This window comes from Neoarius graeffei, chromosome 11, assembly GCF_027579695.1.
Source record: "Neoarius graeffei isolate fNeoGra1 chromosome 11, fNeoGra1.pri, whole genome shotgun sequence".
In the NCBI taxonomy this organism is placed as follows: Eukaryota; Metazoa; Chordata; class Actinopteri; order Siluriformes; family Ariidae; genus Neoarius; species Neoarius graeffei.
In genome coordinates, this window is record NC_083579.1 from 71905717 (window position 1) to 71977805 (window position 72089).

At 41.7% G+C, this 72089-nt stretch overlaps 8 gene segments (V, D, J or C); all 8 read right to left on the bottom strand.

Annotated features, from left to right (window-relative positions):
- Positions 1–3668: 3668 nt before the first annotated feature.
- Positions 3669–4199, bottom strand: LOC132893691 (probable non-functional immunoglobulin kappa variable 3-7). The segment is given in 2 exon segments: positions 3669–4051; positions 4132–4199. Coding segments are annotated over 2 exon segments (429 nt in total).
- A 1337-nt stretch (positions 4200–5536) lies between these two features.
- On the bottom strand, positions 5537–6230 carry LOC132893693 (T cell receptor alpha variable 36/delta variable 7-like). The segment is given in 2 exon segments: positions 5537–5925; positions 6081–6230. Coding segments are annotated over 2 exon segments (438 nt in total).
- A 2665-nt stretch (positions 6231–8895) lies between these two features.
- Positions 8896–9428, bottom strand: LOC132893694 (T cell receptor beta variable 4-2-like). The segment is given in 2 exon segments: positions 8896–9275; positions 9360–9428. Coding segments are annotated over 2 exon segments (426 nt in total).
- Positions 9429–10757: 1329 nt separating this feature from the next.
- LOC132893695 (T cell receptor alpha variable 36/delta variable 7-like) lies at positions 10758–11350 on the bottom strand. The segment is given in 2 exon segments: positions 10758–11146; positions 11302–11350. Coding segments are annotated over 2 exon segments (438 nt in total).
- A 4407-nt stretch (positions 11351–15757) lies between these two features.
- Positions 15758–16302, bottom strand: LOC132893696 (T cell receptor alpha variable 13-1-like). The segment is given in 2 exon segments: positions 15758–16137; positions 16222–16302. Coding segments are annotated over 2 exon segments (426 nt in total).
- A 9667-nt stretch (positions 16303–25969) lies between these two features.
- On the bottom strand, positions 25970–26557 carry LOC132893697 (T cell receptor alpha variable 13-1-like). The segment is given in 2 exon segments: positions 25970–26349; positions 26438–26557. Coding segments are annotated over 2 exon segments (471 nt in total).
- Positions 26558–27350: 793 nt separating this feature from the next.
- On the bottom strand, positions 27351–27953 carry LOC132893698 (T cell receptor alpha variable 13-1-like). The segment is given in 2 exon segments: positions 27351–27733; positions 27818–27953. Coding segments are annotated over 2 exon segments (429 nt in total).
- An 18025-nt stretch (positions 27954–45978) lies between these two features.
- Positions 45979–46590, bottom strand: LOC132893699 (Ig kappa chain V-V region MOPC 21-like). The segment is given in 2 exon segments: positions 45979–46331; positions 46508–46590. Coding segments are annotated over 2 exon segments (402 nt in total).
- Positions 46591–72089: the final 25499 nt, after the last annotated feature.

Below are 72089 nucleotides of genomic sequence, written 5' to 3' on the forward strand. Positions count from 1 at the left end.
AAGACAAAAAAATCTGAAACAATGCTATAAATTTGACAGAGGTGGCGTGGTCAAGCATCAGTTATGATAGGAAGAGGAGTGGCAAAGGACAAACAGGTAACGAGTGAGTGTTTACACCTGTGTGTGCTTAATGAGAAGATTATTTATATGCTATTGTTTTGCAGCAAAATTATAAGTTAAGATCGGTTCGGCAAATACACAATATATGATAAATTAGTTTTTGAAGTATATTTTGTGTAAGACAGCTAGCTGTACTTGCAAAGTGACCTCTATTTCGATGTCGCAATAACTGAGCAACATTTTTCTTAATTTGTAATATTACATACAGTGCAATACTTCCAGGGAACACTACATACTAGTCGAGAGTAAGATCAGTTGTTTCTGTTGCTTTCTGTATCAGTAGCAGCTGGAGATGTGCAGATAGCAGACAGAGTTATAATACAGTGAGTTTTTGAAGTAGGCAGCAGAAAACTGTGGCACTGTGCTTTCTCTCACAGCACAGAAATACACTGCACTATCATGTGAATTAAGGTTGGAGATCTGCAGGATCCCTTCACTTTTTGCATCTCCGTAAATATGAAAGCGCTCTTCAAACTCTGTTTCCTTATTGAAGGTTGTAGTGTGGAGATGTCCAGTAAGCTTCAGTGATGTGTCTTGTCTTGTTTGTTGATACCAGTAACGGTATAAATAGTTACTGTAAGTGTGACTGCAACTGAGGTTCACATTATTTCCTGGATTCTTGATCACATCAGCAGGCTGAATGATTTTGTTGCTTAAAGAAGGATCTGAAAAGAAGAACAAAATGAATTGCATATTATGTGAAAAGGAATATACGTCATATTTATTTGGATGTTTATCTGAACCTTTTTGTACGATTTAGTAAAGCCTTTACTGTATGCGTATGACTCCATCTTGGTGTACTATGGAACATTTTTAAAAGAATTACCTGTGAACCAGAGCAACACAATATGAAAAATCAGCACATGAAGCACCATCTTTTGTCATAAACTAATATTTGTTTGCAAAAATAAGGTCTAGAGTTATAAAATCAGGTTAGGGGAAAAACAATAGCGTATATAGTAGAAAAGAAAACCTAATTAAATTTCTGTTGCAGTCAGTAACAGGAGTCTGTGCAATGAGCCACCCAAATTCTTTTCCCCACTTCATGTTCATATCTTCTCTTTTGAGGTGGAGTGAGAGGAGGGGTTTTCTCACTGTTGTCACAGCAGAGGAGAAGCACTGTGTACTATGCTGCACAGAAATACACTGCACTGACTTCTTGAGAGAGGCTGGAAACACTCAGCGATCCTTTAGACCTTCCATCTCCACTCAGATTAAACCTCGGCTCCTCAGGGTTTGGAGTTTCCAGGAAAAGGTTCCCCAAGATATTTCATCTCACTCCCAGAGCTGCTCAGCTTGTACCAAAATATATGGTTATAGCCTGATACTTTATGAGAGCAGTAAAGCACAGCAGTCTCGTCTCATCTCATCATCTCTAGCCGCTTTATCCTGTTCTACAGGGTCGCAGGCAAGCTGGAGCCTATCCCAGCTGACTACGGGCAAAAGGCGGGGTACACCCTGGACAAGTCGCCAGGTCATCACAGGGCTGACACATAGACACAGACAACCATTCCCACTCACATTCACACCTACGCTCAATTTAGAGTCACCAGTTAACCTAACCTGCATGTCTTTGGACTGTGGGGGAAACCGGAGCACCCGGAGGAAACCCACGCGGACACGGGGAGAACATGCAAACTCCACACAGAAAGGCCCTCGCCGGCCGCTGGGTTCGAACCCGGACCTTCTTGAAGCACAGCAGTGTCCTCTAGATTTCTCAGTAGGTCTGGTGGAGTCTGGAGAATATCTTAACTCTTAACTGATGCTATTGCAAGATAGTTAAAAGAGCAGTGTACAGTAGTATAAAGGTGTATGGACTTTGAAATGAACATATTTGTTTCCTTGTTATATTCCAGCAGAATATCTCACCTATTAATAACAGTAAGATTGTTTGAAGTATGACCAATCTAATTGTCAGCATAATTCCGTCCTTCATTTTGAAAAGGAATTTCAGTGTTCAATGGGATCTTCCCCTTCTGTAACTATTGTGCATGATACTGACAATCAAAATGGTTTATATGTTCAGTTTCAATTTCCTTTAGTGCCCTCTATTGGAATATCGTGAATGTTACTTAAGCGTTAGCTAATGGAGCTATCCATTCATCTATCCATCCTTTATCTGTACCACTTAGCCGTCAGAGTCACGGAGCAAGCTGGAGCCAATTGCAGGTGACTTTGGGTGAGAGGTGAGGTACATCCTGGGGCGCCTGCCGATCTATTACAGGGCTAACACAGAGGCAAACAACCATTCACACTCGCATCCACACCTCTGGGCAATTTAGAGTAGCTGGTTGACCTGCTGTATTACCTTCTGGCTCTCTGCTTTTAGTTATGCTGTCATAGTTAGTCTTGCCGGATGCCCCCTGCCCACTCTGTCTGTCCTTCTGAGTTACATGTCGATCCTGAAACCGAGATGTTGACCTCTTCTGCTACTTGGACCTGCCTGATCCATCCTGATGCCCTACGGCTGGCTGGAGTCTCCTCACATCACTCCTGTAGAGGACGGCCCCATATGGACAGTTGAAAGTCACACTTGGAAGATGCTCTGGACACTTACAGTAATGCTGTTATGGCTGAGGACGACAATTACCTTGCTAACTTTAAGACTGCAGTTGTCATGAACAGTTTTCCACTCAAATTTCCGTCAAAGAACAGTTTATAACTTCAACAAAACAGACTTCATGTTAAAACTACAAGGAATTTCCTGGTTACACAGTTATACTTCGTGACTCTATAGGACACTGTAATAGTAGCAAGTTATTTATAAGCACATTGTTATTGCCCAAATGAGGATGGGTTCTCTTCTGAGTCTGGTTCATCTAAAGGTTTCTTGCTCATGTCGTCATGAATTTTTCATTGCCACATGCTTGCTCATTGGGGATAGATTAGGGATAAAATTACCTCATGTTTAAAGTTTTTAATTTTCTGTTAAGCTGTTTTGCAACAATGCCGATTTTGAAAAGTGCTATACAAATAAACTTCACTTGACTTGACCTCATCCACGTCTTTGTACTGTGAGAGGAAACTGGCACACCCAGATGGAACCCAGACAGATGGGGGAGTACATACAAACTATACACAAAAAGTTGGCTGCAAGGTTTGAAACCAAAACCGTTTCACGTTGATGTGACAGTGTTAAACACTGTACCACTGTGCCATCCGAGCTTATGGAACTAGTCAAGACAAATCAAATTCAGTTGGTGCTATTGTTAGGAACAAGACATAGTTCCTACAGAATCATGCTGCTCTACTTAATATGAAAGAGTGACTAGCAACAGGCCTAGTAACACAGTGACAGTAAATACAGGTCATAGACCATACAATAACCTTTCAACTCTAATACTGTAGCACAATAATGTAAGCAATAAATACAATGTAAAATGACTTGTGAGTGAAAATGATGGAATTGAACCTCATGAATTCTCATGCGTGTAGATCATGTGGATGCTGCAGCTGAAATGAACTTTACATCTTCAACATGCTACCAGTTTTATCAGTGACCTCTACTGGACACTTCCTATATTGCGTCCTATTACAGATTGCACTAATCAGAGAACAGATCTTATTTGCAGGTGTTTGGTGTGAAGCTTTTTGTTAAACAGAAAGGGAAGGTGTGTGGCTGTGTTACTAGCAGCACAGAAATATACTGCACTGTCCTCAGGAGTTAAACTGGATATGAGCAGAAACGCATCTCCTGTGGATTGTCCTGTAATGTTGAATCGTGCTTTAAACTTTTCCTCAGGAGTGGATCTTCCATACTGGAGCATCCCAATGAGCTCCAAGAAGTCACTGACTGTCTTTTGTTGATACCAGTACATGTATGAGTAGCTGGCATCACCATGTCGGCAGTTGAGCTTTGCTTCACTCTGTTTCGGTGTCATTAGTAGATGTTTTGGTGTTTGCTGGATGTTGAGGGAAGAGATAACTGCAGCTAAACATAAAAGTGATGTGTATATTTGTTAGAAGTTAGAACAAAGCTATTAATGGAGTAAGTTTGATAATCATGCTTACCTTTAAGACTGATCAGAATTATACTTGAGACAATAATTTTAGCCATCTTGTCAAGTGTTCTCCAGGCTTCCACTCTGTCAATAGTGTGCATTAGAATGACAATCAACACTGTTTATACAGTTTCATTTCTCTTTACTGCCCTCTACTGGAATAACTAGAACATTGCTTAAGTGTTAGCGAATGTCATTAGCCGAGTAGTGAAGTTAATACGTGTGCAGTAGGATTTATTGTTAGGAATAAAACAGACGAGTATGAGTGAAGAAAAAAAAACCTTAAAATGCAACATGAATAAGAATTGAATCAGATTTTTTTTTTCTCCATGAATACTTGACACTCATTAAGTGCTAGAACATGTGTCTCATCTCATTATCTCTAGCCGCTTTATCCTTCTACAGGGTCGCAGGCAAGCTGGAGCCTATCCCAGCTGACTATGGGCGAAAGGCAGGGTACACCCTGGACAAGTCGCCAGGTCATCACAGGGCTGACACATAGACACAGACAACCATTCACACTCACGGTCAATTTAGAGTCACCAGTTAACCTAACCTGCATGTCTTTGGACTGTGGGGGAAACCGGAGCACCTGGAGGAAACCCACGCGGACACGGGGAGAACATGCAAACTCCACACAGAAAGGCCCTCGCCAGCCCCGGGGCTCGAACCCAGGACCTTCTTGCTGTGAGGCAACAGCGCTAACCACTACACCACCGTGCCGCCCCTAGAACATGTGTGTTGAATGAAATGGGGATGATGTAGAAAAATTCTACACTGTCCTCAGGAGTTATACTGGATATGAGCAGAAAATTTTCGTAAACAGAACATTAGTGTTTTTGGCATTTCTAAATAATTAAGCCTTCAGCTTTTGTTCGTCAGTAATTTATTTTATCGGAGGTTAGTTATTTTAAAGCACATTTAATTGAATCCTTGGAATATTTCATGATTAATATGAATTGCCAAACTAAGCTAAACAATTACTGTATATAACAATGAGATGAATTAATTTATAAATCCAAGGCAAAATAACCTGCAACATTCGCATAAATTTGACAGAGGGGGTGTGGTGAAGCGTTGGTTATGATAGGAAGAGGTGTGGCAAAGGACAAACAGGTAACGAGTGAGTGTTTACACCTGTGTGTGCTTTATGAGAAGATTATTTATATGCTATTGTTTTGCAGCAAAAGTATAAGTTAAGATCAGTTAAGCAAATTCACAATATATGGTAAATTAGTTTTTGATGTATATTTTGTGTCAGACAGCTAGCTGTACTTGCAAAGTGACCTCTATGTCGATGTCACAATAACTGAGCAACATTTTTCTTCGTTTCTAATATTACATACAGTGTAATACTGCAGGGAACACTACATACTAGTCAAGAGTAAGATCAGTTGTTTCTGTTGATTTCTGCATCAGTAGCAGCTGGAGATGTGCAGATAGCATACAGAGTTATAATACAGTGAGTTTTTGAAGTAGGCAGCAGAAAACCGTGGCACTGTGCTTTCTCTCACAGCACAGAAATACACCGCACTATCATGTGAATTAAGGTTGGAGATCTGCAGGATCCCTTCACTTTTTGCATCTCCGTAAATATAAAAGCGCTCTTCAAACTCTGTTTCCTTATTGAAGGTTGTAATGTAGAGATGTCCAGTAAGCTTCAGTGATGTATCTTGTCTTGTTTGTTGATACCAGTAAAGGTAATAAAAGTCCTTGTAAGTGTGACTGCAACTGAGGTTCACATTATTTCCTGGATTTTTGATCACATCAGCAGGCTGAAGGATTTTGCTGCTTAATGAAGGATCTGAAAAGAAGAACAAAATTAATAGCATGTTCTGTTAAAAGGAATATACATCATATATATTTGTACGTTGATCTGAAGCTTTTTGTACGATTTAGAAAAGCCTTTATGTGCATCACTGCATCTTGGTGTACTATGGAAAATTTGTAAAGAATTACCTGTAAACCAGAGCAACACAATATGAAAAATCAGCACACGAAGCACCATCCTGTGTCATAAACTAATATTTGTTTGCTAAAATAAGGTCTAGAGTTATAAAATCAGGTTAGGACAAAAACAATAGAGTATATAGTAGAAAAGAAAACCTAATTAAATTTCTATTGCAGTCAGTAATAGGAGTCTGTGCAATGAGCCACCCCAATCCTTTTCCTGCTTCATGTCTTCTCTTTTGAGGTGGAGTGAGAGGAGGGGTTTTCACACTGTTGTCACAGAAGAGGAGAAGCACTGTGTACATATGCTGCACAGAAATACACTGCACTATCTTCTCGAGAGAGGCTGGGAATACTCAGCAATCCTTTACACCTTCCATCTCCACTCAGATTAAACCTCAGCTCCTCAGGGTTTGGTTTCCAGGAAAAGGTTCCCAAGATATTTCATCTCACTCTCAGAGCTGCTCACCTTGTACCAAAATACACAGTTATAGCCTGATATGTTATGAGAGCAGTAAAACACAGCAGTATCCTCTAGATTTCTCAGTAGGTCTGGTGGAGTCTGGAGAACATCTTTACTCCGAACTGATGCTATTACAAGATGGTAAAAAGAGCAGTGTACAGTAGTATCAAGGTGTATGGACTTTGAAGTGAACATTTTTGTTTCCTTGTTATATTACAGCAGAATATCTCACCAATTAAGAACAACAGCACAATTGGTCATACTGAAAACAATCTGATTGTCAGCATAATTCCGTCCATCATTTTGAAAAGGAAATTCAGTGCTCAATGGGATCTTCTATAAATATTGTGCAATCAACTTCATTTATCCGTTCAGTTTCATTTTTCTTTAGTGCCCTCTACTGGAATATCTAGAATGTTGCTTAAGTCTTAGCTAATGGAAGTATCCATCCATCCTTTATCTGTACCATTTGTCCATCAGAGTCACAGGGGAAGCTGGAGCCAATTGCAGCTGACTTTGGTGAGAGGTGGGGTACATCCTGGGATGGCTGCCAATCAATTGCAGGACTAAGACAGAAACAAACAACCATTCACACTTGCATCCACACCTCTGGGCAAGTTAGAGTAGCTGGTTGACCTGCTGTGTTACTCTCTGACTCTCGGCTTTTAGTTATGTTGTCATAGTTAGTCTTGCTGGAGTTCCTGCTTGCACTCAGTGCAAAATATATACTGTTCTTTCTCATTAGGTGACACTGGGTATTCCTCACAACCTGTGTTTTCTCTCTCTGTCTCTCTTCCCCCCTTCATGTTGTCTGTCCCTCTGAGTTACTTGACTGAGATGTTGACCTCTTCTGCTCCTCAGACCTGCCTGATCCATCCTGATGTCCTACATCTGGCTGGAGTCTCATCACATTGCTCCTGTAGAGGACAGCCCCATATGAACAGTTGAAAGTCACACTTAGAAAATGGCTCTGGACACTTAGTCATGCTTTTATGGCTGAGGACTACAGTTGAATATATTAAGTTCCACTTATATAGCGCCTTTCTCACACTGAAAGTTGCTTTATAATTACAAAAAAAAAAGTCCTCCCAAAAGGGTCAGGATGTAATTCCAATGGCAAAGCTACCCACAGTCCCACCAAAAGCCGCAAAAAAGTTGGTCCCAAACCACCTGCATAGCCGCCGTGATGCCACTATGCAACATTGCTTGCAACATCATGCCATGAATCCAGGAGGCAAGCACAGAAGCACTGCTGCACAGACTGCTGATATTTCCCAAACCACCTGCACATCCACCACGACGCCACCAGGCAACACTGCTCAGAACACCACACCAAGCATGGACGCACCGCCACACAGAGCACTGGACAACCCCAATGTTAAAAAGAGCAATTAACTCACTGCAGTCCATAGTGAGGAGCACAGGCATCACCCATGGTGGACCAAGGCCTGAAGGAAACCGATGCCCAAAACTTTGTCCGGAGCTACGTCACAACAAGTGGACAAAACACTCAAACAAAGAACATTCAAACAAACATCAAACTATACAAACACAAAAAGAAAAACAAATGGGGACAAAATTAAAAAAGAAAAAAAAAACATCTCTGGTGAGAAGCGGTAGCCAAAATGCGCATCATGTACTCTCAAACGGAAACATAAAATATATATCACACATCACATCACATTATCTCTAGCCGCTTTATCCTTCTACAGGGTCGCAGGCAAGCTGGAGCCTATCCCAGCTGACTACGGGCGAAAGGCGGGGTACACCCTGGACAAGTCGCCAGGTCATCACAGGGCTGACACATAGACACAGACAACCATTCACACCTACGGTCAATTTAGAGTCACCAGTTAACCTAACCTGCATGTCTTTGGACTGTGGGGGAAACCGGAGCACCCGGAGGAAACCCACGCGGACACGGGGAGAACATGCAAACTCCACACAGAAAGGCCCTCGCCGGCCCCGGGGCTCGAACCCAGGACCTTCTTGCTGTGAGGCGACAGCGCTAACCACTACACCACCGTGCCGCCCCATAAAATATATATCTTTTTTTATAAAATATATGAAAGGATGAAGAATAACGGGCATAGTAACACAGTGACAGACAGAGCAAATCAACAAATACAATAAATACAGGCCATAAACTATACAATAACCTATGACCTGTATAATACTGTATATATCACAATATTGTAAGCAAACTATACAGTAAAGAGTACAATGTAAACTGACTTGAGTGAGAATGATCATGTGGATGCTGCAGCTGAAATGATCTTCACATCTTCAACATGCTACCAGTTTTATCAGTGACCTCTACTGGACACACCCTATATTGCGTCCTCTTACAGATTGTACTAATCAGAGAACAGATCTTATTTGCAGGTGTTTGGTGTGAAGCTTTTTGTTCAACAGAAAGGGAAGGTGTGTGGCTGTGATACTAGCAGCACAGAAATATACTGCACTGTCCTCAGGAGTTAAACTGGATATGAGCAGAAACGCATCTCCTGCTGCGTGTCCTGTAATGTTGAATCGTGCTTTAAACTTTTCCTCAGGAGTGGATTTTTCATACTGGAGCATCCCAATGAGCTCCATGGAGTCAGCAACTGTCTTTTGTTGATACCAGTACATGTAGAAATAGTTGGCATCACCATGTCGGCAGTTGAGCTTTGCTTCACTCTGTTTAGGTGTCATTAAATGTTGTGGTGTTTGCTGGATGTTGAGGGAAGAGATAACTGCAGCTACATATAAAAGTGAGGTGTATATTTGTTAGAAGTTGTTAGAACAAAACTATTAAATTAAGTGAGTTTGATAATCATGCTTACCTTTAAAACTGATCAGAATTATACTTAAGACAATAATTTTAGCCATCTTGTCAAGTGTTCTCCAGGCTTCCACTCTGTCAATAGTGTGCATCAGAATGACAATCAACATTGTTTATACAGTTTCATTTCTCTTTACTGCCCTCTACTGGAATAACTAGAACATTGCTTAAGTGTTAGCTAATGTAATTAGTCGAGTAGTGAAGTTAATTTGTGTGCAGGAGGATTTCTTGTAAGGAATAAAATAGACGAGTGTGAGCCAAAAGAAAAACCTTAAAATGCAACATAAATTAGAATTTAATCTTTTTTTTTCTCCATGAATACTTGACACTCATTAGGTGCTGGAACATGTGTGTTGAATGAAATGGAGATGATGTAGTAAAATTCTACACTGTCCTCAGGAGTTATACTGGATATGAGCAGAACATTTTCGTAAACAGAACATTAGTGTGGGCGGCACGGTGGTGTAGTGGTTAGCGCTGTCACCTCACAGCAAGAAGGTCCTGGGTTCGAGCCCCGGGGCCGGCGAGGGCCTTTCTGTGTGGAGTTTGCATGTTCTCTCCGTGTCCGCGTGGGTTTCCTCCGGGTGCTCCGGTTTCCCCCACAGTCCAAAGACATGCAGGTTAGGTTAACTGGTGACTCTAAATTGACCGTGAGTGCGAATGGTTGTCTGTGTCTATGTGTCAGCTCTGTGATGACTTGGCGACTTGTCCAGGGTGTACCCTGCCTTTCGCCCGTAGTCAGCTGGGATAGGCTCCAGCTTGCCTGCGACCCTGTAGAAGGATAAAGCGGCTACAGATAATGAGATGAGAACATTAGTGTTTTTGGCATTTCTAAATAATTAAGCCTTCAACTTTTATTCGTCAGTAATTTATTTTATCGGAGGTTAGTTATTTTAAAGCACATTTAATTGAATCCTTGGAATATTTCATGATTAGTATGAATTGCCAAACTAAGCTAAACAAGTATTGTATATAACAACGAGATGAATTAATTTATAAATCCAAGGCAAAATAACCTGCAACATTCGCATAAATTTGACAGAGGGGGTGTGGTGAAGTGTGGGTTATGATAGGAAGAGGAGTGGCAAAGGACAAACAGGTATCGAGTGAGTGTTTACACCTGTGTGTGCTTTATGAGAAGATTATTTATATGCTATTGTTTTGCAGCAAAAGTATAAGTTAAGATCGGTTCAGCAAATTCACAATATATGGTAAATTAGTTTTTGATGTATATTTTGTGTCAGACAGCTAGCTGTACTTGCAAAGTGACCTCTATGTTGAGGTCACAATAACTGAGCAACATTTTTCTTCGTTTCTAATATTACATACAGTGTAATACTTCCAGTGAACACTACATACTAGTCGAGAGTAAGATCAGTTGTTTCTCTTGCTTTCTGCATCAGTAGCAGCTGGAGATGTGCAGATAGCATACAGAGTTATAATACAGTGAGTTTTTGAAGTAGGCAGCAGAAAACCGTGGCACTGTGCTTTCTCTCACAGCACAGAAATACACCGCACTATCATGTGAATTAAGGTTGGAGATCTGCAGGATCCCTTCACGTTTTGCATCTCCGTAAATTTGAAAGCGCTCTTCAAACTCTGTTTCCTTATTGAAGGTTGTAATGTAGAGATGTCCAGTAAGCTTCAGTGATGTGTCTTGTCTTGTTTGTTGATACCAGTAAAGGTTATAAAAGTCCTTGTAAGTGTGACTGCAACTGAGGTTCACATTATTTCCTGGATTCTTGATCACATCAGCAGGCTGAATGATTTTGCTGCTTAATGAAGGATCTGAAAAGAAGAACAAAATTCATAGCATGTTCTGTTAAAAGGAATATATATCATACATATTTGTACGTTGATCTGAACCTTTTTGTATGATTTAGAAAAGCCTTTATGTGCATGACTGCATCTTGGTGTACTATGGAAAATTTGTAAAGAATTACCTGTGAACCAGAGCAACACAATATGAAAAATCAGCACATGAAGCACCATCCTCTGTCATAAACTAATATTTTTTTTGCAAAAATAAGCTCTAGAGTTATAAAAATCAGGTTAGGGTAAAAACAATAGAGTATATAGTAGAAAAGAAAACCTAATTAAATTTCTATTGCAGTCAGTAATAGGAGTCTGTGCAATGAGCCACCCCAATCCTTTTCCCGCTTCATGTCTTCTGTTTTGAGGTGGAGTGAGAGGAGGGGTTTTCACACTGTTGTCACAGAAGAGTAGAAGCACTGTGTACATATGCTGCACAGAAATACACTGCACTATCTTCTCGAGAGAGGCTGGGAATACTCAGCAATCCTTTACACCTTCCATCTCCACTCAGATTAAACCTCGGCTCCTCAGGGTTTGGAGTTTCCAGGAAAAGGTTCCCAAGATATTTCATCTCACTCTCAGAGCTGCTCACCTTGTACCAAAATACAGTGGGGCAAAAAAGTATTTAGTCAGCCACCAATTGTGCAAGTTCTCCCACTTAAAAAGATGAGAGAGGCCTGTAATATTCATCATAGTTACACTTCAACTATGAGAGACAGAATGGGGGGAAAGAATCCAGGAAATAACATAGTAGGATTTTTAATGAATTAATTGGTAAATTCATCGGTAAAATAAGTATTTGGTCACCTACAAACAAGCAAGATTTCTGGCTCTTACAGACCTGTAACAACTTCTTTAAGAGGCTCCTCTGTCCTCCACTCGTTACCTGTATTAATGGCACCTGTTTGAACTCGTTATCAGTATAAAAGACACCTGTCCACAACCTCAAACAGTCACACTCCAAACTCCACTATGGCCAAGACCAAAGAGCTGTCAAAGGACACCAGAAACAAAATTGTAGACCTGCACCAGGCTGGGAAGACTGAATCTGCAATAGGTAAGCAGCTTGGTGTGAAGAAATCAACTGTGGGAGCAATTATTAGAAAATGGAAGACATACTGATAATCTCCCTCGATCTGGGGCTCCACGCAAGATCTCACCCCGTGGGGTCAAAATGATCATAAGAACGGTGAGCAAAAATCCCAGAACCACACGGGGGGACCTAGTGAATGACCTGCAGAGAGCTGGGACCAAAGTAACAAAGGCTACCATCAGTAACACACTACGCCGCCAGGGACTCGAATCCTGCAGTGCCAAACGTGTCCCCCTGCTTAAGCCAGTACATGTCCAGACCCATCTGAAGTTTGCTAGAGAGCGTTTGGATGATCCAGAAGAGGATTGGGAGAATGTCATATAGTCAGATGAAACCAAAATAGAACTTTTTGGTAAAAACTCAACTTGTCATGTTTGGAAGAGAAAGAATGCTGAGTTGCATCCAAAGAACACGATACCTACTGTGAAGCATGGGGGTGGAAACGTCATGCTTTGGGGCTGTTTTTCTGCAAAGGGACCAGGACGACTGATCTGTGTAAAGGAAAGAATGAATGGGGCCACATATCGTGAGATTTTGAGTGAAAACCTCCTTCCATCAGCAAGGGCATTGAAGATGAAACATGTCTGGGTCTTTCAGCATGACAGTGATCCCAAACACACCGCCCGGGCAACAAAGGAGTAGCTTCGTAAGAAGCATTTCAAGGTCCTGGAGTGGCCTAGCCAGTCTCCAGATCTCAACCCCATAGAAAATCTTTGGAGGGAGTTGAAAGTCTGTGTTGCCCAGCAACAGCCCCAAAACATCACTGCTCTAGAGGAGATCTGCATGGAGGAATGGGCCAAAATACCAGCAACAGTGTGTAAAAACCTTGTGAAGACTTACAGAAAACGTTTGACCTCTGTCATTGCCAACAAAGGGTATATAACAAAGTACTGAGATGAACTTTTGTTATTGACCAAATACTTATTTTCCACCATAATTTGCAAATAAATTATTTAAAAATCAGACAATGTGATTTTCTGGATTTTTTCTCATTTTGTCTCTCTCATAGTTGAGGTATACCTATGATGAATATTACAGGCCTCTCTCATCTTTTTAAGTGGGAGAACTTGCACAATTGGTGACTGACTAAATACTTTTTTGCCCCACTGTACACGGTTATAGCCTGATATGTTATGAGAGAAGTAAAACACAGCAGTATCCTCTAGATTTCTCAGTAGGTCTGGTGGAGTCTGGAGAACATCTTTACTCCGAACTGATGCTATTACGAGATGGTAAAAAGAGCAGTGTAGAGTAGTATCAAGGGGTATGGACTTTGAAGTGAATATTTTTGTTTCCTTGTTATATTACAGCAGAATATCTCACCTATTAAGAACAACAGCAAGATTGGTCATACTGAAAACAATCTGATTGTCAGCATAATTCCGTCCATCATTTTGAAATGGAAATTCAGTGCTCAATGGGATCTTCTATAAATATTGTGCAATCAACTTCATTTATCCGTTCAGTTTCATTTTTCTTTAGTGCCCTCTACTGGAATATCTAGAATGTTGCTTAAGTCTTAGCTAATGGAAGTATCCATCCCTCCATCCATCCTTTATCTGTACCATTTGTCCGTCAGAGTCACAGGGGAAGCTGGAGCCAATTGCAGCTGACTTTGGGTGAGAGGTGGGGTACATCCTGGAATGGCTGCTAATCGATTGCAGGACTAACACAGAAACAAACAACCATTCACATTTGCATCCACACCTCTGGGCAAGTTAGAGTAGCTGGTTGACCTGCTGTGTTACTCTCTGGCCCTCGGCTTTTAGTTGTCATAGTTAGTCTTGCTGGAGTTCCTGCTTGCACTCAATGCAAAATGTATACTGTTCTTTCTCATTAGGTGACATTGGGTATTCCTAACAACCTGTGTTTTCTCTCTTTGTCTCTCTTCCCCCCTTCACATTGTCTGTCCCTCTGAGTTACTTGTTGATCCTGAGACTGAGATGCTGACCTCTTCTGCTCCTCAGACCTGCCTGATCCATCCTGATGTCCTACATCTGGCTGGAGTCTCATCACATTGCTCCTGTAGAGGACAGCCCCATATGGACAGTTGAAAGTCGCACTTAGAAAACGGCTCTGGACACACAGTCATGCTTTTATGGCTGAGGACTACAGTTGAATATCTTCTTAAGTTCAACTTATATAGCGCCTTTCTCACACCGAAAGTTGCTTTATAATTACAAAAACAACAACAACAAAAAAATGTCCTCCCAAAAGGGTCAAGATGTAATTCCAATGGCAAAGCTACCCCAGTCCCACCAAAAGGCGCAAAAAAGTTGGTCCCAAACCGCCTGAATAGCTGCCGTGATGCCACTATGCAACATTGCTTTCAACATCGTGCCATGAATCCACAGGCAAGCACAGAAGCACTGCTGCACAGACTGCTGATATTTCCCAAACCACCTGTACATCCACCACGACACCACCAGGCAACACTGCTCAGAACACCACACCAAGCATGGAAGCACCGCCACACAGAGCACTGGACAACCCCAATGTTAAAAAGAGCAACAAACTCGCTGCAGTCCATAGTGAGGAGCACAGGCATCACCCATGGCGGACCAAGGCCTGAAGGAAACCGATGCCCAAAACTTTGTCTGGAGCTACGTCACAACAAGTGGACAAAACACTCAAAGAACATTCAAACAAACATCAAACTATACAAAACACAAAAAGAAAAACAAATGGGGACAAAATTAAAAAAGAAAAAAAAACCACGTCTGGTGAGAAGCGGTAGCCAAAATGCGCATCGTGTACTCTCAAACAGAAACATAAAATATATATATTTTTTAATGAAATATATGAAAGCATGAAGAATAAGGGGCATAGTAACACAGTGACAGACAGAGCAAATCTCATCTCATCTCATTATCTCTAGCCGCTTTATCCTTCTACAGGGTCGCAGGCAAGCTGGAGCCTATCCCAGCTGACTACGGGCGAAAGGCGGGGTACACCCTGGACAAGTCGCCAGGTCATCACAGGGCTGACACATAGACACAGACAACCATTCACACCCACATTCACACATATGGTCAATTTAGAGTCACCAGTTAACCTAACCTGCATGTCTTTGGACTGTGGGGGAAACCGGAGCACCCGGAGGAAACCCACGCGGACACGGGGAGAACATGCAAACTCCACACAGAAAGGCCCTCGCCGGCCCCGGGGCTCGAACCCAGGACCTTCTTGCTGTGAGGCGACAGCGCTAACCACTACACCACCGTGCCGCCCTACAGAGCAAATCAACAAATACAATAAATACAGGCCATAAACTGTACAATAACCTATGACCTGTATAATACTGTACGGTATATATCACAATATTGTAAGCAAACAATACAGTAAAGAGTACAATGTAAACTGACTTGAGTGAGAATGATGATGTGGATGCTGCAGCTGAAATGAACTTCATATCTTCAACATGCGACCAGTTTTATCAGTGACCTCTACTGGACACTTCCTGTATTGCGTCCTATTACAGATTGCACTAATCAAAGAACAGATCTTATTTGCAGGTGTTTGGTGTGAAGCTTTTTGTTAAACAGAAAGGGAAGGTGTGTGGCTGTGTTACTAGCAGCACAGAAATATACTGCACTGTCCTCAGGAGTTAAACTGGATATGAGCAGAAATGCATCTCCTGTGGATTGTCCTGTAATGTTGAATCGTGCTTTAAACTTTTCCTCAGGAGTGGATCTTCCATATTGGAGCATCCCAATGAGCTCCATGGAGTCAGCAACTGTCTTTTGTTGATACCAGTACATGTAGAAATAGTTGGCATCACCATGTCGGCAGTTGAGCTTTGCTTCACTCTGTTTAGGTGTCATTAAATGTTGTGGTGTTTGCTGGATGTTGAGGGAAGAGATAACTGCAGCTACATATAAAAGTGATGTGTATATTTGTTAGAAGTTGTTAGAACAAAGCTATTAAATGAAGTAAGTTTGATAATCATGCTTACCTTTAAAACTGATCAGAATTATACTTGAGACAGTAATTTTAGCCATCTTGTCAAGTGTTCTCCAGGCTTCCACTCTGTCAATAGTGTGCATCAGAATGACAATCAACATTGTTTATACAGTTTCATTTCTCTTTACTGCCCTCTATTGGAATAACTAGAACATTGCTTAAGTGTTAGCTAATGTAATTAGTCGAGTAATGAAGTTAATTTGTGTGCAGTAGGATTTCTTGTAAGGAATAAAATAGACGAGTGTGAGCCAAAAGAAAAACCTTAAAACGCAACATAAATTAGAACTGAATCTTTTTTTTTTTCTACATGAATACTTGACACTCATTAGGTGCTGGAACATGTGTGTTGAATGAAATGGAGATGATGTAGACAAATTCTACACTGTCCTCAGGAGTTATACTGGATATGAGCTGAAAATTTTAATAAACAGAACACGACTGTTTTGTTATTTCTAAATAATTAAACGTCCAGCTTTTATTTGTCAGTAATTTATTTTGTCAGTTGGTTATTTATTTTAAAGCACATTTAATTTAATCCTTGGAATATTTCATTTTTAGTATGAATCGCCAAACTAAGCTAAACAATTATATAACAAAAAAGATGAACTAATTAAGAAATCCAAGGCAAAATAACCTGAAACATAAGCATACATTTGACAGAGGGGGCGTGGTCAAGCATCAGTTATGATAGGAAGAGGAGTGGCGAAGGACAAACAGGTAACGAGTGAGTGTTTACAGCTGTGTGTGCTTAATGAGAAGATTACTTATATGCTATTGTTTTGCAGCAAAATTACAAGTTAAGATCGGTTCAGCTAATACACAATATATGGTAAATTAGTTTTTGATCTACAACCCCAATTCCAAAAAAGTTGGGACAAAGTACAAATTGTAAATAAAAACGGAATGCAATGATGTGGAAGTTTCAAAATTCCATATTTTATTCAGAATAGAACGTAGATGACATATCAGATGTTTAAACTGAGAAAATTTATCATTTAAAGAGAAAAATTAGGTGATTTAAAATTTCATGACAACAACACATCTCACAAAAGTTGGGACAAGGCCATGTTTCCCACTGTGAGACATCCCCTTTTCTCTTTACAACAGTCTGTAAACGTCTGGGGACTGAGGAGACAAGTTGCTCAAGTTTAGGGATAGGAATGTTAATCCATTCTTGTCTAATGTAGGATTCTAGTTGCTCAACTGTCTTAGGTCTTTTTTGTCGTATCTTCCATTTTATGATGCGCCAAATGTTTTCTATGGGTGAAAGATCTGGACTGCAGGCTGGCCAGTTCAGTACCCGGACCCTTCTTCTACGCAGCCATGATGCTGTAATTGATGCACTATGTGGTTTGGCATTGTCATGTTGGAAAATGCAAGGTCTTCCCTGAAAGAGACGTCGTCTGGATGGGAGCATATGTTGCTCTAGAACCTGGATATACCTTTCAGCATTGATGGTGTCTTTCCAGATGTGTAAGCTGCCCATGCCACACACACTAATGCAAGCCCATACCATCAGAGATGCAGGCTTCTGAACTGAGCGCTGATAACAACTTGGGTCGTCCTTCTCCTCTTTAGTCGGAATGACATGGCATCCCTGATTTCCATAAAGAACTTCAAATTTTGATTCGTCTGACCACAGAACAGTTTTCCACTTTGCCACAGTCCATTTTAAATGAGCCTTGGCCCAGAGAAGACGTCTGCGCTTCTGGATCATGTTTAGATACGGCTTCTTCTTTGAACTATAGAGTTTTAGTTGGCAACGGCGGATGGCACAGTGAATTGTGTTCACAGATAATGTTCTCTGGAAATATTCCTGAGCCCATTTTGTGATTTCCAATACAGAAGCATGCCTGTGTGTGATGCAGTGCCGTCTAAGGGCCCGAAGATCACGGGCACCCAGTATGGTTTTCCGGCCTTGACCCTTACGCACAGAGATTCTTCCAGATTCTCTGAATCTTTTGATGATATTATGCACTGTAGATGATGATATGTTCAAATTCTTTGCAATTTTACACTGTCGAACTCCTTTCTGATATTGCTCCACTATTTGTCGGCGCAGAATTAGGGGGATTGGTGATCCTCTTCCCATCTTTACTTCTGAGAGCCGCTGCCACTCCAAGATGCTCTTTTTATACCCAGTCATGTTAATGACCTATTGCCAATTGACCTAATGAGTTGCAATTTGGTCCTCCAGCTGTTCCTTTTTTGTACCTTTAACTTTTCCAGCCTCTTATTGCCCCTGTCCCAACTTTTTTGAGATATGTTGCTGTCATGAAATTTCAAATGAGCCAATATTTGGCATGAAATTTCAAAATGTCTCACTTTCGACATTTGATACGTTGTCTATGTTCTATTGTGAATACAATATCAGTTTTTGAGATTTGTAAGTTATTGCATTCCGTTTTTATTTACAATTTGTACTTTGTCCCAACTTTTTTGGAATCGGGGTTGTATATTTTGTGTAAGACAGCTAGCTGTACTTGCAAAGCGACCTCTATGTTGATGTCGCAATAACTGAGCAACATTTTTCTTTGTGTGATCTTTCAGAAAATTCAGCAACTTCTTGTTGAACATGTAACTTTTGGAATATTCCAAATAGTGATCATGGGAACATGTTCAAGTGTCAGGATTGTATAATTGTTGTTGGACACAAAAATGTAAACTTGTCATTTCATATAATGGGTAACTTGTGGCAAAGGATGTCTGAGGCATGGAATGTGAAATGCATTCACACATTAGCGAAACATGATGACATGATTTCAGATTTTAATGATTATTTTCCAAGCTAAAGTGGAGTTATAGTGGAACGGGACACAAAAAATGGCTTTTGGCTGTTGTGAAAGACTCCTTATCCAAGTTTAAATAGCAATGCCAGCAGAAGTGTCTTTCCATTTACATAATAAAATGTGAGTTTTCGATCGCTGTGTACCAACATAAAAAAGTAAGTTCAGCTTCACAATAGTTGGATTGCTTATGGCAGTCTGTCATTGTTGACGATGATGTTTCATCTTCCTCCCCTCCAACGTCCATCCCCTCGATGCCTTCCATGGGCCCGCATGTGAGAAACGAGACCAATGCGAGACCCACAAATTTGGGGTCAGGTGGTGCAAGAGAAGATGCCGGATGGGGCAGTTGGGTGGAGTCTTCGGGCTGCGCGCTTCTCCTCCCGGTCTCTTGTGTGCTTTTCCTCAAAGCATTGGACTCCATTCTTGACTGTGCTCCTCCAAGTGGTCTGATTGGAGGCAAGTGTCTCAAAGTCTCCAGGAGGGATGCCACATGTCTTCAGGTGGTCCTTCCATCTCTTCTTTGGGTGCCCACGGGGGCGCTTGCCTTCAGTGACTTCGCCGTAGAGGACCAGGCGAGGAAGGCGAGAGGAGTGCATGCGGATGACACGTCCAGTCCATCGAAGGACACGACGGAGGAGGACAGACTTGATGCTGGAAGATCCCGCAATGCTGAGGATCTTGGTGTGCAGGACGTGATCCTCTCAGGTGAGGCCAAGGATGCGTTGAAGGCATCGGATGTGGAAGGCTTCTAACATCTTGACTTGCCTCCTGTACAGGGTTCATGCCTCACATCCATATAGGAGGGTAGAGATGCAGATGGCATGGTAGACTGAGACTTTCGTCTTGATTCACAGGTGATGATTCATGAGGAGGTAGATGAGAGAGCCTGCGTGAAGATTTGTTGATAATGGTAGTGGCGAGCTTGCGCGATTCCTGCCTGCACCACTTGACTCCACAGCAGTGATCCAATGGCAGGCCAAAGAGCAAGATGATCGGGCAGGTGAGGAGCTGCACCACTGATGCCGATTCCCTCATGGAGCAGGATAGTTTGGTATTTTACAGGAACCCCCCCCCCCCGAATTTTCAGAATATGCACTCAGATTTGCGTGATTATCTTGGACACGGTGATCTTTTTTCTGAATGTTGATGGTGAAACTGCTGGGGGCAGCCATATTGGATTTTGGTCAAAAGCCGATGACGTGCCACCCCGTGACGTTAGACTCTTGCTTTCTATTGGTTGACACTGGCCAAAATCGATACCAGAGGTCAGGAATAATCATGACCCTTGGTGGGCCTTTTCGCGGTAATTTCAGTCAAACCGGAAGCTAGCCAGAGACAGTGGAAGTTCTAGTCACGGTTAATAGATGTGTATCCTTCTATGGAAAACAAAAATATGAGATTCTGGAGGATAGAAAAAAAAGAGAAGGTTCAGGGTTGCTAATCTTATTGTTTTGAAGAAGTCACATTTGATAAGAAACATGTAATACATAGCGCTTTTGAGTGCCACCCTCTGAAAAGTAACATGTGGAACTGTGCTGCCACCTTTTGCCTTGTGCCATCACATGCAATAAGGGGCGTTGGTATGGCAATTAGGTGAGTTGTAGAGAAGAGAATACAGTCAGAGAGGACTGATTTAATACTTAAAAAAAATCAACATAGATTCCTTTTAATTATCCTTAATGATCTATAGTTGGGGCGGCACGGTGGTGTAGTGGTTATCGCTGTCGCCTCACAGCAAGAAGGTCCGGGTTCAAGCCCCGTGGCCGGCGAGGGCCTTTCTGTGCGGAGTTTGCATGTTCTCCCCGTGTCCGCGTGGGTTTCCTCTGGGTGCTTCGGTTTCCCCCACAGTCCAAAGAAATGCAGGTTAGGTTAACTGGTGACTCTAAATTGAGCGTAGGTGTGAATGTGAGTGAGAATGGTTGTCTGTGTCTATGTGTCAGCCCTGTGATGACTTGGCGACTTGTCCAGGGTGTACCCCGCCTTTCGCCCATAGTCAGCTGGGATAGGCTCCAGCTTGCCTGCGACCCTGTAGAACAGGATAAAGCGGCTAGAGATAATGAGATGAGATCTATAGTTGGGCTTGAATGATTCGGTACAATGGCCAGCAAAGTAGCTACTGTACAATCAACAGTTCTGGTCATACCATTGCTCAGTTGTTGGAACTGATTTGAGTAGTTTACTTTACACCATCTCACTATGCAAATAATGCAACTCAATTTCAAAATAAATAAATACTGGAGCAAAAGGTTATTTTTGTTATTTCAATTATTCTATTTTTATTTATGAGTGTTTAGTCTATGTCCAGTTCTTATCTAGAGTGTTTATACTGTTTGTATTGTTTATTTCAATTATTCTATTTTTTATTTATTGCATTGCCTGTTTGCACCGTGGGTCAGAGAGGACTGTAATTTCATCTGTGCTGTATGTCAAGCATGTATACCGTAGCATATTTGACAATAAAGTTGACTTGACTTGAACAATTGATGGATGTTTTGGGCACAAGAATTTCTCCTGAAGGTTCTTTACTTTACTTTCTCCTGTAAGCGGCCAAATAAGGCTGACAGGAAAAAAACAAGTGAAAATTTCAAACAGCTGTAACTTCTATTTAACCTACGGGGAAATAAAACCAGTTTTGAATTCAGAACTTCATACTCTTTTTTTTTTTTTTTTTTTTCCCTTTTGACATGCCATATTCCTTGATCACAACTAGATTTAAAATGGCCTGTCATTGCTAGTTTAAAATGTGTTTTATATTTATTTTACATACATATGTAAGCATTATAACAGTGGGGCACAAATGGCATCCCAAATTTCACTGGAAGGATTCAGCCTGCACAATCAGAAACTGGTTTTCATCACAGCTCAATCCCATGAAAAGTAAACAACTTCTGACAGATGAAGCACCTCAAGCTCACACATGTAGTATATCAGAAACTACAAATGTAAAATTACATACAGTGTAATACTTCCAGTGAACACTACATACTAGTCGAGAGTAAGATCAGTTGTTTCTCTTGCTTTCTGTATCAGTAGCAGCTGGAGATGTGCAGATAGCATACAGAGTTATAATACAGTGAGTTTTTGAAGTAGGCAGCAGAAAACCGTGGCACTGTGCTTTCTCTCACTGCACAGAAATACACCGCACTATCATGTGAATTAAGGTTGGAGATCTGCAGGATCCCTTCACTTTTTGCATCTCCATAAATATGAAAGCGCTCTTCAAACTCTGTTTCCTTATTGAAGGTTGTAATGTAGAGATGTCCAGTAAGCTTCAGTGATGTGTCTTGTCTTGTTTGTTGATACCAGTAAAGGTAATTAAAGTTACTGTAAGTGTGACTGCAACTGAGGTTCACATTATTTCCTGGATTCTTGATCACATCAGCAGGCTGAATGATTTTGCTGCTTAATGAAGGATCTGAAAAGAAGAACAAAATTCATAGCATGTTCTGTTAAAAGGAATATATGTCATATATATTTGTACGTTGATTTGAACCTTTTTGTCAGATTTAGTAAAGCCTTTATGTGCATGACTGCATCTTGGTGTACTATGGAAAATTTGTAAAGAATTACCTGTGAACCAGAGCAAAACAATATGAAAAATCAGCACATGAAGCACCATCCTGTGTCATAAACTAATATTTGTTTGCAAAAATAAGGTCTAGAGTTATAAAAATCAGGTTAGGCCAAAAACAATAGAGTATATATCGTAGTAAAAAAGAAAACTGAATTAAATTTCTGTTGCAGTCAGTAACAGGAGTCTGTGCAATGAGCCACCCAAATCCTTTTCCCCACTTCATGTCTTCTCTTTTGAGGTGGAGTGAGAGGAGGGGTTTTCTCACTGTTGTCACAGAAGAGGAGAAGCACTGTGTACATATGCTGCACAGAAATACACTGCACTATCTTCTCAAGAGAGGCTGGAAACACTCCGCGATCCTTTAGACCTTCCATCTCCACTCAGATTAAACCTCGGCTCCTCAGGGTTTGGAGTTTCCTGGAAAAGGTTCCCCAAGATATTTCGTCTCACTCTCAGAGCTGCTCATCTTGTACCAAAGTATATGGTTATACTGTAGCTTGATCGGTTATGAGAGCAGTAAAGCACAGCAGTATCCTCTAGATTTCTCAGTCGATCTGGTGGAGTCTAGAGAATATCTTTACTCCAAACTGATGCTATTAAGAGATCGTAAAAAAAAGAGCAGTGTACAGTAGTATAAAGGTGTATGGACTTTGAAGTGGACATATTTGCTTCCTTGTTATATTCCAGCAGAATATCTCACCTGTTAATAACAGCAAGATTGTTGAAGTATGACCAATCTAATTTTGAGCATAATTCCATCCATCATTTTGAAAAGGAAATTCAGTGCTCAGTGTGATCTTCCCCTTCAGTAAATATTGTGCATGAGGCTGACTTGGTTTATACGTATACTAGTGCATCTCAAAAAATTAGAATACCATGAAAAAGTTCCTTTTTTTCATGATTTAATTCAAAAAGGTAAACGTTCATATATTCTATATTCATTACATGTAAAGTGAAATATTTAAAGCCTTTTTTTGTTTTAATTTTGATGATTATGGCTTATAGCTCGTGAAAATCAGAAATCCAGTATCTCAAATTATTAGAATATTCCCTAAGGTCAATCAAAAAAAGTATTTACAACACAGAAATGTCCAACTTCTGAAAAGTATATTCATTTATACACTCAATACTGTACAAAAAATTACTGTATCAATGCAGTGTGGCATGGAGGCGATCAGTCTGTGGCACTGCTGAGGTGTTATTGAAGCCCAGGTTGCTTTGATAGTGGCCTTCAGCGTATCTATATTTTTGGGTCGGGTGTTTCTCATCTTCCTCTTGACAATACCCCATAGATTCTCTATGGGGTTCAGGTCAGGCAAGTTGGCTGGCCAATCAAACACAGTAATATCATGGTCAGCAAACCATTTGGTAGTAGTTTTGGCACTGTGGGTAGGTGCTAAGTCCTGCTGGAAAAGGAAATCAGCATCTCCAAAAAGCTCGTCAGCAGATGGAAGCGTGAAGTGCTCTAAAATCTCCTGGTAGATGGCTGTGTTGACTTTGGACTTGATAAAATACAGTGGACCAGCACCAGCAGATGACATGGCACCCCAAATCATCACAGACTGTGGAAACTTCACACTGGGCTTCAAACACCTTGGATTCTGTGCCTCTCCACTCTTCCTCCAGACTCTAGAACCGTGATTTCCAAATTAAATGCAAAATTTACTTTCATCTGAAAAGAGGACTTTGGACTACTGAGCAACAGTCAATTTCTTTCTCTCCTTAGCCCAGATAAGACACTTCTGACATTGTCTCTGGCTCAGGAGTAGCTTGATATTAGGAATGCGAAACTTGTATCCCCTTTCTTGAAGATGTCTGTTCGTGATGGGTCTTGATACACTGACACCAGCCTCAGTCCACTCCTTGTGAAGCTCTCCCAAGTTCTTGAATCAACTTTTCTTGACAATCCTTTCAAGACTGCGGCCATCGCTGTTGCTTGTGCACCTTTTCCAGCCATCCTTTTCAGCAATGACCTTTTGTGGCTTACCCTCCTTGTGGAGGGCATCAGTGATCATCTTCCGGACAACAGCCAAGTCAGCAGTCTTCCCCATGATTATGGTTGTGTGTACTGAACTAGACCAAGAGATACACTGTGTTCATGCTGTTTTACTCAAACTTGAAATGAAATATTCGAATATTTTGAGATTTTTTTTAATGTTTTTGTACTGTATGCCATACTGATTCAAATTAAAATTAAAATAGAACAATGCTTGAAACATTTTAGTTTATGTGTAATGAGTCTATAATATATAACATTTTCACTTTCTTAAATAACTGATGGAAAATATTGAACTTTTTCAAATATTCTAATTTTTTGAGATGCACTAGTACTTTCATTTTTCTTTAGTGCCCCCTGTTGGAATAACAATAATATTGCTTAAGTTTTAGCTAATAGAGCTATCCATCCATCCTTTATCTGGACCCTTTATCTGTCAGAGTCATAAGGGAAGCTGGAGCCAATCACTGACTATGGGTGAAAGGTGAGGTACACCCTGAGTCCGCTGCCAATCTATTGCAGGGTTAAAACAGAGACAAACAACCATTCATACTCACATTCCCACCTCTGGGCAATTTAGAGTAGCCAGTTGACCAGTAGAGTAGCACAGAAGGACTGCTGCACAGATCGCTGATGTATCACAAACCACCTGCACAGCCTCCGTGACGCCACTGGGCAACATCGCTTGGAACACCACACCAAGCACAGAAGCACCGCCACACAGAGCACTGGACAACCCCAATGTTAAAAAGAGCAACGAGCTCACTGCAGTCCATAGCGAGGAGCACAGGCATCACCCATTGCGGACCAAGGCCTGAAGGAAACCGACGCCCAAAACTGGGTCTGGAGCTACACCACAACCAGTGGACATAACACTCAAACAAAGAACAAACATCAAACTGCACAAAACACAAAAAGAAAAACAAAGGGGAAAAAAGAAAAATAATTTTAAAAAACCCTCTGGTGAGAGCGGCAGCCAAAATGCGCACAGTGCACTCTTAATTGGAAATGGAAACAAACAAACATACATACACACACACACATATATATATAAAATGGATGTATGTTTTTTCCATTTCTAATTATGGAAATGGAAAGAGTGACGAAAAAGTGCCATGGTAGCACAGTGACAGAAAAAGCAAATCAACAAATACAATAAATACAGGCCATAGACTATATAATGATGTATAAACTCATACTGTATCACAATATTGTAAGCAAACTATACAGTAAAAAATACAATGTAAACTGACTTGTGAGTGAGGATGATCATGTGGATGCTGCAGCTGAAATGAACTTCACATCTTCAATATGCTACCAGTTGTATCAGTGACCTCTACTGGACACTTCCTGTATTGCGTCATTTTACAGATTGCACTAATCAGAGAACAGATCTTATTTGCAGGTGTTTGGTGTGAAGGTTTTTGTTAAACAGAAAGGGAAGATGTGTGGCTGTGTTACTAGCAGCACAGAAATATACTGCACTGTCATCAGGAGTTGGACTGGATATGAGCAGAAACGCATCGCCTGTGGCTTGTCCTGTAATGTTGAATCGTGCTTTAAACTTTTCCTCAGGAGTGGATCTTTGAGACTGGAGCATCCCAATGAGCTCCATGGACTCACTGACTGTCTTTTGTTGAAACCAGTACATGTTGAAATAGCTGTTATCACCATGTCGGCATTTGAGCTTTGCTTCGCTGTCTTTAGGTGTCATTAAATGTTGCGGTGTTTGCTGGATGTTGAGGGAAGAGATAACTGCAGCTAAATATAAAAGTGATGTGTATATTTGTTAGAAGAAGTTGTTAGAACAAAGCTATTAAATGAAGTGAGTTTGACAAATCACGCTTACCTTTAAAACTAATCAGAATTATACTTGGGACAATAATTTTAGCCATCTTGTCAAGTGTTCTCCAGGCTTCCACTCTGTCAATAGTGTGCATCAGAATGACAATCAACACTGTTTATACAGTTTCATTTCTCTTTACTGCCCTCTATTGGAATAACTAGAACATTGCTTAAGTGTTAGCTAATGTAATTAGTCAAGTAGTGAAGTAAATTCGTGTGCAGTAGAATTTATTGTTCGGAATAAAACAGACGAGTGTGAGTCAAAGGAAAAACCTTAAAATGCAACATGAATAAGAACTGAATCAGATTTTTTTTCTTCATGAATACTTGATACTCATTAGGTGCTGGAACATGTGTGTTGAATAAAATGGAGATCTCATCTCATCTCATTATCTCTCGCCACTTTATCCTGTTCTACAGGGTCGCAGGCAAGCTGGAGCCTATCCCAGCTGACTACGGGCGAAAGGCGGGGTACACCCTGGACAAGTCGCCAGGTCATCACAGGGCTGACACATAGACACAGACAACCATTCACACTCACATTCACACCTACAGTCAATTTAGAGTCACCAGTTAACCTAACCTGCACATCTTTGGACTGTGGGGGAAACCGGAGCACCCGGAGGAAACCCACTGAAATGGAGATGATGTAGAAAAAATTTACACTTTTGTGACACTTGTTTGCAATAAACAATGCAAAAGAAAAGAATAGTTTTTTCTAATAATATTCCTGAGCAGCACTAAACTAAATTGTGAGTGAGAATAATTTAATTGAAGTTCATATGAATGAAGTTTGAAATGTAGATCATGTGGATGCTGCAGCTGAAATGATCTTCACATCTTCAACATGCTACCAGTCTTATCAGTGACCTCTACTGGACACTTCCTGTATTGCGTCCTATTACAGATTGCACTAATCAGAAAACAGATCTTATTTGCAGGTGTTTGGTGTGAAGCTTTTTGTTAAACAGAAAGGGAAGGTGTGTGGCTGTGTTACTAGCAGCACAGAAATATACTGCACTGTCATCAGGAGTTGGACTGGATATGAGCAGAAATGCATCCCCTTTAGAGTGTCCTGTAATGTTGAATCGTGCTTTAAACTTGTCCTCAGGAGTGGATTTTTCATAATGGAGCATCCCAATGAGCTCAATTGAGACACCAGCGGTCTTTTGCTGATACCAGTACATGTAGGGATAGTTGGTATCACCATGTTGGCAGCTGAGATTTGCTTCACTCTGCTCATTTGTGATTAGTAGATTTGGTGGTAATTGCTGGATGTTGAGAGAAGATATCACTGTTGCTATAAAGAAAAGTGATGTGTATATTCATTAGTAGAAGTTAGGACCAAATTATTATATTGAGTAATTTTGGTTATCATGCTTACCTTTAAGACTCATGATAATTATATATGAGATAATAATTTTAGCCATCTTGTCAGGTATTCTCCAGGCTTTCCAGGCTCTAGTCCAATATTTTTTAAAACTTATTTTATGCTATCTTTAAATGATAAAATATCCCTGACTTAGTCTGTATTTTGACTGCATATCTTCTCGCTCTCAGTAAAGGTGCAAATGCATCAACACAGGAAGGTGTCACATGACACATGAGGGGATTTCTGTACATGGTTTAGTGTGTATGTAGCACTGTGTTACTCACTGCACAGAAATACAAGGTGCTGTATTCTGCTGTCACAGACTGTGCCGTAAGATAACCTTCCTTCTCTGCATCTCCTGAAATGTTGAACCCTGTTTTTTCTATTTGGGGCTTCTTGAAGTTGAGAAATCCAATGAACTCAAGACTTTGCTGGTTAACTTGCTGATACCAGTATATTTTGTCATATTTTTGGTCATGGTGGCTGCAGGTGATATTTAAGGTTTCACCAGGTTTCAAGAGTAGGTCAGCTGGGAACTGTGAAACAGATAAAGACATGCAGCTTCCTGGAGGGATATGAGGGATAAAAAAATGAATTAATAAATTAAAATAAAAAAAAAATAGAAACGGTAAAAAAGTTTTCAAAGAAGCATATGAAATCACATTTTCACTCACCTACAAACCAGTGTAATAGGAAATATTTTGCTGCAGTACTAAACATCATGATGCATGGTAGCCTATTAAGAATATTAAGTTGGTCTGATTACTGTGCTGTGGAAGAATCTGGATGAAGTCACGTGCTGCTTTATGTTATATGTATCACTACTGCCCCCATATGGACCTCTTCTCCTGATATTCCACTGTTTGGATGTCACTTTGCATATAATTAAATATAATCTCATATATATGGGCAATTCTTCAGCAGAGAGGCCAACATTATGAAATTATTAAGATTGCCTTAACTTGTCAAATCAGTGATTTTGTTAAAGTATGGAATCCAAGGCAAAAGGTACTGAAAACCATATTTAAAAAAAAAAATCATCAGCCCAATTATAGCAATGTCACTTCAGAGAAATCTTGGTTTGAATTTTAAGAAATGAAAGTTCATTATTTTCCCCTGACGTAATTCTGTTACTGACTTTTCTTTCCTCATAAAATATTTTGTGTTCAGAGTTAAACATAGCCAGTATTTCTATGCTTTTTTTAGGGTCAAAAGATATATCCTATACAGTGTGAATTTTTTTAATACCATTATCTTGAGTACTGCAACTAAAAAAAAAAAGTTACTACATTTTGTTGTGAATGTAATTCTGTTACCGAAGAACTACTCATATATAACAGTTATTCGATGACTAAATTGAGTAATACATGAGCTGATAGCTGACGAGACATGTAGCGTCAAGTAGGCTGTAAGCCATGTATGATGGGATTGAGTGGAATAACTGTTTTATTCTATCCACATTCACTGGATTTTGAAAAACAGAGCATTTTTATTTTTTGCAAATTTGATAAATAAAAACTTTATACAAAACGTCTGATAAATCATTTCTGCTTAGAATGTAAAAAAAAGCCTGTTGGTGGATGCAGAATTTTCATTGAGAGCGACAGAGATCACTTGTTAGCAGTGATTGCTGCTAAAGGTTGTGCAACAAAGTATGAAGTTAATGGTACCATCATTTTTGTCTATGCCATTTTCATTTGTTTTGTTATGTAAAATATTCAGTTGAATCAAAAGCAAAGTCTGATTTGTGTCAAATTTGGAATAAACAATGATGGCTGCCACGGTGGTGTAGTGGTTAGCACGGTCGCCTCACAGCAAGAAGGTTCCGGGTTTGAACCCAGCGGCCGGTGAGGGCTTTTTTGTGTGGAGTTTGCATGTTCTGGTGGCACGGTGGTGTAGTGGTTAGCATGGTTGCCTCACAGCAAGAAGGTTCCGGGTTTGAACACAGTACCTGGCGAGGGCCTTTCTGTGTGGAGTTTGCATGTTCTCCCCATGTCTATGTGCTCTGGTTTCCCCCACAGTCCAAAGACATGCAGTTAGGTTAATGTGGGGTGTCCTTGAGCAAGGTACCTAACCCCTGACTGCTCCCTGGGTGCTGTAGTATGACTGCTCTGTGTGTGTGTGTTCACTGCTTCAGATGGGTTAAATGGAGAGGATGAATTTCACTGTACTTGAAGTGTGCATGTGACAAATAAAGGTTTCTTTTTCTTTTGGGGTGGCACAGTGGTGCAGTGGTTAGCACTGTCGTCTCACAGCAAGAAGGTTCTGGGTTTCAGCCCAGCGGCCAATGGGAACCTTTCTGTGTGGAGTTTGCATGTTCTCCCCGTGTCTGTGTGGGTTTCCTCCGGGTGCTCCGGTTTCCCCCACAGTCCAAAGACATGCAGGTTAGGCTAATTGGTGGCTCTAAACTGACTGTAAGCGTGAATGTGAGTGTTAATAATTATTTGTCTCTGTGTCAGCCCTGCAATAAGCTGGCGACTTGTCCAGGGTGTAGCCCGCCTCTCACCCATAGTCAGCTGGGATAGGCTCCAGCTTGCCTGCGACCCTGTAGAACAGGATAAGCGGCTACAGATAATGAATGGATGGATGGATGGATGCCATTAACTTTTGGGGCGGCACGGTGGTGTAGTGGTTAGCACTGTCGCCTCACAGCAAGAAGGTTCTGGGTTTGAGCCCAGTGGCCAACGGGGGCCTTTCTGTGTGGAGTTTGCATGTTCTCCCCGTGTCTGCATGGGTTTCCTCTGGGTGCTCTAGTTTCCCCCACAGTCCAAAGACATGCAGGTTAGGCTAATTGGTGGCTCTAATTTGACCGTGAGTGTGAATTTTTGTTTGTCTCTATGTGTCAGGCCTGCGATGATCTGGCAACATGTCCAGAGTGTACCCCACCTCTCGCCCATAGTCAGCTGGGATAGGCTCCAGCTTGCCCATGACCCTGTACAAGATAAGCAGTTACAGATAATGGCTGGCTGGATGGATATTCAACATGCTACCAGTTTTATCAGTGACCTCTACTGGACACTTCCTGTATTGCGTCCTATTACAGATTGTACTAATCAGAGAACAGATCTTATTTGCAGATGTTTGATAAACAGAAAGGGAAGGTGTGTGGCTGTGTTACTAGCAGCACAGAAATATACTGCACTGTCCTCAGGAATTAGAATGGATATGAGCAGAAATGCTTCCCCTGTGGATTGTCCTGAAATGCTGAATCATGCTTTAACCTTTTCCTCAGGAATGGATCTTTCATACTGGAGCATCCCAATGAGTTCAAGGCTTTGCTGGTTTACCTGCTGATACCAGTGTATTTTGTCATACATTTGGTTATGGTGGCTGCATGTGATATTTAACAGTTCCCCAGGTTGCAGGAATAGATCCGTAGGGAACTGTGAAACAGTTATACACATGTCGCTCCTTAGAGGGATATCAGGGAGGGGGAAAAAAAAAGCCTTAGTACCAATCACAAATTTAAAAAAAAAGTGAGATTTCAAAGAAACGTCCTCACATTTTCACTCACCTATAAACCACTATAATAGAAAATATGTTGCTGTAGCTCTAAAGATCATGATGCATCATAGAAGACTATTAAGTTGGTCTGATTACTGTGCTGTGGAGGAACCTGGATGAAGTCATGTGCTGTTTGATGTTATATGCATCACTACTGCCCCCTTATGGATCTCTTCTTCTGATACCTCACTGTTTGAACGCCACACATGATGGTGCTTAACAGTATCTAGATCTATGCATTATACGGGTATCTCATCTCATCTCATCTCATCTCATCTCATCTCATCTCATCTCATCTCATTATCTCTAGCCGCTTTATCCTGTTCTACAGGGTTGCAGGCAAGCTGGAGCCTATCCCAGCTGACTACGGGCGAAAGGCAGGGTACACCCTGGACAAGTCGCCAGGTCATCACAGGCCTGACACATAGAGACAGACAACCATTCACACTCACATTTCACACCTACCGTACGGTCAATTTAGAGTCACCAGTTAACCTAACCTGCATGTCTTTGGACTGTGGGGGAAACCGGAGCACCCGGAGAAAACCCACGTGGACACTGGGAGAACATGCAAACTCCACACAGAAAGGCCTTCGTTGGCCACGGGGCTCGAACCCAAACCTTCTTGCTGTGAGGCGACAGTGCTAACTACTACACCACCGTGCCACCTAATGGGAGAAAATTACATTTAAAAATTCAAGTTCAACTGTAGTGCAGGAGCATGATGGATGTTTTATCAGCCGTATGATCACAGACTAAACTGAATGGGCTTATGTCCATGTCACTATGGCATGTATGTATTCAGTAACTTGATCACAGTGTGGCATTCAGTGTGAGATCATGCTTAGTTAGCAAGCATTTCGATATCTTAGTAGATTTTTTTTTTTTTACTACCATATGGCCCTGGTCATGCTATTGGTCCCAATTATGTTGCAGGAGGAATAAAACTTAAACATCCTTGTATGTACCCAGTACTATGCATTTTGATTTCCTAATACCCTGAAGATAACAAATCATAGAGATTAGGAGCTTAATGGGACCTAGTGCACATTAACCAGGCATCTGAATGAAGCAACAAAAAGTTGTTTCACATAAGGTGGTGTAAACTCAATGTTTCTAAAATTCACTTTATCTAAGCTGGTCAATGATGCAAGCAGGCTTGTAGTACTCAAGTCCAGGACTCGGACTCGAGTCTGACTCATGCCCTAATTTTAAGGACTTGTGACTTGCCTTGGACTTGAGCACTGATGACTCGGACTTGGACTCATGCATTAACTGTATTCAGACTCGTAAATTGGAGACAAAGACTCTGATTTTTTCTTTATTTTTTTGTAACATGCCATAATAATTTGGTATAAGATATTTATATCTACATTAATTTTTATACCAATTTCATGCAAGAGTGTCACACCTGCGCGCCTTGGCACATGCATCAGATAGACTCTCAGGCACGCTCCGGACAGTGCGCATGCCAAGCGGACTCTCATGCCATAAATGGCTCACACCTGCACAGGATTAAGGCACAACCAGCGCGCCTATATAAAAACTGTGAAAACGCACTTACTTTGCGAAGTATTGAGTCGCGTTGCTGAAACGTTACTGAGCCTTATTTCCTTGTTTGGTTTCCTGATCCCTGATTTCCTGTTTCTAGTCTTAGACTCTGCCCGGTCTACAATAGCCTGTTTGTGCCTTGCTCAACCTATTACCTGTTTTACTGTTTTACGATTTTACCTGTCATTCTGGATTGTTTACGTGTCTTCACTTGTATTAATAAACACACCTTCTGCACTTACATCCATCTCCCAACCATCTCTGACAGAATACTTCACACTCCCTGACAAAGAGAAGCACATTCACCTGTTCATATGTCATGTTCAGGAGCAAACAAATTTTAATGGCGCGAAAACAGCCACTATCAAATGGTGTGGTTGGAGTCTTGTTCTCGGACTCAACTCGGACTCAACTTGAAATTTTTTTTTAATGCCTTGGACTTCATTCGGACTTGAACACTGGGGACTAAAGACTGGACTCGGACTCGAGGTTTAGTGACTCGACTACTACACTAGATCCCAGCAAGGTAAACACACTTCCTTTGTGGCAAAAATTGAACATTTCAGCAGAATCGGAACACCGGTTACAAAGGCAATTGAAATTCCGTAGGTGACATAAATGTTTATGGAAAATAGTTGAATTAACTTTGGACAAATGGCACATCTTAAAATTCTCAGTGTTTCAGAAGTCTGTGTATTACACCTATACGTATATGTTAGACTCTGCCTTCTCAGAGAGCATTCTGAATGACTCCAGTTCTTACCTGTTGAGATGCAGGAGCCTCCTAGAAATAACTTAAAGTTGTTCACAAAAAAGTCACACACAGAACCATGGGTTTGCATTGCATCTGGCGAGACTGACATTCAACATGCAGCTTGAATCTTATGACACATTTAAACCATCAACTCTTAGTCGTCCAACCAACAAGACATTTTGAGGCTATGCTAAACAGGAAGAAACTATGAACAGTTCCTATCTGGTTCAATATCTGCATGCAACATGGCATACAGGGCGGCACAGTGGTGTAGTGGTTAGCACTGTTGCCTCACAGCAAGAAGGTCCAGGTTCGAACCCCGTGGCCGGCGAGGGCCTTTCTGTGTGGAGTTTGCATGTTCTGTCCGTGTGGGTTTCCTCCGGGTGCTCCGGTTTCCCCCACAGTCCAAAGGCATGCAGGTTAGGTTAACTGGTGACTCTAAATTGACCGTAGGTGTGAATGGTTGTCTGTGTCTATGTGTCAGCCCTGTGATGACCTGGCGACTTGCCCAGGGTGTACCCCGCCTTTCGCCCGTAGTCAGCTGGGATAGGCTCCAGCTTGCCTGCGACCCTGTAGAACAGGATAAAGCGGCTAGAGATAATGAGATGAGATGGGGAACATGGCATACGGCCAAATGGGAGGCTTTGGGTGACTGTGGTCACCTGGAAATAGATCAGGAAAAAAAACAACTAGAAAAGCACTCAGAGAGCGCAGACCTCTGCCAAGCAGCTCATCTCGCAATGGTAAAGAATCCTTTAAAAAAATCCTGGATCCAGAAGGTGATCTGGATCACCGCCAAAATTTAATGGATTGTTACTTGTGCCCAGTCACACCTCTGGAAAAAAAATTCAGAGCAATCCATTCATAACTTTTTCCGTAATGTTGCTAACAGACAAACCAACAAACAAACAAACCAACACTACCGAAAACATAACCTCCTTGGCGGAGGTAATTATGCTATGCAAGCTAGTCCTATATGAAAACTATTAGGACATGTTGTGCTTTTGGTGATAAATATGTAACATGATCTAATAGGAGCTTAGACATGATATTTTTTGGAGTAGGTCCAATAGTGTGACCAGGACCATGTCTTAAATTTGCCTTTTCATGAAGACAGCTTAGACAAGATAAGAAAGTAATTAAACTTTTTCATGTCAAAATATGGTAAAAGCAGAAAAAGGCTTTTTTTTTGCAAATATCCACTTTTTCATCTTCCTTCCTTCCTTCCTTCCTTCCTTCCTTCCTTCCTTCCCAGAATTCAGCCACAATGACATCCAATAGGTTAATTGAAACCAATAAATATATTTCGACCATCACTCACCATGCCATACTGCATGTATATGATGGTGAGTCAGTGTGAGCTTTTTGTAGAGCTAACCAGGGATCTTATACACTGTGTATGTTTTACCTGCACAGTAATACACAGCACTGTCATTTCTCAACACGTTTTCCATGATCAGAAAGGCATCACTTGCTCCATCTCCATCCAGTTTAATTTCTCTATTCAAACCAGATTCTACGTATTTATTATTTCTGTAGAGATGTCCAAGTAGTTGTAGATCTTGGTCCCCAGACTGTTTGTACCAGAGGATGACATTGTAGCTTGGGTCACGCTGAGAACACTCAAACCTCACATCATCATGCTCATTCAACAAAAAATCAGGAGGCTTTTGATGGACAGTGAAGCTTAATGACATTCCTGTAAAACCAACACAATTTAAAGGTTTATTGAATTTCTTTACTAAGTTTGTCTTGTTTCAAAATGATTACCGCTATACTAAAACATAAAATGTGGTGTTTTTTAAAATAATTTGTCAAGCCACTATATTACATACTATTTTAATACCTGTTGAAAAAATCACAAAGGCAGTGATGGTGATAATGATGGTTCTGATCATGGTTCTGCATCTGGAGCGAGAGAGCTTATTTTTCTTCTCGGTTATGGATCTACAATATACAGTACAGGGACAGGAAATGACATCGTATGCTTGTGCTCATGACTTTTCTGTAGCATGGGGTTGTGGTTTCATCGTTGGATTCCTATCAGCAGCTGAGATGAGGTATTTGTTAGACAATTGCAATGTGTGCACAGAAATACAACCCAGTTTCTGCAGAAGAAATATTCCTTATAATTAATGAACATTCTTTGTCTGCATCTCCAGCAATTTTGCCTTCATAAATTGGCTCAGTAGTGGGGAATAAAGTTTTCCCAGATGGACCAGAGGATGCAATTATACCATGGAACATCATGTGATATATATTTTCCACTGGATATGAGCAATCGTGCACTTTGACTGGCTACTCTACTACCAGCTCAAATACCATGACCCATGACTAGAAAAAAAAAATGGCAGAGTGTGCTGCTGAACCAACCAAGGACGAAATAATAACTCTACTCGAAACCCCCCCCCCAAAAAAAAATTACCAAGCATTTAAAAGGAACAGAAATAGCTAAAAGAATATGCCCCCCCCCAATATCTCCTGTTCCACACTCCAGCCCAGTAGGTGGCAGTAATGCACATTTAAGTTGGTTTGCCAACTGCCCAAAAAAAATAACACTCCAAAAAAAATTAAAAAAGCTACAAAATATGGAATAAAAGTATTTGATGGTAACAGCTTATCTTTTTCTATTTTTCAATAATAATAATAATAATAATAATATAGCATTTTTCACAAATTGTGAGTGTCATTTTGCCAGTTTGTTTACGTTCTAAATGGAAATAATTTTGTCAGCAACTTTGTATAAAGTTTTTATTTATCGAATTTGCAAAAAATAAAAATGCTCTGTTTCTTAAAATCCAGTGAATGCGGATATAATAAAACAGTTATTCCACTCAATCTTGTCGTACATGGATTATAGCTAACTCGGTGCTATGCACCTCATCGGCTATCAGCCCATGTACGACTCGATTTCTTGGAATAACTGTTATATACAGGGTGTTTCAACAAATTTAATATCATTTCATAATCTAATAACTTTGCCAATTCTCATTCAGTTGACCTCAAATTTTAACAGCATGTGTGGAAACAGGTCAAAATTTTATGTTTAATGTTTTTTGTTTTTATCTTTTTAGGTATAGAAATGCCATTCACTGGAAAAGAAAAAGGCATTTTGTGTGTTAGAGTACGCTTGAACACAGTCGAACAAGACTGTGCAGTGTGCATTTATAAGTGAATTCTCTAAAAATGCACCTACTGCAATGTAGATTTGGACATGGCACAAAAAAAAAACAACGTTCAAAGAGGAAGACTGTGTGTGTGTGTGTGTGTGTGTGTGCAGGGCCAAAGGATCTGGACGACCACCAGCATCGGGAGAGACAGTCAAGCGAGTGGGTTCGCGAATATTGAAAATTTGTGAAATCGTTCATGGACTCCACATACCTTATATATATATATAAACGGATTTATCACACACTCTTATCCAGAGAATTGAATGATGGTCCAGGGACTCAAACCGGCAACCTTTTGGTTCCTAAACTGCTTCTCTCACTATAAGGACATGGCTTCCCCCATGATTTTTTTAGACTGATTAACATGTGGGTGGCACGGTGGTGTAGTGGTTAGCGCTGTCGCCTCACAGGAAGAAGGTCTGGGTTCGAGCCCCGTGGCCGGCGAGGGCCTTTCTGTGCGGAGTTTGCATGTTCTCCCCGTGTCCACGTGGGTTTCCTCTGGGTGCTCCGGGTTCCCCCACAGTTCAAAGACATGCAGGTTAGGTTAACTGGTGACTCTAAATTGACCGTAGGTGTGAATGTGAGTGTGAATGGTTGTCTGTGTCTATGTGTCAGCCCTGTGATGACCTGGCGACTTGTCCAGGGTGTACCCCGCCTTTCGCCTGTAGTCAGCTGGGATAGGCTCCAGCTTGCCTGCGACCCTGTAGAACAGGATAAAGCGGCTAGAGATAATGAGATGAGATGAGAATGATTAACATGTACAACCATTGACATGCCTGTTAAAAGTAGTCACACTGACAGCAAGCTTCTTCATCTCATCTCATTATCTCTAGCCGCTTTATCCTGTTCTACAGGGTCGCAGGAAAGCTGGAGCCTATCCCAGCTGACTACGGGTGAAAGGCGGGGTACACCCTGGACAAGTCGCCAGGTCATCACAGGGCTGACACATAGACACAGACAAACACTCACATTCACACCTACGGTCAATTTAGAGTCACCAGTTAACCTAACCTGCATGTCTTTGGACTGTGGGGGAAACCGGAGCACCCGGAGGAAACCCACGCGGACACGGGGAGAACATGCAAACTCCGCACAGAAAGCCCCTCGCCGGCCACAGGGCTCAAACCCGGACCTTCTTGCTGTGAGGTGACAGCGCTAACCACTACACCACCGTGCCGCCCCAGCAAGCTTTTTATAAACAATAATTTATAACAAATAAAACTATGATCATGCTGTTGTTACTCTGCTTGTCAAAAGAAATAGCAACTCATCATCTTCATTCTATTTATATTATAGCATAGTAGCACAATGCTTGAGGTCTGTGTAAGTTCTGTAAGTTCAAAAAAGCACAGTCTTGACCAAAGCTCTAAAGCTTGTCAGATGAATGATAGAAATTAATTCAGCTGCAAGCATAAGGTGCATTATATAAAACCTCTTTTAAATGAGGGAATACATGACACTACAGCACCACCTCGAGACAAGATGAAGATCAACACAGTTCTTTCAGTTTTTGTTCAGTGCTGTAGTGCATTTGCACCATCTACTGATGTAACTGAGCTATCAAACTGAGTTGTTTTGTCAATTTTTGAGTGGCAGAGTAAGATAGATATATATATTTAAGAGTTATTCCATGAAATCGAGTCATACATGAGCTGATAGCTGACGAGGTGCATTGCGCCGAGTTGGCTATAAGCCATGTATGATGAGATTAAGTGGAATAACTGTCTTATTTGATCCACATTCACTGGATTTTGACAGAGTATTTTCACTTTTATCCATCCATCCATCCATCCATCCATCCATCCATTATGTGTAGCTGCTTATCCTGTCCTACAGGGTCACAGGCAAGCTAGAGCCTATCCCAGCTAACTATGGGCGAGAGGCAGGGTACACCCTGGACAAATCACCAGGTCATCGCAGGGCTGACACATACAGTAGACACAGACAACCATTCACACTCACATTCACACCTGTGGTCAATTTAGAGTCACAAGTTAGCCTAACCTGCATGCCTTTGGACTGTGGGGGAAACCGGAGCACCCGGAGGAAACCCATGCGGACACGGGAAAAGTATGCAAACTCCACACAGAAAGGCCCTCGCCAGCTGCTGGGCTCGAACCCAGACCTTCTTGCTGTGAGACGATAGTGCTAACCACTACACCACTGTGCCGCCCCCATTTTTACTTTTATTGTTTGTAAATTCAAGAAATAAAAACTTTATACAAAACATCCGACAAAATCATTTCCGCTTAGAATGTAAGCAAACCGGCGAAATGACAGTTGCAATTTGTGAAAAATGTAATAATAATAATTGTTGAAAATAAAATAGAATATTTTTCTTACCATCAAATACTTTCACTCAACATTTTTTGCTTTTTTTTGTATTTTTGGGGGTATTGTTTTCAAGTAGAGATTTTATTTCGTCCTCAGTTGGTTCAGTAACACGCTCCACCATTTTCTTCTTCTTCTTTAGGTTTTTTTTGGCAGTTGGTAAACCAACTTAAAGGTAAATTACTGCCAACAACTGGGCTGGAGTGTGGAACATTGGATTTTTTTTTACACACACACACTACATATACACTACCGTTCAAAAGTTTGGGGTCACTTTGAAATTTCCTTATTTTTGAAAGAAAAGCACTGTTCTTTTCAATGAAGATCACTTTAAACTAATCAGAAATACACTCTATACATTGCTAATGTGGTAAATGACTATTCTAGCTAAATTCTACTAAATGTCTGGTTTTTGGTGCAATATCTGCATAGGTGTATAGAGGCCCATTTCCAGCAACTATCACTCCAGTGTTCTAATGGTACAATGTGTTTGCTCATTGCCTCAGAAGGCTAATGGATGATTAGAAAACCCTTGTACAATCATGTTAGCACAGCTGAAAACAGTTGAGCTCTTTAGAGAAGCTATAAAACTGACCTTCCTTTGAGCAGATTGAGTTTCTGGAGCATCACATTTGTGGGGTCGATTAAATGCTCAAAATGGCCAGAAAAATGTCTCGACTATATTTTCTATTCATTTTACAACTTATGGTGGTAAATAAAAGTGTGGCTTTTCATGGAAAACACAAAATTGTCTGGGTGACCCCAAACTTTTGAACGGTAGTGTGTGTGTGTATATATATATATATATATATGTATATATATATGTATGTATACGGTGTATATATATATATATATATATATATATATATATATATATACACCGTATACATATATATATATATATATATATATATATATATATATATATATATATATATATATACCTTGCCAGGATATTTGTCTTTACCGAATTTAAATTAACCTGAACTGATCTCTGTCTATATATGACAAAGGAAATTACATCACATGCTGTTGTTCTATCGACATAATGGTTTAATTTCGGAATAATATCAGCAGTTTGGTGATTATTGTGACTTGTGATGTGGTTAAACAGGTGTCTGAGTCTGTAGAGTTGGTTAGAGACAGGTTTTTGTTTTGAGGAGAGGACGTGTGTGACACTGTGTGTAATAAGCTGCACAGAAGTACAGAGCAGTGTGCAGCGCTTGGGTAGCTTTGGGGATTTGTAGAGAAACCGATGACTGTCCATTTCCACTCAGTGTAAAACTACCTTCATAATTTCCCTCATAGTTTGGCCTGGTACCTAAAACATATCCAATGAGTTTCAAATTGGTGTCTTCATGTGTCCTCTGATACCACAGTATTGTATTGTAGCTTGGGATGCTGTGTTTGCAGGTTAGAGTGACATTCTCTTCAGGTAAACACAACACATCAGCAGGACTTTGTTGAACATCTTTACATATCAAAGAACCTAGATTGAAAGAAAAGTGTTAAATCTGGATTTCTCGTGTATGTTTATTTTATCTGATCTAATCCCACATGAAAAAAAAACTTGCAAGACATCCTTAGCGAAGTATGGAGAGTAAATTATAACAAATATTCAGTGTAACACATTCTCCAGTGATATCAACTCGAAGATTACCTGAGAGGCAGCTCACACAGATGATGAGTTTCAATGGAAATCTAATCATATTGATTTTGTTTAAACTGGCGTAAGGAGCAAATGATCTCTGTCTGATTCAGTAAAATGTGATGGATGATCAGACTTCATAGTGTGTGTGAGGAGACAGGATGTGACATCATGACAGTGATGAACACTATGATCACACCCATTGCTCTGAAATTTGATGCTGCTGTTTTAAATGTTACATGGAGAAGGACAAAAAGAGGCACATAGTACATAGTCTGTTTATTGCAGAATTATCATAAGAGCAAGACACTGGGTTTTTGTTTGTTTGTTTTCAGTGTAAATTCACTGCACTGTGATTTCCTGGCTTCAGATTTTCTATTTTGTCCCAACCAGCTTTCCTGTCCCTGCAGATGAAAAACATCCCGACAGCATGAAGCTGCCACCACCATGCTTCACTGTAGGAATGGTGTTGTCAGGGTTTTGGGAAGTGTTGGGTTTTTGCTACACATGGCATTTCCCATGCATTTCAGAAATACCAATTTTAGTCTCATCTGACCAGAGAATTGTCTTTCATGTGTTTGAGGAGTGTGCCACATGCTGTTGGGTGAACTCCAAATGTGTTTTCTTATTTTTTTCTTTAAGCAATGGCTTTTTTTTCTGGCCACTCTTCCATAAAGCACCGCTCTGTGGAGTGTACGGCTTAAAGTGGTCCTATGGACAGATACTCCCATCTCCGCTGTGGATCTTTGTAGCTCCTTCAGTGTTATCTTTGGTGTCTTTGTTGCATCTCTGATCAATGCCCTCCTTGCCTGGTCTGTGAGTTTTGGTGGGTGGGCTTCTCTTGTCAGGTTTGTAGTGGTGCCATATTCTTTCCATTTTGCTATAATGCATTTAATGGAGCTACCTGGGATATTCAAAGTTTTATGGCCCAACCTTGAACTATACTTCTTCACAACTTTGTCTCTGACCTTTTTGGAGGCTCCTTGGTTTTCATGTTGCTTGCTTAGTAGTGTTGCAGAGTCAGGGTCCTTCCAGAACAGGTTTATTGATACAGATTACGTGTGACAGATGATATGACACTTTGATTGCACACAGTTGGATCTTTATCAAATAATTATGTGACTACTGAAGTGAATTGGTTGGACCAGCTCTTATTTAGGGGTTTCATACGAAGGGGGGAATACCTATGCACACTCCAGATTTCTGTCTTTTCATCTTAATTAATGTTTGTGTCACTATAAAAAAGATTTACACCTTTAAAGTGGTAAGCATGTTGTGGAAATCAAATAGATTTATCTTGCATGTGTATTTTATTTGATCCAATCCCACATGAAAAAAAATAACTTGCAAGACATACTTAGCAAAGTATGGAGAGTAAATTATAATAAATATTCAGTGTAACACATTCTCCATGGAGTTATATCAACTCAAAGATTACCTGAGAGGCAGCTCACACAGATGATGAGTTTCAACGGAAATCTAATCATATTGATTTTGTTTAAACTGGCGTAAGCAGCAAATGATCTCTGTCTGATTCAGTAAAATGTGATGGATGATCAGACTTCATAGTGTGCGTGAGGAGACAGGACGTGACATCATGACAGTGATGCACACTATGATCACACCCATTGCTCTGAAATTTAACACTGCTGTTTTAAATATTACATGGAGGAGGACGAAAAGAGGCACATAGTACATAGTCTGTTTATTGCAGAATTATCATAAGAGCAAGAAAATGGGCTTTTGTTTGTTTGTTTCTTTGTTTTCAGAGTGTAATTTCATGGCCCTGTGATTTCCTGGCTTCAGAGTTTCTGTTTTGTCCCAACCAGCTTTCCTGTCCCTGCAGATGAAAATCATCCCCACAGCATGATGCTGCCACCACCATGCTTCACTGTAGGAATGGTCTTCTCAGCGTGATGTGAAGTCTTGAGTTTGTGCCACACATGGCATTTCCCATGATGGCCAAAAAGCTCAGTTTTAGTCTCATCTGACCAGAGAATCTTCTTCCATGTTTTTGGGGACTGTGGCACATGCTGTTGGGCAAACTCCAAATGTGTTTTCTCATTATTAATTTGTTTCTTGATGCAATGGCTTTTTTATGGCCATTCTTCCATAAAGCCCTGCTCTGTGGAGTGTACGGCTTAAAGTGGTCCTATGGACAGATACTCCCATCTCCGCTGTGGAACTTTGCAGCTCCTTCAGTGTTATCTTTGGTGTCTTTGTTGTATCTCTGATTAATGCCCTCCTTGCCTCGTCCGTGAGTTTTGGTGGGCGGCCTTCTCTTGTCAGGTTTGTAGTGGTGCCATTTTCTTTCCATTTTGCAATAATGGATTTAATGGTGCTCTGTGGGATATTCAAAGTTTGGGAGATTTTTTTTATGACCAAACACTGATCTATACTTCTCCACAAGTTTGTCTCTGACCTTTTTGGAGTGCTTTTTGTTTTTCATCTTGCTTGCCTAGTCATGTTGCAGACTCCCGGTCCTTCCAGAACAGGTTGATTTATACAGACATCATGTGACAGATCATGTGATACACAAATTGCCCACAGGTGGATTGTAATCAAATAATTATGTGACTATTGAAGTGAATTGGTTGGACCAGCTCTTATTTAGGGGTTTCATACAAAAGGTGAATACCTATGTACACTCCATATTTCTGTTTTATGCTCAGATGAATGCATGGGATTTATTCTCCTGCAAACATGAGGTGCTTCATATAAAACCTCTTTTAAATGAGTGAATAAATGAAACAACAGCACCACCTAGACACAAGATGAATACGCACACACACAGTACCTTTACTTCTTACAGTTTTTGTTCAGTGCTGTAGAGCGTTTGTACCACAGTGTTGCTCACAGCACACAAATACAGAGCATCATCTCCTGGATCCAAGTTCTTCACTGTTAAAGAGCCACTCTCAGCTACAGTCGTAACTGCTTCATATACTGAATATCCCATAATCTGGTTCAACACCAACCGATGTGTAAACGAGGAGTGTAATTCCCTACCCTGGAACCTGTTTAAACCAGTACATCTGATTATAAGTTATACCCTTATTGTGACTGCAGATCATTTCTTCAGAATTCCCTGGAGAACCCCAGATTATATCAGGCTTCTGGATAACACCACTTCCATCCACTTGACTTGTGAGAGAGAAGCAGATAGATAGATAGATAGATAGATAGATAGATAGATAGATAGATAGATAGATAGATAGATAGATAGATAGATAGAGTGGCATACAAAAGTTTGGGCACCCTTACTGAAAATGTCTGTTACTGTGAATAGTTAAGTGAGCAGAAGATGACCTGATCACCAAAAGGCATAAAGGTAAAGACGAGACATTTCTTTTCAGTGTTCTTCTGTAAGATTTGTGTATTATTTTTGTTTTGTACAATTGGAGAGTGAAAAAAGAAAAGGGACACCATGCGAAAAAATGGGCACCCCAATACATTTGAGTTCTCAGGTAACTTTTACCAAGGTTCCAGACCTTAATTAGCTTATTGAGCTGTGGCTTGTTCAAATTCTTCGTTAGGAAAGGTCAGATGATGCAGATTTCAAAGCTGTATCAACTCTCTGACTCCTCAAACTTGTCCCTAAAATCAACAGCCATGCGCTCCTCTAAGCAACTCCCTCGCATTCTGAACAATAAAATAATTGATGCTCACAAAGCAGGAGAAGACTACAAGAATGTAGCAAAGTGTTTTCAGGTAGCTGTTTCCTCAGATCATAATGTTATTAAGAAATGGCAGTTAACAGAAACAGTGGAGATCAAGGTGAGGTCTGGAAGATGAAGAAAATTTTCTGAAAGAACTGCCTGTTGGATTGCTAGAAAGGCAAATATAACCCCCTGTTTGACTGCAAAAGACCTTCAGAAAGATTTAGCAGGCCCTGGAGTGGTGGTGCATTGTTCTACTATGCAGCAACACCTGAACAAATATGACCTTCATGGGACAGTCATCAGAAGAAAACCTTTCCTGCATCCTAGCCACAAAATTCAGCATCTGAAGTTTGCAAATGAACAACTAAATAAGCCTGATGCATTTTGGAAACTGTGGACTGATGAAATCAAAATAGAACTTTTTGGCCACAATGTACAAAGGTATGTTTGGAGAAAAAAGGGTGCCAAATTCCAGTAAAAGAACACCTCTCCACCTCTGAAGCATGGGTGTGGATCGATCATGCTTTGGGGTTGTGTTGCAGCCAGTGGCACAGGGCACATTTAATTGGTCCAGGGAAGCATGGATTCGAATAAATACCAGCAAATTCTGGAAGCAAACATCACACCATCTGTAAAAAAAGTTGAAGTTAAAAAGAGGATGGGTCCTACAATAAGACGATGATCCAAAACACACCTCAAAATCTACAATGGAATACCTCAAGAGGCCCAAGCTGAAGGTTTTGACGTGGCCCTCACAGTCCCCTGACCTAAACATCATTGAAAATCTGTGGATAGATCTCAAAAGAGCAGTGCATGCAAGACAGCCCAAGAAACTTGTAGAACTGGAAGCTTTTTGCAAGGACGAATGTGCGAAAATCGCCCAGGTAAGAACTGAAAGATTATTAGCTGGCTACAAAACGTGTCTACAAGCTGTGATACTTGCCAAAGGGGTTGTTACTAGGTACTAACCATGCAAGGTGCCCAAACTTTTGCTTCGGGCCCTTTTCCTTTTTTGTCATTTTGAAAATGTAAAAGAAGAAAATAAAAAATAGTTTTTGCTTAAAATATAAAGGGAATGAGTCACTCCTTTTGGAGATCATTTCATCTTCAACTTGCTTAACTGTTCACAGTAACAGCAATTTTGAGCAGGGGTGCCCAAACTTTTGCATACCACGATAGATAGATAGATAGATAGATAGATAGATAGATAGATAGATAGATAGATAGATAGAATTCAAATGCTGAAACAACTTAAAGATAAAATGTTGCTGTGTTTGTAGTTGTGAAGTCTCACCAGAAAAGAGACAGAATAAGGAGGGCTGTGATCATGTTGGACTCCTGGTGTTAAAGAGGGACACAGTGACCTGAACTGAACTCATCTGACAGTGGGAGGAGGATAAATTAACCTGAACTGATCTCTGTCTGTATATGACAAAGGAAATGACATCACATGCTGTTCGACATAATGGTTTAATGTTGGAAAAATGTCAGCAGTTTGGTGATTATTGTGACTTGTGATGTGGTTAAACAGGTGTCTGAGTCTGTAGAGTTGATTAGAGACAGGTTTTTGTTTTGAGGAGAGGACGTGTGTGACACTGTGTGTAAGAAGCTGCACAGAAGTACAGAGCAGTGTGCAGCGCTTGGGTAGCTTTGGGAATTTGTAGAGAAACTGATGACTCTCCATTTCCACTCACTGTAAAACTACCTTCATAATTCCCCTCATATTTCGGCCTGGTACCAAAAACATATCCGATGAGTTTCAAATTGGTGTCTTCATGTGTCCTCTGATACCACAGTATTGTATTGTAGCTTTGGATGCTGTGTTTGCAGGTTAGAGTGACATTCTCTTCAGGTAAACACAACACATCAGCAGGACTTTGATGAACATCTTTAGATATCAAAGAACCTAGATTGAAAGAAAAGTGTTAAATCTAGATTTCTCTTGCATGTGTATTTTATTTGATCTAATCCCACATGAAAAAAATATCTTGCAAGACATCCTTAGCAAAGTATGGAGAGTAAATTATAACAAATATTCAGTGTAACACATTCTCCATGGAGTGATATCAACTCGAAGATTACCTGAGAGGCAGCTCACACAGATGATGAGTTTCAATGGAAATCTAATCATATTGATTTTGTTTAAATTTGTGTAAGGAGCAAATGATCTCTGTCTGATTCAGTAAAATGTGATGGATGATCAGACTTCATAGTGTGCGTGAGGAGACAGGATGTGACATCATGACAATGATGAACACTATGATCACACCCATTGCTCTGAAATTTGATGCTGCTGTTTTAAATATTACATGGAGAAGGACGAAAAGAGCCACATAGTACATAGTCTGTTTATTGCAGAATTATCATAAGAGCAAGAAACGGGGGTTTTGTTTGTTTGTTTTCAGAGTGTAAATTCACTGCACTGTGATCTCCTGGCTTCAGATGTTCTGTTCTTGATTTTTCTATATTTTCTGTATTTTTTTCTTTATTTACAGTGTCTTGTAATGGTATTCATTCTCCCTTAGTGTTTTCCTGTTTTGTCACATTACAAGCTGGAATTAAAATGGATTTTTGGAGGGTGAGCATCATTTGATTTACACAACATGCCTACCACTTTAAAGGTGCAAATTGTTTTATATTGTGACAGTAAAAATAATTAAAATGAAAAAAAAACAGAAATCTGGAGTGTGCATTGGTATTCACCCTCCAAAGTCATCTCATCTCATCTCATCTCATTATCTCTAGCCGCTTTATCCTGTTCTACAGGGTCGCAGGCAAGCTGGAGCCTATCCCAGCTGACTACGGGCGAAAGGCGGGGTACACCCTGGACAAGTCGCCAGGTCATCACAGGGCTGACACATAGACACAGACAACCATTCACACTCACACCTACAGTGTCTGTGAATATTCTCAGTCATCCAGGTCATAGTAACTATGGGTGGTAAAAGAGAGCAACTGGACTTGCTTGAAAATTCTTGAAGACGTTTCACCTCTCATCCGAAAGGCTTCTTCAGTTCTGTCTGACTGGTAGGGAGTATCAGGTATTTATCCTCTCATGGATGAAAAGCTCATCTAAGGTGTCGTTGAGTCATCCTGTTGGCGTGGGTCACTGGTCACCTCTCATATACGGACTCCCCAAGATTCACAAGGAAGGAGCTCCACTCAGACCTATCATCAGCAGTATAAACTCTGTCACCTATAACATTGCCAAACACCTAGCCACCATCCTGGCTCCTCTTGTTGGGAATACGCTACATCACGTCAAAAACTCCCAAGATTTTGCTACTAAAGTTGCAGACCTCAAACTAGACTTAGATGAAACCATGGTTTCTTATGATGTCACTTCTCTTTTCACCTGCATTCCCACCACAGAAGCAGCTGAAGCTGTTAGAAAACGACTCCTTCAAGACAACACCTTACTGGATAGAACGAACCTCACCACGGACCAGATTTGCACCCTGCTTGACCTCTGCCTGACTACCACTTATTTCCAGTTTAATGAAAGTTTCTACAGACAGAAGCATGGATGTGCCATGGGCTCACCGGTGTCCCCTATTGTGGCCAATCTTTACATGGAGGAAGTGGAACATAAAGCTTTGACCACTTTTTCAGGAGTTGCTCCCAGCCACTGGTTCAGATACGTGGATGACACCTGGGTTAAAATCAAAGCCCATGAAGTGGAAGCCTTCTCTAAACACATCAATGCAGTGGATATCAACATCAATTTCACTCGGGAGGACGTAAGTGGGAATAATCTAGCCTTCTTGGATTGTGATGTACACATTAGACAAGACAGAAGCCTTAGCATCGAGGTCTACCGGAAACCCACACACACGGACCAGTACCTACTCTTCGATTCTCACCACCCACTGGAACACAAATTGGGGGTCATCAGGACCTTGCAACACAGGGCTCAGAACATCCCTACAACGGTAGAGGGAAAAGAGAAGGAGCAGAATCACATCAGGAAAGCACTTCAGAACTGTGGGTATCCCAACTGGTCTTTCTTCAAGAGCAGGAAAAGGAACACAACGGACAAGGAGGATAACAGGAACAAACGCAAGAACATTGTCATTCCCTACATTTCTGGTCTATCTGAGAAACTCAGGAGGATTTTCTACAAACACAACATTCCGGTACGTTTCAGACCCAGTAACACCCTGAAGCAGAAATTGGTCCACCCTAAGGACAGAATACCCAGACACAAACAGGACAACGTGGTGTATGCAATTCAGTGCAGTGAGCAATGCACGGACTCGTATATTGGTGAAACCAAGCAACCGCTTCACAGGCGTATGGCTCAACACAGGAGAGCCAGTTCCTCAGGCCAGGACTCTGCTGTCTACCTTCATCTTAACAACAAAGGACACTCATTTCAGGATTCCAACGTACGCATTTTAGCCAGAGAGGATCGTTGGTATGAGCGAGGAGTTAAAGAAGCCATTTTTGTCAACCTGGAACGGCCATCACTGAACAGAGGTGGGGGTCTAAGACATAATTTATCAGCCACCTACAATGCAGTCCTTGGCACACTTCCCAGACAACTGAATGCACACCAAAACCCAGCTGTTTTCAGTGGCTCACAGGAGGACAGAGAGAATCAGCATTCCATTGATCACCTTAACGGGCAATCCATTGATCACCCTAACGACTCTCGAGGCCATTCACATTCAGCCCCCAGTGACCCACGCCAACAGGATGACTCAACGACACCTTAGATGAGCTTTTCATCCATGAGAGGATAAATACCTGATACTTCCTACCAGTCAGACAGAACTGAAGAAGCCTTTCGGATGAGAGGTGAAACGTCTTCAAGAATTTTCAAGCAAGTCCAGTTGCTCTCTTTTACCACCCATAGTCACACCTACAGTCAATTTAGAGTCACCAGTTAACCTAACCTGCATGTCTTTGGACTGTGGGGGAAACCGGAGCACCTGGAGGAAACCCACGCGGACACGGGGAGAACATGCAAACTCCACACAGAAAGGCCCTCGCCGGCCACGGGGCTTGAACCCGGACCTTCTTGCTGTGAGGCGACAGCGCTAACCACTACACCACCGTGCCGCCCCCTCCAAAGTCAATACTTTGTAAAGCCACCTTTTGTCATTGCAGCCACCTTTTGCTGCAATGACAGCTGCAATTCTCTTAGGGTATGTTTCTATTAGCTTAGCACATCTAGCCACCTGGGATTTTTGCCCATTCCTCAAGGCAAAACTGCTCCAACTCCTTCAAGTTAGATGGGTTGTGTTGGTGTACAACGATCTTCAAATAATGCCACATATTCTCAGTTGGATTGAGGTCTAGACTTTGACTAGGCCATTCCAAGACATTGAAATGCTTCCCTTTAAACCACTCCAGTGTAGCTTTAGCAGTATGTTTAGGGTCATTGTCCTGCTGGAACGTGAACCTTCGTCCCAGTCAAGGGCGCAGATAGCACGGGGGACGGGGGGACATGTCCCCCCCCAGATTTATAGTGACCCCCATCTGTCCCCCCCACCCACCGTCCCTACGTAAGGCGCCACACATAGGTAGAAAAAGTGAGGATTAATGTTCCGTTAGTTAGACTAACTTACACTGCAGCACAAAGTTGAAATGGCAGCAGCAGCAGCCTTGTCAGTGATCAATCCACATTTTCCCCTTCTTGAATCGGTGTAGGCTGGAGCAGATCCTTGCAGAGTTGGGAAAGCAATGTGTTCATTTTCCACGTAATTCTCGGTTAATAACACTGCACAGCTCATCCATTTGATAGCAGCGGTGTTTCTGCTATGACTAATGGTACGTTCAGTTGTACTCGTAAGTTGGAAGTTTGAAGTCGGAAAAGCATTGAAATCCAGCATCTCCCAGCATAAATGTTGGGGTTTTCGTTTCATTTCATTAACTGGCCATTTTTTTCGAATTCCATGTTCCATGATGTCCCAGTTTTTAAACTGGGAAGCGCTCAGTTCTGAGGTTATGTTGCTCGGAGCTCCAAGTTCCGACTTCCAATGTAAATGTAACGCACCATCTCGACCCCGGGGTCCTAAGGGGAGCTGGGGACTTTGCCTGTCGCGGTAACCATAGTGATCATAAACAACTGTCTAATGACCGAGCTGGTGATCTTTCTGCCACATTAAGCCAGAGAAGAGGGGAAAAAAATCACAGCGTTTGTTTCAAGAACCAAAAGATGTAAATATCCTATGCCTGTTGCCTTTCCCAGATGTGACAAATACTTGTTTTGTAATGTTGAGTAGCTAGTCTGATAATAATAAGAAGGAATTTGGATTTACCTGAAGTAGGCTAAATGTAAAATAACAGCATTCTAGGCTGTAGGTGAATATCTTTTAATGTTGTTATTTTTATGTATAATGTTATTTTAATAAGCAGCAACTGTTAACTGAAATTATGAGATTCAAGATGTTAACATTGTCCTCCTGGCCTGTAGGCAATCCCTGGTGGGGTCAACAATGAAAAAACAAAAAACAATTACAACGTTTTTTCAAAAACCGAGCAATGTTGACCAGGTAGGCCTTTGTCTACCAGTGTTCATTCAATTAGAAAACTCACAATTCGAATGTATATTGAAGCTTCAGTACACACACACACACACACATTTTATATATATATATATATATATATATATATATATATATATATATATATGCATTTACACAAAATGGAATCATTTGCTGACAGCTCAGTCCCCCCCAGTTCAAAAATCCTATCTGCGCCCCTTGTCCCAGTCTCAAACCTCTGGCCGATTCAAACAGGTTTTCCTCCAGAATTGCCCTGTATTTAGTGCCATCCATCTTTTCTTTAATACTGACCAGCTTTCCTGTCCCTGCAGATGAAAAACATCCCCACAGGATGATGCTGCCACCACCATGCTTCACTGTAGGAATGGTTTTCTCAGGGCAATGGAAGTGTTGGGTTTGTGCCACACACGGCATTTCCCATGATGGCCAAAAATTTCAATTTTGGACTTCTCTGACCAGAGAATCTTCTTCCATGTGTTTAGGGAGTCTGCTACATGCTGTTGGGCAAATTCCAAACATGTTTTCTTATTTTTTCTTTAAGCAATAACTTTTTTTATGGCCACTCTTCCATAAAGCCCCGCTCTGTGGAGTGTACAGCTTAAAGTGGTCCTATGGACAGATACTCCCATCTCCGCTGTGGATTTTTGCAGCTCCTTCAGTGTTATCTTTGGTGTCTTTGTTGCATCTCTGATCAATGCCCTCCATGCCCCGTCTGTGAGTTTTGGTGGGTGGCCTTCTCTTGTCAGGTTTGTAGTGGTGCCATACTCTTTCCATTTTGCTATAATGCATTTAACAGAGCTACCTAGGATATTCAAAGTTTGGGACATTTTTTTATGACCCAACCCTGATCTCTACTTCTCCACAACTTTGTCTCTGACCTGTTTGGAGACTCCTTGGTTTTCATGTTGCTTGCTTAGTAGTATTGCAGAGTCAGGATCTTTCCAGAACAGGTTTATTGATACAGATTACGTGTGACAGATCATGTGACACTTTGATTGCACACAGGTGGAACTTAATCAAATAATTATGTGACTCTTGAAGTGAATTGGTTGGATCAGCTCTTATTTAGGGGTTTCATACAAAAGGGGGTGAATACCTATGCACACTCCAGATTTCTGTCTTTTCATCTTAATTATTGTTTGTGTCACTATAAAAAAATTAAAAAAATATTTGCACCTTTAAAGTGGTAGGCATGTTGTGTAAATCAAAGTGGACTAACCCCCCCAATACATTTTAATTCCAGCTACAAAACAGGACAAACACCAAAGGGGATGAATAATTTGGCAAGACACTGAATGTCCCTCCACTTTATATGACACAGTAGAGCTCAGTGTTTAAGGTCTTTGAGTTAAATGAGTTAAATGAGTGAATACATGAAACAACAGCACCACCTAGATACAAGATGAATGCACACACAGTATCCTTACTTCTTTTAGTTTTTGTTCTGTGCTGTAGAGCATTTGCACCACAGTGTTACTCACAGCACACAAATACAGAGCATCATCTCCTGGATCCAAGTTCTTCACTGTTAAAGAGCCACTCTCAACTACAGTCTTAACTGCTTCATATTTGTCTTTATTGAATTTCCCATAATCTGGTTCACCACCAACCGTTGTGTAAACGAGGAGTGTAATTCCCTCCCCTGGAACCTGTTTAAACCAGTACATCTGATTATAAGTTATACCCTTATTGTGACTACAGTTCATTTCTACAGAGTCCCCTGGAGAACCCCAGATTATATCAGGCTTCTGGACAACACCACTTCCATCCACTTGACCTGTGAGAGAGAAATAGATAGATAGATAGATAGATAGATAGATAGATAGATAGATAGATAGATAGATAGATAGATAGATAGATAGAATTCAAATGCTGAAACAACTTAAAGATAAAGTGTTGTTGTGTTTGTAGTTGTGAAGTCTCACCAGAAAAGAGACAAAGTGTCAGAATAAGGAGGGCTGTGATCATGTTGGACTCCTGGTGTTAAAGAGGGACACAGTGACCTGAACTGAACTCATCTGACAGTGGGAGGAGGATAAATTAACTAGAACTGATCTCTGTCTATATATATGACAAAGGAAATGACATCACATGCTGTTGTTCTATCGACATAATGGTTTAATTTCGGAATAATATCAGCAGTTTGATGATTATTGTGACTTGTGATGTGGTTAAACAGGTGTCTGAGTCTGTAGAGTTGATTAGAGACAGGTTTTTGTTTTGAGGAGAGGACGTGTGTGACACTGTGTGTAATAAGCTGCACAGAAGTACAGAGCAGTGTGCAGCGCTTGGGTAGCTTTGGGGATTTGTAGAGAAACCGATGACTCTCCATTTCCACTCACTGTAAAACTACCTTCATAATTTCCTTCATACTTTGGACTGGTACCATAAACATATCCGATGAGTTTCAAATTGGTGTCTTCATGTGTCCTCTGATACCACAGTATTATATTGTAATATTGGATGCTGTGTTTGCAGGTTAGAGTGACATTCTCTTCAGGTAAACACAACACATCAGCAGGACTTTGATGAACATCTTTACATATCAAAGAACCTAGGTTGAAAGAAAAGTGTTAAATCTAGATTTCTCTTGCATGTGTATTTTATTTGATCCAATCCCACATGAAAAATAAATAACTTGCAACACATGCTTAGCAAAGTATAGAGCATAAATTATAATAAATGTTCAGTGTAACACATTCTCCATGGAGTTATATCAACTCAAAGATTACCTGAGAGGCAGCTCACACAGATGATGAGGTTCAATGGAAATCTAATCATATTGATTTTGTTAAACTGGTGTAAAGAGAAAATGATCTCTGTCTGATTCAGTAAAATGTGATGGATGATCAGACTTCATAGTGTGCGTGAGGAGACAGGATGTGACATCATGACAGTGAAGAACACTGTCTGTGAAGATTCTCAGTCATCCAGGTCATAGTAAACTGTGGGTGGTAAAAGAGAGCAACTGGACTTGCTTGAAGATTCTTGAAGACGTTTCATCTCTCATCCGAAAGGCTTCTTCAGTTCTGTCTGACTAATAGGGAGTATCAGGTATTTATCCTCTATGGATGAAAAGCAATCCTAAGGTGTCGCTGAGTCATCCTGTTGGTGTGGGTCACTGGGGGCTGGGTGTGAACGACCTCGAGAGTCGTTGGGGTGATCAGTGGATTGCTGGTTTTCTCTGTCCTCCTGTGAGTCACACTGTGCATTTACATGCACATCCAAATCGAGCTACTGTCAGTAATCGAGCTAAGGGTCCCAGCAGGGGTGCCAGAGAAATCCAATCCTACATGCACACAAGGAAATCGAGCTATTGTGTGAGGTACATTGTGCACTCGAGCCACAGGTGGCGTTACACACCCCATCGTGTTGGTACACTTCCAGTTGTCGTCATGAAGAAGAGCTATTCAAGAGTATAAACAAAGTTATCAGTTCCGTGTTCACAAGAAGAGTGTTTGTATGTACGAACAGAAGTGTTCCTAATAAAATGGCCACTAAGTTGAAGTTGATCTGTAATGGTGAACATATTAACTGTTAGCCTGCTAACATGCTAATAACTTACCAACTAATTGGGAATGGGTGCATACATGCCCAGACACAAGTGTTCCTAATAAAGTGGCAGCTAAGGTGACGTGTCATGCCGACCGAGGCTGTTGTGTTTCCCGCTTGTGGTCTCATCACTCGTCACTTCTGGAAGGGGCAGTGCTGAAGTAAGTAGCTCGACTACGTAGCTCGATAGGGTATACATGCACTAAGTAGCTCGGCTAAAATCGCATAATCTAGGTCGTGTAACTAGATTCCGAGAAATCAAGTTCGGTTCAATTTCAGCCTAGCTAAGGTGTTTCCATGGCATTTAGAACTTCGATTTCAGTCGAGCAACGGCAGAAATTTGATTTTCTCTATGTGCATGTAAACGCACTGACTGAAAACAGCTGGGTTTTGGTGTGCATTCAGTTGTCTGGGAAGTGTGCCAAGGACTGCATTGTAGGTGGCTGATAAATGATGTCTTAGACCCCCACCTCTTTTGTCAACTTGGAACGGCCATCACTGAACAGAGGTGGGGGTCTAAGACATCATTTATCAGCCACCTACAATGCAGTCCTTGGCATACTTCCCATACAACTGAATGCACACCAAAACCCAGCTGTTTTCAGTGACTCACAGGAGGACAGATAGCCCTTTTCCACCAAATCAGTTCCAGGGCTGGTTCGGGGCCAGTGCTTAGTTTGGAACCAGGTTTTCTATTTCCACTGACAAAGAACTGGCTCTGGGCCAGAAAAACCGGTTCCAGGGTAGCACCAACTCTTTGCTGGGCTAGAGGAAAGAACTGCTTACGTCAGCGGGGGGGGGCAGAGTTTTTAAGACCAACAACAATAGCAAGACCGCGAGAGGGCGCCATTTTTAAATAAGCAACGAGATATCATGGATGCAGTAAAGCAGCAGTGGTCTGTGTTGTTGTTGCTGCTTCTTCTTCTTGTTCTCTGTTGCCCCTTTTCCACCAAAGCAGTTCCAGGGCTAGTTCGGGGACAGTGCTTAGTTTGGAACCGGGTTTTCTGTTTCCACTGTCAAAGAACTGGCTCTGGGGCCAGAAAAACCGATTCCAGGCTAGCACCAACTCTTTGCTGGGCCAGAGGAAAGAACCGCTTACGTCAGCGGGGGGGGGGGCGGAGTTGTTAAGACCAACAACAATAACAAGACCGTGAAAGATCACCATTTTTAAGTGACGAGAAGCAGCAGCTGTACAAATGCGAAGTCATCCATTATTATTATTGTTGTTGCTGTTGCTGCTGCTGCTTCTTCCGTGTTTTTGCTTCCATATTCGCGCCAAGGTTTATGCAAATGTAGCGACGTAACTGACGTATACAACGACGTAATGACGTGGCTTCCCTTAGCACCGCGAGCTATGGAAAAGCAAACTGGTTCTCAGCTGGCTCGCAAGCTGAACGAGTTGTGAACAAGCACCAGCACTGGCCCCGAACCAGCCCTGGAACTGATTTTGTGGAAAAGGGGTAAGAGAGAACCAGCAATCCATTGATCACCCCAACGACTCTCGAGGTTGTTCACACCCAGCCCCCAGTGATCCACACCAACAGGATGACTCAACGACACCTTAGGATTGCTTTTCATCCATAGAGGATAAATACCTGATACTCCCTATTAGTCAGACAGAACTGAAGAAGCCTTTCCGATGAGAGGTGAAACATCTTCAAGAATCTTCAAGCAAGTCCAGTTGCTCTCTTTTATCACCCACAGTGATGAACACTATGATCACACCCATTGCTCTGAAATTTGACGCTGCTGTTTTAAATATTACATGGAGAAGGACAAAAAGAGGCACATAGTACATAGTTTGTTTATCGCAGAATTATCATAAGAGCAAGACACTGGGTTTTTGTTTGTTTGTTTTCAGTGTAAATTCACTGCACTGTGATTTCCTGGCTTCAGATTTTCTGTTTTGTCCCAACCAGCTTTCGTGTCCCTGCAGATGAAAAACATCCCGACAGCATGAAGCTGCCACCACCATGCTTCACTGTAGGAATGGTGTTCTCAGGGTGTTGGGAAGTGTTGGGTTTTTGCTACACATGGCATTTCCCATGCATTTCAGAAATACCAATTTTAGTCCATCTGACCAGAGAATCTTCTTTCATGTGTTTGAGGAGTGTGCCACATGCTGTCGGGCGAACTCCCAAATGTGTTTTCTTATTTTTTCTTTAAGCAATGGCTTTTTTTTCTGGCCACTCTTCCATAAAGCCCCGCTCTGTGGAGTGTATGGCTTAAAGTGGTCCTATGGACAGATACTCCCATCTCCGCTGTGGATCTTTGCAGCTCCTTCAGTGTTATCTTTGGTGTCTTTGTTGCATCTCTGATTAATGCCCTTCTTGCCCCGTCTGTGAGTTTTGGTGGGCGGGGCCTTCTCTTGTCAGGTTTGTAGTGGTGCCATATTCTTTCCATTTTGCTATAATGCATTTAATGGAGCTACCTGGGATATTCAACGTTTGGGATATTTTTTATGACCAACCTTGATCTATACTTCTTCACAACTTTGTCTCTGACCTGTTTGGAGGCTCCTTGGTTTTCATGTTGCTTACTTAGCAGTGTTGCAGAGTCAGGGTCCTTCCAGAACAGGTTTATTGATACAGATTACGTGTGACAGATGATATGACACTTTGATTGCACACAGGTGGATCTTAATCAAATAATTATGTGACTATTGAAGTGAATTGGTTGGACCAGCTCTTATTTAGGGGTTTCATATGAAAGGGGCTGAATACCTATGCACACTCCAGATTTCTGTCTTTTCATCTTAATTATTGTTTGTGTCACTATAGAGGTTTTCGACCCACATGACCGTTGCCATGTCAACAAGTAGACGGCGCCATTTTGACGGTCACAAATATGGCGACTACCGGTAGCGATACACATGTTGATCATGACAAAGTCTCATTGTCGAGTATTTTATCCGGCCTAGATGACGCGAGTAAGAAGCGATATCACCAGAAAATCAATGATGCTGGTGTACGTGATCCGTACACGTTACCAGGCTATCTTTTTCTGGCTTTGCAGCGCTGCAGCGCGGGTGATCTTCCTGACCTGCAGTCAGGCGTGTGGGAAATACCAGGGAAAAAACATAAAAGAAAAAGGAGCGAGATGCAGAAAACACCTTCACTATCCAGCGACGTAGGGCATTTACAGGGTGAGCAGAGGGAGAGGTATTTGCAAAAATTGAGGTTAGCAGGCTTAGAGAACGACATTTACCTGCTTCCACCAGGATTGCTCACTGACGTACGGAAGTACACGAAGCCCTCGTCTTTACCTGACTTCGGCCCACATGATCTGTGTACCTATGTCGTTAAAAACCAGGCTGGGTAACATGCCTACATCAGCGGGTCGTCCCTGGAGCCGGTGGTCGCCATCTTATTACAGCTAAGGTTTGTTCACATTTTCATTTACTTTCGGTCCTCAGGATAAACAAAATGTTATTAAATGTCATTGAAATAACTTCTTAGTCTGTTGAGACATGGCCCGTTATAAATTTGCTGTTACCAGGCAATGACCAAGAACTGTATTAGGGTCGGTGTAGTTGTAGCAGTGCACTAGCAGCTAGCTGTTAGCACTAGCTAATGTCAACAACAGTAGCTGGTATGTTACTGTAGCAATGTTTACGTTCAGTCATTTGGATGACTATTAAAACCTTTCAGTCTCAAGTTTTTCCTTTACTGTATTTACTAGTTTACTGAGCTAGCGCGCTCAGGCAGGCTGGGAGCGAGCGTGCTAGCTCGGGCAGGCTGGGAGCGAGCGCGCTCGCTCCCAGCCTGCCTGAGCGCGCTAGCTCAGTAAACTAGTAAATACAGTAAAGGAAAAACTTGAGACTGAAAGGTTTTAACAGTCATCCAAATGACTGAACGTAAGCATTGCTACAGTAACATACCAGCTACTATGTTGTTGACATTAGCTAGCTTGACCTTCAAAATGGCGGACACCGGGGCGTCACGTGACCTGTGACGTCACGTCGAAATCCTCTATTAAAAAGATTTGCACCTTTAAAGTGGTAGGCATGTTGTGTAAATCAAATGGGACTAACCCCCCCTCACCAATACATTTTAATTCCAGCTTGAAATGCGACAAAACAGGACAAACACCAAGGGGGATGAATACTTTGGCAAGACACTGAATGTCCCTCCACTTTATATGACACGGTAGAGCTCAGTGTTTAAGGTCTGCGTAAGTCCTGTGAGTTCAAAACAAAGCACTGTCTTAAGCAAGGCTCTGAACTGCTCAGATGAATGCGTGGGATTTATTCTCCTTCAAACATGAGGTGCTTCATATAAAATCTCTTTTAAATGAGTGAATACATGAAACAACAGCACCACCTAGATACAAGATGAATACGCACACAGTATACTTATTTCAGTTTTTGTTCAGTGCTGTAGAGCGTTTGTACCACAGTGTTGACTCACAGCACACAAATACAGAGCATCATCTCCTGGATCCAATTTCTTCACTGTTAAAGAGCCACTCTCAACTACAGTCTTAACTGCTTCATATTTGTCTTTACTGAATTTCCCATAATCTGGTTCAAGACCAACCGATGTGTAAACAAGGAGTGTAATTCCCTCCCCTGGAACCTGTTTAAACCAGTACATCTGTCTGTGGTTGATATTTTTATTGTGACTGCAGTTCATTTCTACAGAGTCCCCTGGAGAACCCCAGATTATATCAGGCTTCTGGACAACACCACTTCCATCCACTTGACCTGTGAGAGAGAAATAGATAGATAGATAGATAGATAGATAGATAGATAGATAGATAGATAGATAGATAGATAGATAGATAGATAGATAGAATTCAAGTGCTGAAACAACTTAAAGATAAAATGTTGTTGTGTTTGTAGTTGTGAATTCTCACCAGAAAAGAGACAAAGTGTCAGAATAAGGAGGGCTGTGATCATGTTGGACTCCTGGTGTTAAAGAGGGACACAGTGACCTGAACTGAACTCATCTGACAGTGGGAGGAGGATAAATTAACCAGAACTGATCTCTGTCTATATATGACACAGGAAATGACATCACATGCTGTTGTTCTATCGACATAATTGTTTAATGTTGGAAAAATGTCAGCAGTTTGGTGATTATTGTGACTTGTGATGTGGTTAAACAGGTGTCTGAGTCTGTAGAGTTGATTAGAGACAGGTTTTTGTTTTGAGGAGAGGACGTGTGTGACACTGTGTGCAATACTGTAAGCTGCACAGAAGTACAGAGCAGTGTGCAGCACTTGGGTAGCTTTGGGGATTTGTAGAGACACTGATGACTGTCCATTTCCACTCACTGCAAAACTATCTTCATAATTCCCCTCATATTTCGGACTGGGACCAAAAGCATATCCAATGGGTTTCAAATTGGTGTCTTCATGTGTCCTCTGATACCACAGTATTGTATTGTAGCTTTGGATGCTGTGTTTGCAGGTTAGAGTGACATTCTTTTCAGGTAAACACAACACATCAGCAGGACTTTGAAGAACATCTTTACATATCAAAGAACCTAGATTGAAAGAAAAGTGTTAAATCTAGATTTCTCTTGCATGTGTATTTTATCCCACATGAAAAAAATAACTTGCAAGACATACTTAGCAAAGTATGGAGAGTAAATTATAATAAATATTCAGTGTAACACATTCTCCATGGAGTTATATCAATTCGAAGATTACCTGAGAGGCAGCTCACACAGATGATGAGTTTCAATGGAAATCTAATCATATTGATTTTGTCTAAACTGGCGTAAGGAGCAAATGATCTCTGTCTGATTCAGTAAAATGTGATGGATGATCAGACTTCATAGAGTGCATGAGGAGACAGGATGTGACATGACAGTGATGCACACTATGATCACACCCATGGCTCTGAAATTTGACGCTGCTGTTTTAATTATTACATGGAGAAGGGTGAAAAGAGGCGCATAATACATAGTCTGTTTATTGCAGAATTATCATAAGAGCAAGAAAATGGGCTTTTGTTTGTTTGTTTTCAGAGGGTAATTTCATGGCACTGTAAATTCCTGGCTTCAGATTTTCTGTTTTGTCCCAAGAAACTTTCCTGTCCCTGCAGATGAAAATCATCCCCACAGCATGATGCTAGCACCACCATGCTTCACTGTAGGAATGGTGTTCTCAGGGTGTTGGGTTTTTGCCACACATGGCATTTCCCATGATGGCCAAAAAGCTCAATTTTAGTCTCATCTGACCAGAGAATCTTCTTTCATATGTTTGGGAACTGTGGCACATGCTGTTGGGCAAACTCCAAATGTGTTTACTTATTATTATTTTGTTTCTTGAAGCAATGGCTTTTTATGGCCATTCTTCCATAAAGCCCCGCTCTGTGGAGTGTACGGCTTAAAATGGTCCTATGGACAGATACTCCCATCTCCACTGTGGATCTTTGCAGCTCCTTCAGTGTTATCTTTGGTGTCTTTGTAGCATCTCTGATTAATGCCCTCCTTGCCTCGTCTGTAAGTTTTGCAGTTGGCTTTCTCTTGTCAGGTTTGTAGTGGTGCCATTTTCTTTCCATTCTGCAATAATGGATTTAAAGGTGCTCCCTGGGATATTCAAAGTTTGGGATATTTTTTTATGACCCAACCCTGATCTATACTTCTCCACAATTTTGTCTCTGATCATTTTGGAGGCTCCTTAGTTTTCATCTTGCTTGCCTAGTTGTGTTGCAGAGTCAGGGTCCTTCCAGAACAAGTTGATTTATACAGACATCATGTGACAGATCATATGATACATAGATTGCACACAGGTGGATCTTAATCAAATAATTATGTGACTATTGAAGTGAATTGGTTGGACCAGCTCTTATTTAGGGGTTTCATACAAAAGGGGGTGAATACTTATGCATAGTCCAGATTTCTGTTTTTTGCTCAGATGAATGCCTGGGATTTATTCTCCTGCAAACAGGTGCTTCATATAAAACCTCTTTTAAATGAGTGAAGACATGAAACAACAGCACCACCTAGACACAAGATGAAGACGCACACAGTACCCTTAGTTCAGTTTTTGTTCAGTGCTGTAGAGCGTTTGTACCACAGTGTTGACTCACAGCACACAAATACAGAGCATCATCTCCTGGATCCAATTTCTTCACTGTTAAAGAGCCACTCTCAGCTACAGTCTTAACTGCTTCATATTTGTCTTTACTGAATTTCCCATAATCTGGTTCACCACCAACCGTTGTGTAAACAAGGAGTGTAATTCCCTCCCCTGGAACCTGTTTAAACCAGTACATCTGATTATAAGTTATATCCTTATTGTGACTACAGTTCATTTCTACAGAGTTTCCTGGAGAACCCCAGATTATATCAGGCTTTTGGACAACAACACTTCCATCCACTTGACCTGTGAGAGGGAAATAGATAGATAGATAGATAAACATAATTCAAATGAGAACTTAAAGATAAAATGTTGCTGTATTTGTAGTTGTGAAGTCTCACCAGAAAAGAGACAAAGTGTCAGAATAAGGAGGGCTGTGATCATGTTGGACTCGTGGTGTTAAAGAGGGACACAGTGACCTGAACTGAACTCATCTGACAGTGGGAGGAGGATAAATTAACCAGAACTGATCTCTGTCTGTATATGACAAAGGAAATGACATCACATGGTGTTCGACATAATGGTTTAATGTTGGAAAAATGTCAGCAGTTTGGTGATTATTGTGACTTGTGATGTGGTTAAACAGGTGTCTGAGTGTGTAGAGTTGATTAGAGACAGGTTTTTGTTTTGAGGAGAGGACGTGTGTGACACTGTGTGTAATAAGCTGCACAGAAGTACAGAGCAGTGTGCAGCGCTTGGGTTGCTTTGGGGATTTGTAGAGAAACTGATGACCGGCCATCTCCACTCACTGTAAAACTACCTTCATAATTTCCCTCATAGTTTGGACTGGTAGCAAAAACATATCCGATGAGTTTCAAATTGGTGTCTTCATGTGTCCTCTGATACCACAGTATTGTATTGTAGCTTTGGATGCTGTGTTTGCAGGTTAGAGTGACATTCTCTTCTGGTAAACACAACACATCAGCAGGACTTTGATGAACATCTTTAGATATCAAAGAACCTAGATTGAAAGAAAAGTGTTAAATCTGGATTTCTCTTGCATGTGTATTTTGTTTGATCTAATCCCACATGAAAAAATAACTTGCAACACATGCTTAGCAAAGTATGAAGCGTAAATTATAATAAATGTTCAGTGTAACACATTCTCCATGGAGTGATATCAACTCGAAGATTACCTGAGAAGCAGCTCACACAGATGATGAGTTTCAATGGAAATCTAATCATATTGATTTTGTTTAAATTTGTGTAAGGAGCAAATGATCTCTGTCTGATTCAGTAAAATGTGATGGATGATCAGACTTCATAGTGTGCGTGAGGAGGCAGGATGTGACATCATGACAGTGATGAACACTATGATCACACCCAATGCTCTGAAATTTGATGCTGGTGTTTTAAAAATTACATGGAGAAGGACAAAAGGAGGCACATAGTACATAGTCTGTTTATTGCAGAATTATCATAAGAGCAAGACACTGAGTTTTTGTTTGTTTGTTTTCAGAGTGTAAATTCACTGCACTGTTATCTCCTGGCTTCAGATTTTCTTTTGTTGATTTTTCTATATTTTCTGTATTTTTTTCTTTATTTACAGTTTCTTGCAATGGTCTTCACTCCCCCTTAGTGTTTTTCCTGTTTTGTCACATTTCAAGCTGGAATTAAAATGGATTTTTGGATGGTGAGCATCATTTGATTTACACAACATGCCTACCACTTTAAAGGTGCAAATTGTTTTATATTGTGGCACAAAAAAATAATTAAAACTAGAAAAGCACTCGGAGAGTGCAGACCTCCGCCAAGAATCCTTTAAAAAATTCCGGGATCCAGAAGGTGATCCGGATCACTGCCAAAATTTAATGGATTGTTACTTGTGCCCAGTCACACCTCTGGAAAAAAATTTCAGAGCAATCCGTTCATAGCTTTTTCCGTAATGTTTCTAACCGACAAACCAACCAACAAACAAACCAACGCTACCGAAAACATAACCTCCTTGGCGGAGGTAATGAAAAAACAGAAATCTGGAGTGTGCATTGGTATTCAGCCTCCAAATTCAATACTTTGTAAAGCCACGTTTTGTCATTGCAGCCACCTTTTGCTGCAATGACAGCTGCAATTCTCTTAGGGTATGTTTCTATTAGCTTAGCACATCTAGCCACCTGGGATTTTTGCCCATTCCTCAAGGCAAAACAGCTCCAACTCCTTCAAGTTAGATGGGTTGTGTTGGTGTACAATAATCTTCAAATTATGCCACTTATTCTCAATTGGATTGAGGTCTGGACTTTAACTAGGACATTCCAAGACATTTAAATGTTTCCCTTTAAAAGAAAGAAGAAAGCACAACTTTTATTCATCAGACACTTGTGAAATTTAAACCACTCCAGTGTAGCTTTAGCAGTATGTTTAGGGTCATTGTCCTGCTGGAACGTGAACCTTTGTCTCAGTCTTAAACCTCTGGCTGACTCAAACAGGTTTTCCTCCAGAATTGCCCTGTATTTAGTGCCATCCATCTTTCTTCAGTCCTGAGCATCTTTCCTGTCCCTGCAGATGAAAAACATCCCCACAGGATGATGCTGCCACCACCATGCTTCACTGTAGGAATGGTTTTCTCAGGGCAATGGAAGTGTTGGGTTTGTGCCACACATGGCATTTCCCATGATGGCCAAAAATTTCAATTTTAGACTCATCTGACCGGAGAATCTTCTTCCATGTGTTTGGGGAGTCTGCCACATGCTGTTGGGCAAACTCCAAACGTGTTTTCTTATTTTTTCTTTAAGCAAAGACTTTTTTTCTGGCCACTCTTCCATAAAGCCCCACTCTGTGGAGTGTACTGCTTAAAGTGGTCCTATGGACAGATACTCCCATCTCCGCTGTGGATCTTTGCAGCTCCTTCAGTGTTATCTTTGGTGTCTTTGTTGCATCTCTGATTAATGCCCTCCTTGCCCCGTCTGTGAGTTTTGGTGGGCGGGGCCTTCTCTTGTCAGGTTTGTTGTGGTGCCATATTCTTTCCATTTTGCTATAATGCTTTTAATGGTGCTCCATGGGATATTCAAAGTTTGGGATATTTTTTTCTGACCCAACCCTGATCTCTACTTCTCCACAACTTTGTCTCTGACCTGTTTGGAGGCTCCTTGATTTTTATGTTGCTTGCTTAGTCGTGTTGCAGAGTCAGGGTCCTTCCAGTACTGGTTGATTTACCGGTATACAGGCTTCATGTGACAGATCATGTGAGACTTTGATTGCACACAGGTGGATCTTAATCAGCTAATTATGCGAATTATGAAGTGACTTGGCTGGACCAGCTATTATTGAGGGGTTTCGTACGAAAGAGGGTGAATACCTATGCACACCCAAGATTTCTGTTTTTTCACCTTAATTATTGTTTGTGTCACTATAAAAAATAAATAAAATGTTTGCACCTTTAAAGTGGGAGGCATGTTGTGTAAATCAAATTGGACTAATCCCCCCAATACATTTTAATTCCAGCTTGTACTGGGACAAAACAGGACAAACACCGAGAGGGATGAATACTTTTGCAAGACACTGAATGTCCATCCACTTTATATGACACAGTGGAGCTCAGTGTTTAAGGTCTGTGTAAGTTCTGTGAGTTCAAAACAAAGCACTGTCTTCAGCAAGACTCTCTGAACTGCTCAGATGAATAAGTAGGATTTATTCTACTGCAAACATGAGGTGCTTCATATAAAACCTCTTTGAGTGAATACATGAAACAACAGCACCACCTAGACACAAGATGAATGCGCACACCCGTACCCTTACTTCTTTCAGTTTTTGTTCAGTGCTGTAGAGCGTTTGTACCACAGTGTTACTCACAGCACACAAATACAGAGCATCATCTCCTGGATCCAAGTTCTTCACTGTTAAAGAGCCACTCTCAACTACAGTCTTAACTGCTTCATATTTGTCTTTACTGAATTTCCCATAATCTGGTTCAAGACCAACCGATGTGTAAACAAGGAGTGTAATTCCCTCCCCTGGAACCTGTTTAAACCAGTACATCTGTCTGTGGTCGATATTTTTATTGTGACTGCAGTTCATTTCTACAGAGTTCCCTGGAAAACCCCGGATTATATCAGGCTTCTGGACAACACCACTTCCATCCACTTGACCTGTGAGAGGGAAATAGATAGATCAATAAAATTAATTCAAATGCTGAAAAAAATAAAGATATAATGTTGCTGTATTTGTAGTTGTGAAGTCTCACCAGAAAAAAGACAAAGTGTCAGAATAAGAAGGGCTGTGATCATGTTGGACTCGTGGTGTTAAAGAGGGACACAGTGACCTGAACTGAACTCATCTGACAGTGGGAGGAGGATAAATTAACCTGAACTGATCTCTGTCTGTATACGACAAAGGAAATGACATCACATGCTGTTGCTCGATTAATATAATGGTTTAATGTTGGAATAATGTCAGCAGTTTGGTGATTATTGTGACTTGTGATGTGGTTAAACAGGTGTCTGAGTCTGTAGAATTAATGAGAGACAGGTTTTTGTTTTGAGGAGAGGACGTGTGTGACACTGTGTGTAATAAGCTGCACAGAAGTACAGAGCAGTGTGCAGCGCTTGGGTAGCTTTGGGGATTTGTAGAGACGCTGATGACTCTCCATTTCCACTCACTGTAAAACTACCTTCATCAGTTCTCTCATATTCTACATTTTTATAATAAACATATCCAATGAGTACCAGGTCCTTGTTGGCGTGTGTTCTTTGATACCACAGTATTGTGTCATAATTTTTGATGCTGTGGTTACAGGTTAGAGTTACATTCTCTCCAGGCAAACACAACACATCAGCAGGACCTTGATGAACATCTTTACAAATCAAAGAACCTGGAAAAAGTGTTAAACACAACTTTAGCAGCCATGTCACATTAACACTACCCTTTATGTATTACTCAGAGTACATTGTCAATATAGTCTGTATTTATTATATTAATGATATTACCTGAGAGGAAGCACACACTGATGATGAATTGATATGAAAATCTGATCATATTGATTGATTTAAGCTGATAAAAGAAAATAATGATCAACAAGTTCTCACACTTTGACACAGGATCTGGTATGGCATCAGGAGTGGTGACACAGGATGTGATGTCATTCTGTAGATGATGGCAATGAACCCACCCACCACTGTGAATTGTTTCAAATGTCATAAAGGAGAGCAGTGCATCATGAATATGAATCTTGTCATTATTAATTATGGAGTTTCTTGTAGGCTGAAAGCTATACTTCAGAAATTCACACAACATATTATTTACCTTCACTGTGTGTAAAGCTGAAAAAGTAAATGACTTGGATTTATATTTTAAATGAAAGTAAACAAACATTCCAAACATTAATAAATCACTTATCAGAATGCAGTCTCTTTTTACTTATCACTTTTAAGAGAAATCAGAACAAAGAAAACATGATATACAGTATGACAGCACAGGAAAGTAGCATGGTCATGAATATATAATCATGAATATATATCAAAGACCTCAAAGGTTTTTTTTTTTCAATTCTTTTAACCTTAACCACAAAATGAAAAGCTATAATCAGATGCGGATCATTGGTTGGCATGAGAAATAACACCCTACATTCTCCACCCACTTAAATAAGTGAATGAAACTGTAGCACCACGTATAGACCACATGAATATCCAATGCACACATTGTCATTCTTTTTTCATTAGTGAGTACTGAGTGTAGTGAGTTTACACCACAGTGTTGACTGACAACACAGAAATACAGACCAATATCTCCTGGATCCACATTCTTCACTATTAAATAGCCGTTCTCAACTACAGTTTAAACTGCCTCATATCTGTCTCGAAATTCAGTAAAGTACAGTGGTGCTTGAAAGTTTGTGAACCCTTTAGAATTTTTTATATTTCTGCATAAGCATGACCAAAAACATCTTCAGATTTTCATACAAGTCCTAAAAGTAGATAAAGAGAACCCGTTTAAACAAATGAGACAAACATATTATTCTTGGTCATTGATCCATCTATCCATCTTCTACTGCTTATCCGGATCTGGGTTGCGGGGGTAACGGCCTAAGCAGAGCAGCCCAGACTCCCCTCTCCCCGGCCACCTCTACCAGCTCTTCCGGGGGAATACTAAGGCGTTCCCAGGCCAGCCGAGAGATGTAATCTCTCAAGCGTGTCCTGGGTCTGCCCTGGGGTCTCCTCTCGGTGGGGCATGCCCAGAAAACCTCCCTTGAGAGGTGTCCAGGGGGCATCCTAACAAGGTGCCTGAACCACCTCAACTGACTCCTTTCGATGTGGAGGAGCAGCAGTTCTACTCTGAGTCTCTCCCAAATGACCAAGCTTCTCACCCTGTCTCTAAGGGAGAGCCCAGCCACCCTGCGGAGAAAACTCATTTCAACCACTTGTATCCGCAGTCTCATTCTTTCAGTCACTACCCATAGGTCATGACCATTGGTGAGAGTGGGAACATAGATGGACCAGTAAATTGAGAGCTTTGCCTTTTAGCTCAGCTCTCTCCTTACTACAACAGACCAGTTTAGCGTCTGCATCACTGCTGATGCTGCATCAATCCATCTGTCCAACTCCCATTCCCCCTTACCCTCACTTGTGAACAAAACCCCGAGATACTTAAACTCCTCCACTTTAGGTAGCAACTCCCCCCTGACCTGGAGTAGGCACTCTGCCCGCTTCTGGCTGAGCACCATGGCCATGGACTTGGAGGTGCTGATCCTCACCCCAGCAGCTTCACACTTGGCTGCAGACCATCCCAGCGCATGCTTTAAGTCACAGATTGATGAAGCCAACAGGACCACATCATCCACAAAAAACAGAGATGTGATCCTGCTGCCACCAAACCGGACACCCTCCACCCCTTGGCTGCACCTAGAAATTCTGTCCATAAAAGTTATGAACAGAACCAGTGACAAATGGCAGCCCTGGTGGAGTCCCACATGCACCAGGAACGAGTCCAACTTACTGCCGGCGATGCGAACCAAACTCCTGCTCTGGTCATACAGGGTCCAAATGGCCCGCAGCAGTGGGCCCTGAACCCCATACTCCCGAAGCACCCACCACAGGGCACCATGAGGGACATAGTCGTAAGCCCTCTCCAGGTCCACAAAACACATGTAGGCCAGTTGGGCAAACTCTCATGCACCCTCCAGTACCCTTGCAAGGGTAAAGAGCTGGTCCAGTGTTCCACAACCAGGATGAAAACTGCATTGTTCATCCTGAATCCGAGGTTCGACTATCAACTGGACTCTCCTCTCCAGGACCCCAGCACAGGCTTTCCCAGGGAGGCTGAGAAGTGTGATTCCCCCTATAGTTGGAACATGCTCTCCAGTCCCCCTTTTTAAAAAGCTGCCCTCCTTGAATTGTCACCTTAATGTGGTGGAGGGGTTTGAGTGCCTCAGGGATTCTAGGAGCTATGTTGTCAGGGCATTTGCACCAGTTAGGGTCTCCCAAGGCAAACAGGTCCGAGATGAGAGGTCAGACAAAGAGCAGTTCAGAATGACCCTTATGAAAGGAAAAACAGGTATCCGAGTACCCTCGCCTGGACCAGGGATAACGGGGCCCAACCCTGGAGCCAGGCCTGGGGAAGGGGCTCATTGGCAAATGCCTGGTGGCTGGGCCTATATCTGTGGGGCCAGAATGAGCAACACAGAACCACTCTCCTGTGGACCCACAACCCGCAGGAGGTGCCGTAAGGGTCAGGTGCACTGTGGATCGGGTGGCAGCCAAAGGCAGAGGCCCTGGCATACTGATCCCTGGCTGACAAAACTGGCTTTTGGTCATTTATTTATTGAGGGAAATAATTCAATATTACATATCTGTGAGTGGCAAAAGTATGTGAACCTTTGCTTTCAGTGTCTGGTTTGACCCCTTTGTGCAGCAATAACTGCAACTAAAATTCCAGTAACTGTTGATCAGTCCTGCACACCGGCTTGGAGGAATTTTAGCCCATTCCTCCATACAGAACAGCTTCAACTCTGGGATGTTGGTGGGTTTCCTCACATGAACTGCTCGCTTCAGGTCCTTCCACAACAACATTTCGATTGGATTAAGGTCAGGACTTTGACTTGGCCATTCCAAAACATTAACTTTATTCTTTTTAACCATTCTTTGGTCGAATGACTTGTGTGCTTAGGGTCGTTGTCTTGCTGCATGACCCACCTTCTCTTGAGATTCAGTTCATGGACAGATGTCCTGACATTTTCCTTCAGAATTCACTGGTATAATTCAGAATTCATTGTTCCATCAATGATGGCAAGCCGTCCTGGCCCAGATGCAGCAAAACAGGCCCAAACCATGATACTACCACCACCACGTTTCACAGATGGAGTAAGGTCCTTATGCTGGAATGCAGTGTTTTCCTTTCTCCAAACATAACACTTCTCATTTAAACCAAAAAGTTCTATTTTGGTCTCATCCATCCACAAAACATTTTTCCAATATCCTTCTGGCTTGTCCACATGATCTTTAGCAAACTGCAGACAAGCAGCAATGTTCTTTTTGTAGAGCAGTGTTTTTTTCCTTGCAACCCTGCCATGCACACCATTGCTATTCAGTGTTCTCCTGATGGTGGACTCATTGGCCAATGTGAGAGAGGCCTTCAGTTGCTTAGAAGTTACCCTGGGGTTCTTTGTGACCTTGCTGACTATTACACGCTGTGGCAGCGGGGGCGTGGCCAAGCGTTGGTCTGTGAATGGAGGGCGGAGTCAGAGAAGGTAAGTGGCAGAATCACTGCACCTGACATGAATTAACCTGTGTTTGTGTGTCTCCCCCAGTGACCGCACCCTTTAAAAGGAGAGAGAGGGCAGAGAGAGGGGGCTCTCCCCCAACCTGGATGCTTGTGTGCGTGTGTGAGAGTGAATATAAAAGCTGAAAAGCTAAATAAAAGAGTTTTTGAGAACTCAGTTCTGGCCTGCCGTGCTTCTGTGCTCCACCCACCTTGAACTCTTGCTACAGTGGTGCCGAAACCTGGGACTCGGAGTACGGAAGTGAACAGCCCCATGGAGTCCTCCCCCTTCAAGGACCTGGTCCATGCCCTCGCCACAGGACAACAGAGCCAGCACCAGGCACTGGTTGCCCTCTGGAAGGAGCAAGAACAACGGTTCAAAGCCCTGGTGCTGGCACAGCAGGAAGATCGCCAGGCGTTCCGGCACCTGCTCGCGTCGGTGGGGTCTGCCATCACCACCGGCGTGGACCCTCCCCACCTCACCCTAATGAAGATGGGTCCACAGGACAACCCCAAAGCCTTCCTTGCTCTTTTTGAGCAGGCAGCAGAGGCGTGGGGTTGGCCAGTGGAGCAGCGCGCCTCCTCCCCCTGCTAACGGGCAAGGCGCAGCTGGCCATGCTACAGCTCCCCACTGACAGCCTGCTGGTCTATGCCGACCTCTGCAGGGCCGTCCTCCAACGTGTGGGGTGCACACCGGAACAGCAGCGGCAGCTCTTCTGCATGCTGTGCTTGTAGAAGGTCGGCCAGCCGTTTGCGTTTGGCCAGCAGCTCCGGGACGCCTGCCGGTGGTGGCTGAGGGCTGACAACGCGACGCCGAGGGAATCACTGACCTGGTGGTGCTGGAACAATTTGTCGCCCGACTTCCGGGAGGAACCGCGGAGTGGGTCCAGTGCCATCGCCCGGCGTTGCTGGATCAGCCATCGAGCTGGCGGAGGACCATATGGCGGCTGTTCCGACGGCAGGACAGCATGTCTCCTCTTCTCCCCTCTCTTCTCTCTTTCCCTCTCCCCCTGTTCCTCGTCCTTGCCCTTTTCCCCCACCGCGGAGGCACAGAACAGGGCAAGGACAGGATAAAGTGGCTAGAGATAATGAGATAAGATGAGATGAGACTGGCCGAGGCACTTAGACCACCTAAGGGCCGTCCTTAGGTCGCTGAGGCGAGCGGGTGTCACAGCCAACCTGAAGAAGTGTGTGATTGGGCGGGTGGAAGTACGGTATCTGGGCTTCCACTCGGGCAATGGGCAGGTGCGTCCCCAAATCAATAAGACAGCAGCAATGGAGCACTTGCATGTGACGTCACAGCCGATCCAGATTGTGACAGACGCCATCTTGTCGGTCAAACGCCATATTTCCGCCTTCTACTTCTACTTCTGGTTCTACTTCTGCTTTTACTTCTACCTTTTCTTCTGGAAAACCCTACTATATACAATTCTACTACAACAGCTGCGGCTACAAGCTCTCCCTACCTGTGCACGTTTTTTATGTTTTTGTGTGTATTTTTGCGTGTTGTTCGTCTGTATCGGACTTCAATATCCACTACAACCGTATGGACTTACTGGACATTGGTTTCCAGCAGAAAATGATGGTTTGTAGCGATTTCCATTGCATGCACAACATTCCGGATGAGATAACGAGACCAGCGGGGTCTCCATGGATTGTTATCAGAAGCAAAGCGAAGGAGGCGGCGCCGGGAGCGGAAGCAAAAGCGAGGCTGCAGAGCTGGCCTGTTGACTAAGCTCAGAAAACAGCCACTCAAATCTCCACTGCTAAGCCTCTATCTCTCCAACGCCAGATCCATGGTAAGCAAGACAGATGATTTGGAA